The sequence below is a fragment of the Cyrtonyx montezumae genome, unplaced genomic scaffold (genome assembly GCF_038088225.1).
Source record: "Cyrtonyx montezumae isolate F1298 unplaced genomic scaffold, pur_monq_1.0 scaffold_21, whole genome shotgun sequence".
Taxonomy (NCBI): Eukaryota; Metazoa; Chordata; class Aves; order Galliformes; family Odontophoridae; genus Cyrtonyx; species Cyrtonyx montezumae.
The window spans coordinates 1,802,803-1,857,978 of record NW_027071948.1 but is presented as its reverse complement, the minus strand read 5'-3'; the positions used below and the strand labels follow the sequence as shown (position 1 = coordinate 1,857,978).

Below are 55,176 nucleotides of genomic sequence, written 5' to 3'. Positions count from 1 at the left end.
GGGCAATTCAGAGCAGGAGAGACACAGCAATAGGCCAAGTATCCCAGTTCTAGAACAGTGCAACTGATATTATCTTTCCACACTTCCTCCAGCTCTTCTTCCTCCCTTTCTTCACTGGTATAAAGCAGAAAAAATTCTACGCATCACACTTCAGGACTGTTGTTACACTTTGGATACACTTACTATTGTTGTTACTTAAACAAAATGACCAAGGTAATTCAGAGCCATCAACTAGTTCAATGTTTGAAGTGAAAGCAACCTTTGTAAAGATTATAGGAAGGAGAAAAAACAGCATCACTACCTGAAAATTGCTTACTGCTGTTCAAACTTGTCCATTACTTCATTGTTGTAATCCATTCACCCTGTATTTGAATTCAGGACTATACCTACACTGAAAACAGCATTAACTGTAATACCATAGACAATCCTGATTTGTTTCAGACCAAGTTACACAACTCAGCAAGGGTGACAAGTTTTGTTATTCTTTATTTACTCTGTCACTTCCCAGAAACCAGATCAATCTATTTTTAGCTCTTACAGAGCATGATTCAATCTGTAATTTTAAGAGTGATTCACAGCTGATTTTAAACATACACTCGGGGCATTTCACAATGGTCAACACTTAAATCCATTCTATTAGCAATAGTTCCTCAGATCTTTTAGAATACATTGATTCACTAAGAAATTAGGTCTTCTGGGAACACAACATTCTCAACTCTAGGTACTGAAACTGCAAAACCTGATATCTCTTCCTCCACTTGACTACTTCCTCTCAGCTGCCTAATGTATATAGTTCCATGGATGTCCATTGTTTTACTGCAATACTCTTTCCAAGCCAGGGCCAGACAACTGTGACTTCTTCCTCCACATCCACTCATTACCCAAATCCTTCAGATTCACTGGTCCTGCTTTCTTTGTCACCTAACATGCTTTTCACATATCTTGTTAGTTTTACTCCACACTTCCCTGCAAAGCCACCACTCCACATCCTTTTGTGTTTCTTACATATGGCTCTGGAGCCTGCAATAAATAAGGAATTGCCAAAGCTGTCATTAAGGCCAGGCAGAGATAAATCATCCTCAAACACAGTCCTCAAATTATAAAACCTTGCTCTAGGAATGTGGCAGCAGCTGTTCCAGGATTATCTTTTAAGTTAAAACCTTTTGTCTTGAGTTACAGCTCTCTGAATTACCAAGCACAGAGAGACATCTAAGCAATACAGTGTGAAGTTTTGTGTTTAACAGATGCACTGTCTGTAATACAGAAATCTTCACCCGTATGCATTTCAAATCAATTACATTGCATATCAGCCTCCTGACACAGGAAGTTACTACCTTGATATCTTATTGCCAGCAAAGGCATTACCAGAACAGTAATTTAGTGCATGGATGGAGATTAAGCAAAGTAATACATAACATATCTGCACTGATTTTATTACAGACTAGACAAGCTCACATACAAAACATGAACTGTAATACCATTTGAAGTTGGAAAAGACTCCTTGAATTCTAGAATAATTATTTCCAGCCATAAGCAACTTACCAGCATTTTACGGCCCCAAAACCCAAAGCTCACAGTTAGGACTGGTAGTTAAGTAATGCCACCATCATATTTTCCATGCTCAAACTTTACAAACTTCTCCATCAAGGCTGAGAATATCCATGTTAGGCATGAAACTGAGCCCTGACACTGGAATTTCTCTTGGTTGGTATGAAATGAGTTAAAATATATACTGAGTCAGATTATCAAAAAAATTTACCAAAAAGGTTTAAGTGGACCAATATCAAGCTGTTAAAGCAGCTTAAATCAACTGCACCTCAGCATCTCTAAATACTTGTTGCAGAACTGTACATCTATGGGTACAAGATCAAAAGGTTTTTCTAGATATAATGCTGTCTTGTGCAGACTTTATTCTTACTGAGCATTAAAATGACAACTACTTACCCTTCTCAATATCTACAGTAAGGACAGCTAACATTGACAACAGAGTTTATCTGGCCAGATCCTCATATGGCAGTAACATATGTTGTTCCACTCAATTCTTTTCCTATTAAGGAGCACAAAAGTTTAAGAAGTTACTCAACATTTTGCTCTGTGATATCCTACTTCAGGTGTCACACTCAGTATACGTTCCACAAAACATTCTGTGATGTACACCAATGCAAATCACACCAGCTAATTTTGCTTGGAATCCAAGCTAAAGGAGTGCCAGCAGTTTTCAGTTAAGCTCTGGAGGAGATCTAGCAATAAAACCATCCTAAATAATTAAGAATGGAGGAAGAAAAATGCCTAAAGCCACTGAACTCCACGTACATACTGCATCATTAAATTCTGCATTAGCATATACCACATTCACATATACATTTTCAAATGTTGCTGTCAACTTTTAAACACTTTCTGTTAATAAAAAAAACATTAAGGTTTTAGTTTATCTTGCAACTGTTTTTAGCAGTAAGAACACAAAAAACCCACCTTTTCACATGGATACAATTTAGACTTTTCAAACACAGTATATACACTACCCAGTTAAAATAATAAGCAATTAAAGTGTTGTGGTTTTGTGGTTTTGATGCCGGTATTCCACATCAGAGCATCATGCAGCAGTTAAGGAGTTAATGCTGTGGGAGCAGCAGAGGGGAGGGGCGGAGCTCCGCACCGGATGCAGGCGGCGCTCGGTCTGGGCGCGTTGCTCTGGGCGGCCGTGGAGGTTCAGCACGTGTGCTTCCCCTGCGGGCCCTCCTTAGCGTAAGCTCATAGCTTTTGGTTTGAAATTTTTTCTCTCTCTTTCAATTGTTCAATTTTATTAGATTTAGTAAAGTTACCGTTCCTTCTCAAATCGTGCCGTTGTTTTCTTGTAGACCCATCCCTTCCCGCCGTTTCCCCCTCCCCCTCCCGGAGCGCGGCTCTGCTCGGGCGGCCGCGCGGCCACTGACGCAGTTTCTTTTTTCTCTCCCCTCTCCCTTCTCGGTTTTCCCTTGGGTCACTGTCACGGACAACACCGTGACAATTATTGGTGGAGGATGCGGGCAGTGCAGTATTGGCACTCCATTGTAAATCTGGTGCAGAGTGGACTAAGGTTTTTCATGTACCTCATAGCATGCTGGCGTCTCTTTAAGCTCCTCGCGTTCAGCACCGGAGTAATGTGGATATACAGCTACTTTAGTGTGCTGAGGGGGTTACATGCCTCCTACCTAAACACCCTGGCTAACGTGACAGATTATGCGGCATTTGGAACGGTTTCCAATTACTCTTTTCAGGTCTTTACCTATATTCAAGATGTCAGCCCGGCAACTGTGTTATCTGTTTTTCTGCATGCACTCTCTGCAATAGTAATTTACATCATGTGGAGGAAGCTTTCCTCAAAACCAGAGAGTGTTGAATGGCAGGGAAGGTGGAAAAAATTAGGAAAGAAATTAGAAGCGTGGGGACCCCCGGTGTTATGCAATTTTGATCTTGAGCACCTGTGGGATCCTGAGAAATTCAGTGAGTGTTTAGGTAAGGAGTCATGTGACTCAGGACGATCTGAGAAGGAATGTATTGTTTGGGGTCTGGCTTGTGCTTATCGAGCCATAATTGATATTCTGGAGAGAAATGGTTTCCAAACCAAGGTCCAAAGCAGAAATGAAAACCTCGAAGTTAGACCTGACCAATCACAGGAAGCACCGGTATCAGTGTCGGTTGCCCCTGTGGAAGGCCAGAAATGGACACGGCCGTCCTCGCGCCTAGAACGGAAAGAAGAAGCAGAGAAAAAAAAGGAAGATCCAGGCGAGGGGCCCTCCTCAGCACCACCACCACCACCACCACCTAAAAAGGCCACTAAGAAAAGTGAGAGACATGGAGAAGACAGCGATGATGATGGAGTCACTGTTACCACTACTCGTCGGCCCCTAAAGATGACTGAAATACAAGGTTCAAGAAAGGAGTTTGTACGGCGCTCGGGTGAATCTATTGTCACCTGGTTGCTGCGGTGTTGGGACAGCGGTGCCAGCAGCGTGTCCCTAGATGGCAGTGAAGCCCGCCAACTGGCAAGCATTGCCCGAGACCCAGCTATCGACAGAGGAATTGGCAGATGTCTGAATGGAGTCGCTACCCTCTGGGAACGAGTACTAGTGGCTGTAAAGGATAGATACCCTTACAAAGATGATCTGGAGCCTAAGGTGGAAAGATGGAACACCGTGGAGAAAGGCATCCAATTTTTGAGAGAAACAGCCGTAGTAGAGATGCTGTATGATCCCAATTTCGTCCCTAACAATCCACACCAGGACCGTGATCCTGATAGAGTAAGGTGCACACCTGATGTATATCGCAAGCTCTCAAAAACAGCACCAGAGAGGTACGCAAGTACACTGGTAGCAATGTTCCATAGATTCGAGGGTCAAGACAGAAGACTCCCAGTTTATGAACTGACTATTACTCTCCAAAACTTTGAACAGCAGTTTCCACCATCACGTGCTTCCATTGCAGCTATAGTAGCAGAAGAAGTAGGTGAGATTAAGGAGACACAGAAAACTATACTGGAGGAACTGTCATTACTGATGAATAGGGATGAACCTGTGTCAGTATTGGAAACACCTGATGAAGACGAGCATGACCCAAAGAATCTGATGAAGCAATTGATCAAACTGTTGAAAGTCTCGGCCACCAAAGGCAACCGCCCCTCTGCACGAGCAAATGACGGCAGTAACATCATGTCACGTGTGGCCATGTGGAGCTTCTTACGAGAAAACGGAGAGGACATGAGGAAGTGGCATAAAAAACCCACTCCTGTACTGCGAGCACGGGTGAGAGAACTACAGCAGAGATCAGCCACCAATGAAATTGCTCCCGTCACTGCAGGTAACCAATAGAGGGGCCCTGCCCTCAGCCAGGGGAGGGAAAGGGATAACAGAGTGTATTGGACTGTGTGGATTAGATGGCCTGGCACATTAGAGCCACAAAGATATAAGGCACTGGTGGACACTGGTGCACAGTGCACTCTGATGCCCTCGAGTTATAAAGGGACAGAATTGATTCATATTTCTGGAGTGACTGGGGGTTCTCAGGAACTGTCTGTGTTGGAGGCAGAAATAAGCCTCACCGGTAAAACCTGGCAGAAGCATCCCATAGTGACTGGACAGGGGGCTCCATGCATACTCGGTATTGACTATCTCAGAAGGGGACATTTCAAGGATCCCAAGGGGTACCGATGGGCTTTTGGAATAGCTGCTGTAGATGCAGACAACATTCAGCAGCTGTCTGTTTTACCTGGCCTGTCAGAAGATCCGTCTGTTGTGGGGGTACTGAAAGTGAAAGAGCAGCAGGTACCTATCGCTACAAAAACAGTGCACAGACGGCAGTACCGCACCAACAGGGATTCCTTGCTCCCCATTCATAACTTGATCCGTCAGCTAGAGAGCCAGGGAGTGATCAGCAAGACTCACTCACCTTTTAACAGCCCCATATGGCCGGTGCGTAAAGCCAGTGGAGAATGGAGGCTGACGGTAGATTACCGTGGCCTGAATGAAGTCACACCCCCACTGAGTGCTGCTGTGCCAGATATGTTGGAGCTGCAGTATGAACTGGAGTCAAAAGCAGCCAAGTGGTATGCCACTATTGACATTGCCAATGCATTCTTTTCTATTCCTTTGGCCACAGAGTGCAGACCGCAGTTTGCTTTCACCTGGAGGGGCGTTCAGTACACCTGGAACCGTTTGCCCCAGGGGTGGAAACACAGCCCAACCATCTGCCATGGGCTGATTCAAACCACACTGGAACAGGGTGGGGCACCTGAGCACCTCCAGTATATTGATGACATTGTTGTGTGGGGTGATACAGCAGAGGAAGTTTTTAAAAAAGGAGAGCAAATAATCCAAATTCTTCTGGGTGCTGGTTTTGCTATTAAACGGAACAAAGTGAAGGGACCTGCCCAAGAAATTCAATTCCTAGGAGTAAAATGGCAAGATGGACGTCGTCACATTCCAGGAGATGTGATTGACAAAATCACCAGTATGTCACCACCCACTAGCAAGAAAGAGACACAGTCTTTTCTGGGTGTAGTAGGTTTTTGGAGGATGCACATCCCAAACTACAGCCTCATAGTAAGCCCCCTCTATCAAGTGACTCGGAAAAAGAATAATTTTGCATGGGGTCCTGAACAGCAGCAGGCCTTTGAGCAAATCAAGCAGGAGATAGCCCGTGCTGTGGCCCTGGGGCCAGTTCGGTTGGGACAGGATGTGAAAAACATCCTCTACACTGCTGCTGGAGAGAAAGGTCCCACTTGGAGTCTGTGGCAAAGAGCCTCTGGGGAGACACGAGGCCGACCCCTTGGATTTTGGAGCAGAGCGTACAGGGGTTCAGAGGAGTGCTACACTCCAACTGAGAAGGAGATTTTGGCCGCATACGAGGGGGTTCGGGCTGCCTCTGAAGTAATTGGTACTGAGACACAGCTCCTCCTGGCACCTCGACTGCCAGTGCTGAATTGGATGTTCAAAGGAAAGGTTCCCCCCACCCATCATGCTACCGATGCCACCTGGAGTAAGTGGATTGCACTGATTACACAGCGAGCTCGGATGGGGAACCTCAACCGTCCAGGAATCCTGGAGGTGATCATGGACTGGCCTGAAGGCAAGAGATTTGGAACATCCCCATCAGAGGAGATACCACGTGCTAAAGAGGCCCCACCATATAACGAACTACTAGAGAATGAAAAGACGTATGCCCTCTTCACTGATGGATCGTGTCGTATTGTTGGGAAGCATCGCAGATGGAAGGCTGCTGTGTGGAGCCCCACACGACGAGTTGCAGAGGCCACCGAAGGAGAAGGAGAGTCAAGCCAATTTGCGGAGGTAAAGGCCGTCCAGCTGGCCTTAGATGTGGCTGAACGGGAGAGGTGGCCCATGCTATATCTTTATACTGACTCTTGGATGGTGGCAAATGCTTTATGGGGGTGGTTGCAGCAGTGGGAACAGGACAACTGGCAACGGAAGGGTAAACCTATTTGGGCTGCTGAACTGTGGAAAGACATTGCTGCCCGAACAAAAAGGTTGGGTGTAAAGGTGCGCCATGTAGATGCTCATGTGCCCAAGAATCGAGCTACTGAAGAGCAGGAAAATAACCATCAGGTAGATCGAGCTGCCAGAATTGAGGTGTCTCAGATCGATTTGGACTGGCAGAACAAAGGAGAGCTATTTTTAGCTCGGTGGGCCCATGAGACCTCAGGCCATCAAGGAAGGGATGCGACCTATAAGTGGGCTAGAGACCGAGGGGTGGACTTAACTATGGATGCCGTTGCACAGGTTATCCATGACTGTGACACATGTGCCATAATTAAACAGGCCAAGAGGATGAAACCCCTCTGGCAGGAAGGGCGATGGGAAAAGTATAAATATGGGGAGGCGTGGCAGGTTGATTATATCACCTTGCCACGAACTCGCGATGGTAAGCGTTACGTGCTCACCATGGTGGAGGCGACCACTGGGTGGCTTGAAACATACGCAGTACCCCATGCTACCGCCCGAAATACCATCTTAGGGCTCGAGAGACAAGTCCTATGGAGACATGGCACTCCAGAGAGAATTGAGTCCGATAATGGGACTCATTTCAAAAATTCTCTTGTGGATATCTGGGCCAAAGAACACGGCATTGAATGGATCTACCATATCCCCTACCATGCACCAGCTGCTGGTAAGATCGAGCGCTACAACGGGTTGTTAAAAACCACGTTGAGAGCAATGGGTGGTGGGACATTCAAGCACTGGGAGAAGCATCTGGCAGAAGCCACCTGGCTGGTCAACACTAGGGGATCAGTCAACCGAGAGGGTCCTACACAGTCCGGCTCCCTACAGACCATAGAGGGAGATAAGGTCCCTGTGGTACATGTGAGGAGCATGTTGGGAAAAGCGGTGTGGGTCCTTCCAGCCTCTGGAAAGGGCAAACCCCTCCGTGGAACCGTTTTTGCGCAGGGACCTGGGTGCACCTGGTGGGTAATGGATAAAAATGGGGACGTCCAGTGTGTCCCACAGGGGAATTTGATGCTGGGGGAATGCAGTCTGTAATTACGTGTGTATGTATGTATATATATATATATATGTTTCTATGTAACTCATGTTATTACTGTTTGGTTATGTATAGATGTGTGTTAAGCATGATGTGATGATGTGGAATAAGGGGTGGAATGTTGTGGTTTTGTGGTTTTGATGCCGGTATTCCACATCAGAGCATCATGCAGCAGTTAAGGAGTTAATGCTGTGGGAGCAGCAGAGGGGAGGGGCGGAGCTCCGCACCGGATGCAGGCGGCGCTCGGTCTGGGCGCGTTGCTCTGGGCGGCCGTGGAGGTTCAGCACGTGTGCTTCCCCTGCGGGCCCTCCTTAGCGTAAGCTCATAGCTTTTGGTTTGAAATTTTTTCTCTCTCTTTCAATTGTTCAATTTTATTAGATTTAGTAAAGTTACCGTTCCTTCTCAAATCGTGCCGTTGTTTTCTTGTAGACCCATCCCTTCCCGCCGTTTCCCCCTCCCCCTCCCGGAGCGCGGCTCTGCTCGGGCGGCCGCGCGGCCACTGACGCAGTTTCTTTTTTCTCTCCCCTCTCCCTTCTCGGTTTTCCCTTGGGTCACTGTCACGGACAACACCGTGACATAAAGACATGTTTTGACCTCTCATATTATATTCCATAACTCAAATTCTTCTTCCAGAAGCAGATTCATAAGTAGAACAATAAGCTGCAAAACAGATCAGTCAAAACTCATGTCAAACTGCTTTATTACATCTTAAATAACATTACATTTTAATATAGTATCTATCTTGCATCCAGCTTTCTTGAAGTACACTGACTTTAAAATTAAATACAAAAGGTGAAGAGGGATACAGGGTGTGGAAAAAGCTCTACAGAGTAGTTTCATGAAAGAGAGAAAGAAGGAATTCATCTTTTATGCCAAATCCAGGCCTAACGCACAATTACAGCACATTTTTGTACAGAATGTTGCAGAAAAAACAAAATGGAGAAAAGCTACTACTGCTGCTAGGAAGGAGCATTTCTGGATACAGTGAGAAGATAGGAAAGTTTAACAGAACAATCCGCTGTCCAAACACTGCTGCTTTTAACATTTTATTTGAAAAGAAAGCCAGGAAAACCTGCTCGTTACAAAAATGATTCTAATCAGATGCAAAGGACTCATCCTACAAGAGGAACTGGCTGTGAGGAACTGATTTTATAAAGAAGATGGTTTAGGTTCCCTCCTCCCATACCCCAAAATCTTTGACAGCGATTGTTTGAACAGGCTGTTTCTCTTTTTTTTTTTAAAAAAAAAAAGTGACTTATCACGCTACTCCAAAACGTGCATAGCTTTTTACTTGAGTTCTTCATAGGATTTATGCACAGAGTAGCAACAATAAATGAATACAGCAACAATGGTTACAGTTTTTAAACAGGTTATTTTTTTTTCAAAGAAAAAAACATCTAAGGACTTAGTCCAATATGCACTTTTAGCATTTCTACAGCATGCGATTCTAAGAGTAAACCCACCCAATATGGCAAACAATCAAAAAAGGTTTTTTTTTTGTTTAACTTAGAAAGTTCAAGATCATTATTTTCAAAACATTGATTTGTACATCATTTCATACACAAAGAATTGACTCAATACCCAAGTGTAGGATAGGTCTCTTTTGAAAACAGAGATTCCTGGTTGTTGAGACTACAGGATAGTGTTAGGATATATAAACTGCCCTTTCAAGTGGACAAAACCAAAACAGATTAAAAAAAATCAGTGTGGTGAAAAGAAGGGGTAGGAGGGACCAAGGATTGCATTTGTTATCCATAAAACGTGACAGGATTCTTTAAACAAGCATTCATTACCTTGAACAGCATGTGCTTGGTTACCTTACTGCTTAACGTTATCCTATATATGCCAAGTTTTGTGCAACAATTATCTGTGATACTAGAAAATAAAATAAAAAAAGTAGGGACTAAATTTACATCGTTAACAACCCCCAGATGCTCTGGGCTAGGACTCCCTTGTTTTGCTCAATTAAATACATAAACAAATGTATTTAAAAAGGAAACTTGAAAAAAATCCTGCTACAAATATGACTTTAAAATTTGCAAGTGTGTGAGATAAAGTCCTTAACTTCAACTTGGAAACTACAGTGAAAGCTAACTGTTTCACAATTATGCTCAAGTTTTATTTTCTGGTCATGCTTTTATGATAGTGTTTGATTTTTAAATTCTCAAGACAAAAAAAAATGGTCCCAAAAGGAATGCACTATTTCATTTTGCTTACAACACAGAAATTCTTCTTGGAAAGGTAATTGTGCTCTTCAATTTCAGCAACAGGAGACGGAAAAGATCTTGCCCTTTGAAGTTGGGGAGGATGGGGGTCCAAGTTAGTATAGTTGGATTGAATATGCTATCATTTTTAATTTTCAATCGTTGGAAACTTCTTCCAGTCACGGAGTCCGATGCTTTTCTAACACACAGAAAGATTTATTAAGAGTTGCACTTGGATAAATTCTAGTCAAGTTTCAAGTTTTGTTCTTGCTACCCACTGATGCATTCAGCCATTACCTCACTGTTTTTAAGACTGACATTTATTTACCCAGACTCAAAAGACAACAGAAAAGTAAAATAGTATTTCACCACAAAAACATTACTGCATACATTAAATAAACAGCCTTCTAAAAACACAAACAACAACATAAAACCCACAAGAAATTACTCATCTCCCCCCTCCAACCTTCCTAACTTGAATTATATGCTTGTAGCATCAGTAGAAGAATACTGTTTGGATGTGGGAAAAAGCACTAAGTGCCATATTAGGACAGCATTAGTTTGATACCAACCTACTTCAGTTCCAGATCTTGAGGAAGCTGTCCCATGATCCTGTTGCCACTGCCATACCATCATCAGTCACACCTAAGCAACTGACACGGTTATCGTGACCAGCAAGGACACCTATAAATAAGAATATGCAACAAATCTGTCACAGTGTCTGATGCTTCTTATCTCTGTTCAAGTAACAGTGAGGCAGCCACACTACAATTACTCACTTGGTACCTTCAGGAATTCCCAACAAGTATGGTTTAGATTTTTGAATGCTTTTGCCTTCTGAAGCACAAACTCACAAAGAACTGAGTAGGTTCACAAGGAAGTAATGCAGAAAATGCTTGGCTCCAAAGTTCTACTTGTATATTCCTCAAGTTATGACTTCATTGAACTACACTGTAAAATCACTGCCTAGAGAATCCTGAGAACAGTGCCATAGTAGTAAGTGCAACCACACACTGCACAGTTGCTAGCATTTCCTCTCCATAAGAATAAAGATCAATTTGATATTACAGAAATTTTAACCCACAAGAAAAAAAGCTGAAGTATGTACTGAACACAGAAACATTTTCCATCTATTTTTGACTGACAATGTTTACAAGCACTTAGAAGGCTTCAACACCTACATCTGCCAATATGAAGATCTGAAAATCAATTATAGTACTATTAAAAAAATTAACTGGGACACTAAACAGCAAAGATACAGAAGCCAACATTCTCCTCTGTTACATTTAATTTAACAGCTTCAAGGAGGGAACAAGAAAAACTACTCATGTTCAGTCTCTACTCAGGCTGCTGCACTGAGCTAAGATGCTCCTGACAGATTGCAGAACAGTGATTACACCAATTACACTGCACAGGAGATTCTCCTTCATATTTTGGGGCTTTTCCCCTCTATTTGCACTATGAAGCTGTACTCCTCATATGCACCAGTGCATTTGAAGAACTAGTATTTTTAACTCTTGGGTGTAAAAATCATTCATTCCTACACAAGGATTCTGGCCATTTGAAGTAACACAGCACTGTCTGAGCATAATACCATTCCTCTCCAGATCCTATTAACAGTCCAAGCCTCAGCACAGAGCTCTGCACTTATGCAGCAGAAACCAAATTCTAAGTGTTGAAGCAGATGATAAAATCTTCTAAAATTAAGTATGATACAGAAGCCAACTGCCACAGCTGACCCAAGTGCTGAGGAGCTACCCACAATTTGCTGTAGAAATAGCATTAATATATTGGAACTCACAGTCCACCACCAGCACAAGTAAGGGCTGCAATTTAGTAAAACAATGAGAGCCAAGAAGGCTTACACAATTTGCTCTGAGTACATCAACTACAAAGATGCTTAATATAGTACCAGGCAGTACAGAAGTGTAAATTCTGCTCAGATTACTTCAATAAATGGAAAACTTTAAGCAGCTGTTTGAATCAGTTTAAGTTCAGCAACAAACAATCACACTTCATGAGCATATGGACTGTATTTTCAATGTTAATAAAAAGCCACCATGAATTCTAAAAGAAAAAGTGAAATCTGTGTGGTGAAACAAAGCTGATGGAGAGACATTAAAAACCCAACAAAAATTACTTTGGTATAGTCCAGAATCATATATCTGTTTATATCTTTCCCATCTTAAGTACATCCTCCTCTCAAAGGAGCAAGACAAAGAAAAAAACAAACAAACAAAAAACAAACAAACAAAAAAACCCAGAACTAATAAACACAAAATAACTAAGGAGTAAATTTTTAATGAAAGACTTTCTAGAAGTGCTTCCTTTACAAATAACTTGGGAGATAATGAAAATCAGTGGCCTATTTAACATTTAAAATAACAGAAATCAATGCCATTGTTCAGTGAGATTATGAAAGAGCAGTCAGACTGCTAAATGCCATCAAATTCCAGAACATAGCATTTCTAAAAGCTATTATGTCAATAGTGGTGTCAGGCAACTGTAAGCCCTCCACAGAGGAGATGGACAGTACATTGCACTGCTTTCAATAGATCATATGCAAAACAATTTCTAAGTCTAAAACAACAGTTCTTGTCCCCAAACCATTACCTTGTTTTTCCACATTTAAAACCAAATATGTTTACCTGCTCTATCAGCTTTCAGTGTATCCCAAACATTGCAGTTAAAGTCATCATAACCAGCTAGGAGGAGACGTCCACTCTTGGAAAATGCTACAGAGGTGATGCCACAGATGATGTTATCATGTGAATAAACCATAAGTTCCTGATCAGCCCGAAGATCAAAAAGCCTGCATGTAGCATCATCCGAGCCTGTGGCAAATGCATTGCCATTGGGGAAGAACTTCAGTGGGGGGCAGAGAAGAATGGGGAAAGAAAAAAAGAAAAAGATAAGATTTCATATTAATTTAAAGAGTGACTGATAAAATGGGCAAGTTACTCAAAAGCTGCAAAATACATTATGCTGGGAAAAGTTAGAAAATGCTTTTCATCTGGCATTCCAGGCATAGAGCCCATTGTCTCAGGAGCACTCCAAAACCGTATATCTGGAATAGAACTTTACCCTAGCTCCCAAGCTAGACTTGATGCAGAAAACATTAAGAGAAAATACTCCATGATATTACTTCATACAGTACATGCTTAAGAGCAGAGATCGAAGCAATATAAAAATCAAATTTAAATCCTATGTCCTCTGTTCAAGCTGATACATACACAGATGGCATTGATGTCCGATTCATGGCCAGTGAAGGTTTGCCGACACATTCCTTCTCTAACATCCCACAGTTTGGCAGAGGCATCGCAGGCACCGGAAACAAAACACCGAGCATCAGGAGCCAGAGACAAACTCATGACATCTCCAGTGTGCCCAGTAAATGTAGTTGTCTGCTGACCAGTTTCTATGTCCCAGAGAGCGCTTGAAAAGATTAAAAGTATAATTAAAGTCATTTATGCTCCAATCTTTTGTGCTCTAGAAAAAGTCTAGACATATTTTCCTTTAAACCTGTTGATTTGTATCACTACTGAAAATAAAAGCCCATGAAGCATTAACAAAAATATAGTGAGAGTAGAAAAACACTTTATCAACTGCTTACCTGTATTACATGATAACTAAGCACAAAACGTTCACAGCTGTTAATGTACAAAAGTTCTTGAGACACAGCAATGGTCTTATTGTCCAATGGATAAAGCAGCAGTGGTAACACTGCAGCAAAAGCCAAGTCAGCTTCTCACACTCTTAAAACTCAGAGGATGTGTGATTTTGTAAATTATGTCTATCATCTTAAAATTGCATCGTTTTACCAAGACAGCAAAATCACTGCTACTCCAATAATCAGAGTATAAAGTGCTGAAATGGCACTATCATCCCTTAGCTTGTGGCTAACTTCTCAAAAAAACACATCCTTCAGCAGTAAGCTTGCACTAGGCAAACAGAATGTCACTACACTTTGTCATTCTTCTCTAAGCCCAGCGGATCTGAGGTGGACAAACAGCTATCCAAACTGTCAGTTAAGAACGATAACTCCTGCAAACAGTTACAGTGTCAAGTATGAGCCTTGTTTCAACAGATCCTTTTTGTCTTTAAAATTATGTTTAGGAACATTTTGGTATAAAAACAAATACCTACATTCACTGGTTACTCAGATTCAGTGGACTAATAGATGGGTCATCAAAGAGATTGACACTGTGTAGGAGAGCTATTTAGGAGGTAACCTTTGCTGTAAGAACTGCTGCCTGGGAGATCTCTATTGATTTTAAGAAGTAGATATAATACAAAAGCTAATGAAAGTAAGATTGAGGCCTTTTCTCAATCAGAAGCTAGTTTTTATTAAGACATACACCCACATTCACCTCAAGAAAACAACACACACCTGCTGTCAGTGTAGAATATTTTCTAGGAGCTTTTTTGAATTGCATCACTTCATATTAAAAACATCTAAATATGACTTTGTAAAAAACTGTAATTAATATTGAATACTGAAGTGTTTTGAGAAAAGTCACTTATTTCTGAAAGCCAAATCATTATGCCAAAAAAGTCCACATATTTTATCATTAAAAAAAAATAGGTTAATTGAGAACACAGGCTTAACTGAACAGCCAAAGCTAACAGTCTAAAAGACCAAGCCTTCCACCACTAGCAAAAATGTGACTTGTAAGCAATAACGTTTATAATTGTTCAATATTCTGGATGACTACTGCTTTTATGAAGAATATTTCACCAGGCTTGAAGCATGAGAAGTCATTGCCTACAATCAGGTCACAATTTCACTGCTTACCAAGTGGTGTCGCCAGAGCTGGTAACAATTTGATTATCATCCAAGAAACGACAGCATGACAAGTATCCTGAAAGCAAAACAAAAAGTCAAAGAATAGAACCAGAAATTACTCTTCACACCTCATACTGACTTATACACCTCTTCCTCCCTGGAAGATACAGGAAGAATGACTACAGAAACCTAAAATATAACAGAATTTCTACACAAAAACCTCTGAAATTTTAAGACAAGAAATATTTTGGGTCTTTACTGACCATATCTAATTCAACCATTAAAATAGCATAATTATACATTAGTGCCACAGCAAATTGATCTAAACACAAAAGAAAATTAGTAAATTAGCTAACCAAAGCATGATTGATTCTGTTTTGGGACTACCTTACTGAAACTAGGTGAAGCTGGAGGCAAGAGGGAAAATTATTGAGAAACTTTATTTACCAAGAAGGGAGATCTAGTTCCTACAGTTAAGAAAAAAAAAATCACAGCAGAAGGATTAATATACAAAAGAGATGAAGTAATTTCTTACATCATCCTACACTTCCAACAAAATTCAAATGTCATACATTAAAAAAGAACACAACAAAAAAAGGCTTCACTGTGTCTACATAACTCAGGCCACTCTGAGTACACACTCACCTGTATGACCAGCTAGCTCACGGCTGACACGTACATTCCCTTCACGAGTTTTCAAGTTATAAATGGAACAGATGTTATCAAGACCACCACAAGCCACGTAGTTCCCAGAAGGCGCATATGCACAAGTCATGACCCAAGATGAACGCAGGGGAATAGCATGCACCTGAAACAAAAGCATTCTACACTTATCTGCAAAACAACTCATTCAGTAATTTACCATCAATAGGTTTTCATCTTTCTCCCTCTCTAGCAGGGCATCTTTTCTTCAAAAGGACAAGAAGAAAATACACAGCTTGTCAGATCAATTAAACATGTAATTAAAACCTCAGATTGGTCTCCCCTGAATTCAGCTTAATCATTAAGTTTAGTAAAAATTGAATTATATTGGTGCTCTGATGACTACTGGTAGTAGGCATCTGATGGCAGTAGGTTCAGAAAAATACTGACTTCAAAGTACAATCAGCAGAACTGCCAATAGATGCTGTGTCATGAACAAAATAGTGAAGAAACTGGTACTCATAGCCATTTAAATCCTACTTCAGGAGCCCACAGCAAACAAGGACTTAGTATTTAACTAACCTCATTTTGTCATTTTCTGTTTTCACTACACATCTTCATACACAAAACACTGCTACATTCCTTACTGCTTAGGAGAAAACAGAATTTAGGCTTCAGTCAACCAAAGCAATGTAGTCAAAATCATGACAGATAGTACTTCCCTCCTTTGTGTTAATAATCAAATTACTTATAAATGTAACAGTTAATCTTACCTTGTTTGTAGTATAGCTGTCCCAAATTATAAGTTTGCCATCCTGGGAGGCACTAACCAGAAGCCTGAAGGGGAAACAAGTGATAAACACATTCAGTGCAGGAAGACAAGAAGGAAAGTAATCTGAAAGTATTGTCTACGCTGTCAAAGACAACATACCATTTAAATACAGCATGCCATTACTCAATTCTAGCTACCAGCACTTAAGAAAATATTTTGGAATCATCAATTGTAAATAGGAAATATTATGGCAATATGTAATAGAGCATCAACACATCCACACATTCAGACTTCAAAAAACCCTAGCTATGTAACAATCTTACATGGAATCAGTACCTTTGTGTTATACACCGGCTTCAGATTCAATGAGTTTGAGTATCTGCACTGTCAACTTGTTTTCCATTTTCCTCTTTTTAGAGCAGAAATTACAGTTCCAAGCTGTACACAAAAACTATGGATATCAGCACTTAAATACAACGGGGGAAAAATATATACAGCAAAGATGTCACTGATGGAAAGGGTAACTTCAGGAAGAATTGTTTTACTAAACTTTAAAACAACAATCTCCACTCAGCGCTTGTTTTACTTACACTGTACTAGTTAATTGCTCAGAGCTCTTTTACACACTTTTAGTATGTTCAAAGGTAGATTGGAATACTGGCATGAAGCATCTCTTCAGTGTTTTTTTCCTTTTGTAAGTAATTTCAGAGAAAATAGTTCAGTATGGTATACAGATTTGTTCCAAGACTCTTCCTCTGACCAAACACAGTGCAGTAGCTGAAATGCTTCATTGTCTTGGTGGTGTTTTTTTCTTTAATTCCAGCATGTATCTTACAGCTGCCACAATGCACTTTTGCCAAAGAGACTGAACCCCCATTTTTAAAATAAATTTAGATTCTTACGACAAAACCACACATACCAGGAAGAAAAAGTTATATCAAGTTCTCTCAGTTGCCTAAATTCTTTTTGAACCAGTGAATCCTAGTGGCAGAACAGGTAAATCAGTTCAACACACCCAACTTTCCTCAGCACAGTGAGCCCACCTGGAATCAGTCCCCCAGTGCATTGCATAAATTTTGGCCAGGTGTCCCCGGAGCGTTCTCCTAGTGCGCATTTGGATTCTCCCCACCGGATCAATATTGGCTGTGATCTGAAATAGGAATTGTATCATCCACTGAATTTTTCAGTTCACAGTTCCACAAAAAAAACAAAACACATACACAGTGACATTTAAATGAGCACTGCAATGCAAATCAAGAAGTTCTTTAAATGCCTAATCATGTTACTTCATTTCATGCAGTACTTTCTTTATAGAAATCAGATTGCTCAGGCCATAATCTTTTTGACCTCCAAGACTTCAGACCTGTGATGTGGGTTTTCTACTCCCAGAGCGCTTTTGTTTGTTTGGATTTTTAGTCCCCCTAGAAAGGAGCATGAGGTGCATTACTTCAGGCTTTAGACATGCCTCCTCTTTTGAAGGAGGAATGAATAACTCACTTTCAGATCCAAATGACGTTCCATTCCAAATACTGGAATATTATAATCATATTATTCCTGTTTTATTTAACTTTTGGAAGATAAAACAGTCTCTGGAGTAAGTAAATAGCAACATAAGGAAATAATTAGTTTAGCTGTCTTTATGCAGCTACGTTTAATATCAATAATTTCTCCAGCCTGAAGAAATTATTAAAATTTCACTTAAAAACAGTCAATAAGCTCCTCAAAGCAGCACGTTTCCAGTAACATAACAAGTACACATCTCAACAAATCCAAGAGTATGCAAGTTTGTTTTATGGATACTGTCTGCGTATTTCTCATGTCTCAGTGCTACAGAATCATTTAGCAAGACCATTTGAGCAAGTGTCTCTGCTTCTTTTCAAAGGCCGTTATCTGTGAAAAGAACACTTTCCTGACAAAAAAATTCCTCATCATGGACACACTCCATGTTAGTAATACAAATGCTTCTTGCTTTTCTTCCCCCCCTTCAAGAAATACGTATATTTCTTGAAGAAACTACCTGAAGGCAAAGTTATAAAAATAAACAGAAAAAATCCAACACAGATGTACCTTTTTATAGTACATTTTCTCTTTGTAAAGGAAACATGCTTTTGAAATTAACGTTAAACTCTTTAAATGCTTACCTGAGCCAAGGTGGCATCTGCACATGCTTTCCTAGCATCCTGCAATAAAGTTAGGAGAACTCATAAGAAGTTCTGCTCAGTCTCTGTTTTGTCAAGTTAATCAAGTTGTCACAAAATAATGTTTAGAAAGCATTCTGGCTTGTTATTCAGAAGGGACCATCATAACTGCAGTATGAACATAACATGACAGACTGCTGTCAAAACATGCTGAGCACTTGAGATTTCCTTGTCATGAAACCTCACATCCGGCAGAAGATTCCAGCCATAATGACATGCAACCTCCACTACGTTCAGGAAAAAATAAGTCAGGAGATGCATTCATTCATCAAGCTAGTTATATACAAATTATATTTCAGTTAACAAATTGCCCTACAGTAATACATTGTTTGGGCAGAATCAGCTCAAAGAGACTCAGCTATTTTAGTTACAGAAGAATTTCCAATTGCAGAAGTAAAAGAAGTACCTGCAACTTCTAGGAGAAAACAGAAAACTAAACCTAATATCTGAAAAAAAATTCTGAACTATAGAATTAAGTAGAAAGAGCACAGCTTGGAAAATGAAAACAAAAGCTAGAGAACTTAACTTATGCTGTAAGAAATACTGGGTAATAGAACAATTTTCCAAAGGAAACACTTTAAGGCTTGTTATTGAGACTTAATGGATTTTTTCCACCTAGGAAGACCAAATCTGGAGAATTATCCTGAGCTAGCAGTAGGGAAAATAACTGGCCAAGACTTTTCAGTTCACTTTCTGTGAAGCACAGATGGTTTAACAGTTTATCAGTTAATAGTACTTGGCTAAACTTGGCATAAAAAGCGCATGCAAACATGCAGTCCATGTGGATGTGTGAACAAGTTAAAGAACTTCCCAGAAAAAAAGATAAACACATACAGGGAGACCAAGTTGAATAAGACATCAGACAGACAGCCTCAGTTGTTCCATCTTTGATGCCATTCCTACCAAAGCATAAGACCTCTACAAAGTCCCTGTGAATCTCAGCATCAGGGAACACTTAGAATAGGTCTGCATTAAAGTCATTTACAGTGACTGAATTCATTTTGAAAGAACAGATCAAACTTTGTTCTGCGTGTGTTATGCTTCCCTCTACAATGAATTACAATACTGACTAAACTCCAGTTCATGTTAGGCTTCATAATACATTTTTCAAATTAAATCTAAACCAAATGTCATTTGGACTACACTGTATCTTTAAATAAACAGGCTGCTTTCCTTCTTCTACTCAGTATGAGAAAATGAACAGACACCATCTATTCTGAACGATATACTAACACAGCTATATAGTCTTCACCTTAATGCTGCCATTTCCCTAGACAGCTCACAGATTTACTTTGTGTAAACCCTTAACCATGCTCAGGAAGTTTTGACCACCTTCATCCTTCAACTTGTTTTCTCACAGAGTTACTGGAAACAAAGTACATGTTTCTTACTGCTTGACTATTTGATCAGTACAAGGTCATTATCTGGAACCAACTTACTGCCCCAAATAAGTTCCCATTTAGCTAGGCTTCTCAGAAATACACCTGGAAAGAGCAAACATTGAAAGATAAATGGCAACACTGTTTATGGTCTGGCTCAGAAAAACCTCAGCAACCATTCATCTTGATCTAACCCAATCTTATCCACTTTGTGGATTTATTTGTGTAGGTGTCATTTGCTGAGCGACGTTAAGGACCAGATCATAATTTTCTGAAAAGTTGCATACATAACTTCCTAAAAGTTCATGACATTAACTCTGACACTGTGGAAAAAAAACCCATAATGCATCATATTTCTGTCCATTTTTGCCATTTTCAAGACACACAACTTTTTTTCTTGTAAACTTGAAGTCCCACTGATGAAATACATACTCTGATTTGGTTTTTCAGTTGCTCAGCCTCCTGGCGTAACTGGTCAAGCTCACTCATTTTCCTGTGCTAAAGGTGTGCTGCACTGCCACCTCTCAAACAACCAGAAATCTGAAAGACAAGTGATAGCAAAAGAATTAGCAGGAGTCGTTGATTAAAGATAACAGAGTAGACAGTCTGGGTTATCTCAAACAGTTCTATAAAGCAATCCCTGATTCTTTTTAATCTTCAAAATACAGACGACTTCTCTGAAATATCTTCAGAATACATTGTTAACAAGAGTGCTTAGTATTTTTTGCTTAGTGAGTCTGCCCTTCACTGGAGAACAATGTATTAGATTCATTTTCAAATACTATGTACTGTAGCTACAGGTTATTAAAAAAAAAACAAACCACACACACACTATCAGTAGTTGAGAACACTTTATTAGCCAGAACTGACCCTTCATTATTAAATAATGCAATGCTTTGCTAGCAGCTTCACATATTATTTCATTAAGATTTAATCAGCTTATTTATCTTGGCAAGCATGAGGGTTTTGGTTTTTTCCTAAAGCTCTCAGGCAGCCCTTCCCAAGGGGAAATACAAGAATCATTTTTGAGTGTCTCTAGAGCTTTGACACTAAATAGAGCAATTCCATATAACCAGACCTAACGCCATACTCATTGTACTAGCTAATATTTTAAACTGAGGACCTCAATGAACTTAAATGTCTCATCTTGTCATGTCAACACATATGAGTTGGTACCCGAAGCATTTCAAAGAAGGAATTTCATTTCCTTTCTGTCTCACAATCTCTACTCATACCTTTAAAGCCCTTCATTTCATTGTGAAACCAGGTCTCTTTCTCTCTTCTGGTTCCAGGGTCATCTTTAAGCCCTTTAAGATCGCTTGTTCAGCTTAGCACAAAATCCAGTTAAGAAAAGATCCGCCCAGACTTTTAATATCCCCTAACCACCTTTCCTTCCTTTCAATGTTCTTCTGTTTCTCAAGATGTTTTGCTCATTCTACATGGAAGACAAACCACATCACACCACTCCCTGCAGTTTTTAAGCACGTGACCATCACTTTCTCTAGCTGTACTCCAGTCACACTGTGAAATAGTACACACTACTCTCCAAGGAATTAAGAAACTCTGAAAACTGCTCTTAAAAATAAACTTCATTAAATTTTCAGACCCTTTAGCCTCTTAATATCTGATTCTATTTCTGCCATTCTCTAAGTTAATATATAGCCCAATTCCCACTAAGCAAATACCTCTGCAGGCACAGCACACGGAACTTGTGATGGTATCACTTCTACTTCAGAGAAAGAAGTCACAATCCAAAACTTAAACGTGCTGCTCAAGGTCACAGCAACTCAACGATAGGATTAAGATAAAGATTTAGGACACAGAATTCCAGCTGCAGAGCTACAGGTAATTACATTGAAGATTTACATACAGCTTTATTTAAAAATATAATAGGGTGAATAATCTAATGTCAGTCAACGCAGGTATGTCATTGTGTAGCATACAGCTTAAAATAGTGCCAATTTATTCTTACCAGAACTTGTGTTCTACGCAACAGAATTCTCTTGCATTTAAATGGAACAGAACTTCTATGTATGGAATAAGAAGAAGCCAAGGATGGGGTCAGCCTCTTCTCCCGTGTAACTACTGACAGGACTAAAGGGAATAGCCTCAAGTTGCACCAGGGGAGATTCAGCTTGGATGTTAGGAAATACTTCTTCTCCAAAGGAGTGGTCATGCACTGGAACAGGCTGCCTAGGGAGGCAGTGGGGTCACCATCCCTGGGGGTGCTCAAGAAACACGTCAATGTTGTACTGAGGGACATGGTTCAGTGGGAAATCCTGGTGATACGTGGATGGCTGGACTGGGTGATCACACTATACAATACTACCCCTAGGAAAAGTCACATAAATTGAATTAACAGAAACCAAACCTTGTAGTTTCAGTCCTGTGCATCTGCAAATGATCCGGAGTTTAAAGCATACAAGCTCATTTCATGCTTGTGCTGTATTGCTTAGCATAGCACATACTGGAAGGTGCTACTGCAAATGAAAAAGCCAGATGAAGCAGCACAATTGCATCAAGGTTTTTCAACCAGTGGTAACACAAGCAGCAACGCTGATTCAAACAAGTAAGAAGCTGCAAGGAAGTCTGTTGTTCTACAATTCATAGGGTGCCATGGTAATTTCAGCAGATATATGGCTCCCATCCCACTAGTATCAACCCCAGTAGATTATCAGAAGTCTTGTGCCATAACCCTCTGTTGCGTTGTAGAAGACAGGCTCTGCTCCCAACTCTCACATCAAACTAAAGACAGTGCTCAGCCTCAGCACTCTGCTTCAGCTTCCTTCTAATTCTCACTTTACAGAAGGTTATAGAGTGGCAGAACAGCCCAAATCCCATCAGAAAGAAAGAAAACTGTGATCAGAACACAACCTTCAGTCATTTCATGACTGCTTTTAGCCAGACATATGTATATACACAAACACATACCTGCTTATTGCACACCTAAGCTCCTAAAACACTTCATTCATTAACTCCATGTTACAGACAGACACTCAAGTTTCAAGGACAGCTTCCTTTCAATGAATAATCTCGAGATGGTTTACCATTCTCACAAAGCTAAGTCTCCATTACTGCAGACAGCAGTGAGCCTGAGGAACACAACTATAACTGTTATGGCTTCTACAGAACTTGACTTCCTGTCACCTGCCAGAACTAATGCTTCAATATTTGCTGTATGACAATCAGAAGCTCAATGCTTATAACTCTAAGTGTCTTGCCAGTCTGTAACACTGTATATATAGAAAAATACATATCAAAATTAAATACTTTTACATTTGGTGTTCCAAGTCAGATCTTATGCATTCCTAGCAACTCCAAACTCTGAACTGCATTTCTGACACAGCATCAATAGGAATTGTTTAAGCCAGATTTCCACATTCCCTTTGTAGTCTTTGTTGTTTGAACATCAACAGGAAGTTCTAATTCCTGCCAACTTGACTGAACTCACTAACACTCAGGAAATGAGAATCCCAATGAAGCCAAGAGCTTCAAAATATTGGATTTTTCTGAGAGATTAATGGGTCTGTAAAAGTTATGGGTTAACCAACCAGTCAACTTGGCTTTTCCCTATTTCTTTTCCATCAAGTCCTATGCAATTAAACTTTTGCCAAAAATATAAACCTGAAGGAAAGAAAACCTTTCAACTATACTGTATATCAGCAGAGCTTACTGGTACTGTAACCAGAATACCAACAAAACCCCAAACATCACCGCAACACACCACACACTCTTACCAAGAACAAGAACAGCTAAGGAAAGAAATTACACATGAAAGGCACTGGAAGTAGCAGAAGTTTCAATATACAGTACCTAGGCTCATCAGAAACAAGCACAATTTAAAATAATAGAATACTTTTTTGTTCCTTGGCATGCTCTGAAGGCATTTAAGTGCATTTTAAAAGAAGGTTTCCACGAGAAACCTAAAATCTGATAATACTTTTATTTCTGGTGTTTTGAAGCAAGCTATTACATTTAAGTCCAGCCAGCCTCGAACAAAGTCACTAATTGAGCTCCACACTCCTCTTCCCAAATTACCAATAGCTGTGATGAAATAGGTAGCAGATAAGCTCATGCTTACCTCACTTTCCTGTGAAGATGTTACTGTGTTCTTGAAGGGAGGCTTCTCACGAATAACAGACTCACTTCGCTGAACTCACTCAAGACCTTTCCACAGGCTGATGTGCTTAAGTGTCTCTGCTCTAAGCCTAATCCCCCCCTAATCTTGTTGACAAGTATACCTTGTAGATAATTCTCTTCTTGCTAGGGACAATAATACACCTACTTGCAAGGCAGTTTACTATTCTTCACTACTCCAAATGACCCAAGTCTCTAATCTGTTCTTACAAGTTACTCTTACAAGAATAAAATGTTGTTTCCTTGTTTCCCAACTAGGAAAACCAAACACTGACATCAGCTAACTTGTTACTCTCCATACATGATAAAGTTTTGCAATTAAAATATGTTAAAAGAATTTATCATGTCACTCATCTTGACTTCCATTTTTGTTTTTCTTTGTGTCGCAGAAGACAAAAAAATTATGTCTAGGCAGACATTTCTATATTTAACAACTCTACACAGAATATTTGAAATATGAATAGAAAGCCTTATGAAATCCATAAAGCTTTCCCAATACTTTCTGCAAATGCAAACATACTTAGGATCCCAGTATAACAATGCTAATTTAAAGATAAAGCTCACCACCTGGAAAACAGTGAGAGGACAATGAAAGGGCTAAGAACTCCAATCCACCCATTTCAGTGCTAGACACTGAACATCCTTTCCAAAGTTCAAACTGTTTACACAACGAGGCCCAATTATTTGAACTATCATTAATAACATTTCCATATGTAAACTAATGTTTACCTATACTGAACTAAAACAGACATCATTCAGACATATCCTTGAGCTATTTTAGTATAATTCCCTAATCTGACAAAAGCAACGAGGCAAAACATACTAAAGAATTCTTCTTTATTTCATTTTTCCATAGCAATCCTATAGGAAAGATAGAGCTTGCTTCTCTCCTGAATAGCCTGTTCTGTGAATAACCTCCACAGTCTAAAGGAGAACACAGATTTTTCAAGACACAGCAAATTAAGTCATAGTATGGTTTTGTTTGCTACTATCCACAAGTAAAGTAATCCCATCAAGCCATTGTTGATGCTGAGTCTGGTAAACACAGGAGGCTCACATTTTTATTGTTAAAATGACTTCTGAACACAGTCATTTTATAAGCAGGTTAGCTACATCACCTTTCTCCAAATGAACCAACTATTCCATATTTGCTCCTCAATACCTTTTCTGGTAAAACACATCACTTCAGTGTGTAAGAACAGTCAGAAAAAAATAGGCATAATTTGCAAAAACAAGAGTCCAGCAATTTACAGCTGTACGAATGGCTCCACATTATGCCTATCCAACAGTCTCATAGCAGGTCATCTGATTAAAAGAAGCTGTGCTAATCTATCAGATACTATAAATCCTATTAGTAACATGTACAGCAGCTTGTACATTTTCACAATGACAAAGGAATTATACACAATCCACTGTTAGTTCCAGTGTTTTGACATCATATTGACTTTGAAAAGCTGCTTTTTCTTGTTATTTACACAAAAGTGTACATTGATTCCTATTTGACTCTCACTCGATGAGACTGTTAATTGTCTGCAGGACAAACTTGTGTTTTCCTCCCAAAAGGGAAGATTCAGAGGTGCCTTCAGATTGTGAAGTACACACATCCACAGATACACACATCCACAGATACAATGCACAGCAAGGTATACAGGGATACAACATGAGAAACGGATGAGATCTCACAGGATTCAGTGACAGAACCTTTATTTGAAGTGAAAAAAGCCATACTAAGACACATGAGGAATAGTTCAGAGACTGACTTACTTAGAACAAAAGCTTACACAGAAAACAGAGAAAATACTGACAACATCACAGTGACACTGTCTAAAGCAATGATTTCTCTACACCTGGAACACTGAGTTCAGTTCCAGAGTCTGCACCACCAATAAAAGAACACAGATGATATCTAGAGTTGACCAAGGTAAGTAATTAGAGAACACCTCAGGAGATGCATCTGAAGAAAGAGCCTGGGGGGGGGCTACTTTGGTTTCTGAAAAAAAGCACCAAAACAACAGAATATATAGTGAACAGAAATACCAAATCTAACTGAGAATAATGCTTCTCACACAACCTATACTAATGGGCTTCACAAGTGGCAGAAACACAAAGTTACAGCCTGGAAAGTAATAAAGGTTACTAAAAACATTAGTAACAATCATGATTACACAGAATATCCACTTAAATAATACCAAAGCACTGAAAAGAACAGCATGATGAGCTCCTCTGCTCACGAGAAATGTGGCCTTGTTTTGTCACAACATGGTTGATACGTAATTTTTCATTCATGAGAACAACTCTTCCAATCTCTTTTTTTCCTCCTAGCTCCCTGTCCCACTGAGATGAAACAGTTCCATCTGTGGTCTCCCTCTGCTTTGTGAGTTTCATTTCTGAAGGAAGGCAGGCACTAACATCTATTATTTACTAAGTTTCCTGACAATTTTCAAATCCTTCCTGTTGACATACGACTCCAAATATTAAAATAGAAAATGGGTATTTTAGACTTGCATAGACTACAACTACTAAAAAAGCTGGTTAACCACTCCTTAAAGTTAGCAAAAGTTTCTCAAAAACTAGAAAAAAAGAACTACCTCATTCTTCTACTTACATTTTCTCTCACTACAGTAGAAAGCCAACTTCTGCTGTCAAACATGTAAATTCTGGAAAGAAAAACATCAAAATGAGTGTAATTATTAAGAAACAACCAATTTTGTATCAAATTCAGCAGAAATTAAACTACCGAAGCATGGACTTTTTTCTGCTAATATCATGGGAACAACTGGTTTGTCTTCATGAAGGAGAGGGGCACTGCTTCAGCAATAGTACTGAAGACAAAAGACCTGCTCAGCTCAAGAAGTTTAACACTCGTTAAGAAAACTCTTGGAACCCTCAGCTCACTGGGTCTTCTCTAGTGACATCAAAGCCCACACTGCTGTATTGCAGAGCTCATGGTTAGAGCAGAACGGGCTCGCTCACACAAGACCGGAATTTTCTCTGTGCTATAAAACATCCCTCAAAAATCTGCATTCTCTAAGCACTGAAATTATTTTTTCTCCATAGCACTCCTGATGTATGCATGCCTCCTAAGCACAGTTAAATATCACAATACCTGTTTCATCAGAAGTTACATAAACCTCCTACTACCAAGCTCAAGTGAGAGCCCACCACTCTCCCTTCTAGAAGGGTTACAACTTCTCATCATTACAGACACTAAAAAAGTAAAAAGATGAACGACAAACTAAATAACTCACACACTTCCATTCTGGAAGATGGTAATGATTTAATGCACAAATGGACTTCACAGCAGGCTGAAAAGACTTCATGACATTTACAGTGATGATTATAATTCACTCCGTGGTTTGAAATACTCCGGACTACATACACATTCTAAACACCTGTGATCTGTCTCTACCACACAGCAAGACACGGGCTATGAGTGATGCCAATGGACACCTTCAAAACCACTGCATCAAAACAGTGAAAGATTATTCTAAGTAGAAAACAGGAATGTAACGAAGCCATCTTAAATCACAAAGTCAGCCTACAGCTTCGTATATTTTGAACTGAAGAGATGAAATGCAAGTTTATGACTTCACAGTTTGCTATTAGCTGGAAAATTTACAAACTACTTCAGTGTCTGGTATGGAGGTTAAGCTACTTAGGATATGGGTCATCCTCATCCAAGCCCATTTATAGATGAACCGTTTAGTGCTGTGATTATGAAACCACAGTGTAAGCAGTTTTGCTCATTACTGCCAGAACACACTTTCAAACATAAAACAATAACTCACACTTAAAAGCCAAATTTATTCTCCTACCCCACATCCCCGAGGAAGCAAACATCTGATATCACCATAACAGCTATTCTACTTTCAGAGGGTGATAGAAAAATTTATCTGCACTGCAGACATCATGAAATCTAGTGAAATGCTGACAATTACCTGAAAAGTCAACAAGTCACATTACACTGGAATACTAACAGCACACAGAATACACAAGAGCAAAGGCCAGAACACACACCATTATTGTCCTGTGCTGCACCCTCATTAATGCAGGAGAGGTGTTGCAGATTTCATATGCTTTCTGCAAAAAAGAAAAACAAAACAAGCTACTTTAACCAGCCTGCAAGAAGACATGAAGCATAACAGCACACTTTTCCAGAAACTCCGTTTCCAAGGGCAGATCCATTTTCAGTTAGGTGTGCTGAAAGCATCCCATGATGCCTGCAGAATGCAAGCTGGGCAGAGGTACCTTCACTTCTGCATTACAGATGGAGCTCAGTGAAGAACAAAAGTAGACAAACCACTTAAGAAACACTTGAATTGCCACAATTTTCCACTTTTAGATAAAATGTAGTCTGGTAAAAGCAATATGAAAATTACAGGCCACTTGGTTCCTTCACCACAGCACTGACTCAGCAAAAAAAGTTACTGTAATGAACTTGATGTGCTCTGCCTTAATCAGCCCTTATAACCCAGATAGCTGAGAGTTTGAGGTTCTCACCATCAAGAAGTAGAATTTCTAAAACGAGAAAACAGGAAGTACCACAGAATACTTCAAGTGTGGCTCAAGTGGTTAAACCATGACACCAAAGCACCTGGAAGTCAGCCAGACCTACCAATGGTTGGTACAGCCAGCATCCCCATGCCCACAGCATTCTGCACCAAGTAATAAGGCACCGCAGCCCAGACTGAAAATGCAAAATTGCAGTAATTCCCAGAAGGTAAAAGCACTGTCACTTCCAGGTAAAGCTTCCCTACGACAGGTATGTGCTCTTACATATGCTTTGAATTCAATATATTAAGCAGTCATACTGAGGCAAAAACTTGACCTGAAACTTGATCTCAGCTCCAACACCCACCAGACTACAAGTCTCGATGCCTGAAAACCTTCTGCAGAAGAAACTGTGGTTGTTTTTCCTGCAGGCAGGTGAAACCAGGGGAGAAAAGAGGGAAGAATGAAAGAAAATGCATTTTAAGAACAGGAAAGTTATTAAAAACAATTTTACTTAAATGACACAACACAGCTGAACAACCCTTTAAAATTTAACATCCAAAATTAAGCACCTTGCTAAAATGAGTATATTCTTTTTAGCCCTCTCTCCAAAGCTATTAGCTGCATGAAGAGGTTTTTCTCATCAGCCTACAGATTCAATGAGACTTAAGAAACCACAAACATTCTGGATGTTAATGCCCACCTGCACCCCTTCCTAACATTACACACATGCTGGCTAAACACCAAGGGCTGATACTTGAGCTTGGTCAGCAGTGATATCAGCTGAAGCCTGCAGGAAGAAAAAAAACACCCTGGTCCTCAATAGAGTTACACATTAAAGAACCAAGTTAGTTACCTTATAAAATTACTTCTACAAAGTTATTTCTTACAGCCTACATACTGTTCTGTTGTAACAATCAGCTATCTTAAAGCCCAAGAGATTACACAGCCTTCCAAAATCACTGCCAGTGACACAGAGTTCCAGCTACGCCACCGGGAAACAGTAATTAGAAGTCTGAAATTTAAAGCTGTTGTTTCAGAGCTATTCTGCATATACAAACAAACCCATCCTCAGTTTGACTGGCTCATCCTAACTTTCAACCTAAGTGGTTTAATCAGACAGCTGGAAACTCAAAGGAGCAATAACACATGTAACAGAAAACCCTCCAAGAGAGTTATTTTAGTTCAGTTCAATATTCAAGTTATTTTAGTTCAGAACTCAGTGGAGTACAAACCCATGTTCCAGAAGTTTAAAAGTTAACTTCTTGTGCAAAATCTTCAGTATGCCAGAGGCTATTATCATGCAGCAAGGCCACACAGAACATCTACTGAGCAATCACCCATCTCCAGCTGGATCTGCTTTGCATAAACCACCAGCTTTTGCTTGCATACCCAGATTTTCTAATACCTGAGGACTCATCATTCCCTGTATTTGAAAATAAACCTTTAGGATAGTTTGCCATTCCCACAAAACATAACACTGCTCAGAAGAGAACAGCAACGAAGATCAATGGCAGGGCCACACGCTTGTAACACACAGCTCTGTAGTTCGTGGCCTGACTCCTTCTGCCCCCAACAGTGAATCAAAGCTGTCTTCATGGAAGACAGCATAGCATCCCTGCTGCCAAAATACTCACATTTCCTGATGCTAATCCCATGACCTACATTTAAAAAAAATCATACTGATGTAATATTTAAGCATAAAAGTCTGGGCTGTAACAGGTCATTTGATTAATCCTTCCTAAATTCATCTGCAAGCCCTGTGTATTATTAAAAATCTTAACTCTAGGAATAGCAGATAATTTAATAAAAACAAGGGGACTACTACAAGCACACACTTCCCAAGAAAGAGGCCTTAATATTTTAACGACTTCAGAGATCTCTTAAGAACTAGTTTAACTTTAGGAATTCAAGTAAAAACAAGCTTGCTAATTGCACCTTTTCTACCTAGTTCAGAAAGAAATTCACATTCAAAGTGTTTTAAATGTGAATTTCCTGATAAATGGCTGGCATGGGAAGTTAACTTACTTTAAGAAAAAAATTACAGTTTTCAACGTAATTTTCAGAAGCCAGTCTGTTAGTTTTTACTGTTCAGAAATACCTGTATGCAATTATTCTTTCCAAAGAGACATTTCAGAGACAATTAAGTTTTAACTTATAACTACAAATAACTACCGTAACTGCCACATCCAACCTCAACAAAAATATGGCAGCTTACTTACACATTGGAACTGCACACTGATCCTGAGGAAGAGACTAATAGAGCATCACTGGAAAGGCGTTATGCTACACCATGAAGTAACTGCTTTCCAGCATCACTTGGAAGAAGAAAAGTATTGCAGTGGACCTTAAAACAAATGAGAAGTATTCTTTTTCAGAAAGCAGATAAATGACAAGTCAGAGATTAAAATACAGCATGCTTTCTTGAAGCTTTTTTACCAAAATAGATTGAGCAATACTTTGTTCCCTAGCCCTGCTATCAACATAGTCCATCTTTAGTCAACGTGCAAGCAGTTCCATTCGTTTTCATCACAATAATTTATACCTCCTAGCAATCATTGATTTCTCCCAGCAATTGCTGTATTCTGATATGTACTGCTGATACAAAACCAGTTCAGATAAAGAGCAGGAACAACAAAAACCAAGGTTGAGGGACTGAAAGGTAGAGTTAACACAGGAGACCTCAAAGCCATCAGACTGAGAAGTGGTATCTGAGAACAGACAATGCAACAATGCTTAATGCAGTGTAGAACGCAAACTTCAAGTACAACACAGCGACAGTACCACAAGAGAAAGCACAAAGGTACAACAGGAAATACTTGCTTTCACACTTGGGCATTCCTCGTTCTACAGTACCTCATTAACCCTCTTAAAACTTCTGGCATCATTCTTTGCATAGCAGTTGTATTCCTCCAGAAACAAATCTGGTGAAGCGATCAAAGTGAAGGAAAACAGTCTAAGGTTTACGTGGAGCCAGCCAGCAATACAGCTGTGCAAAACTAGATGGGTTTTTGGGGTGGGGGAACGTGAGGAAAGAATTTCAGTTAGTTTTTACAACAGAAAACATGCAAACTGGAACAGACAGTGTATCAATCACTGTGGTCCTTTAAAAACAGGAAAGGAGAGTTCTGAAGACAGGCCCCATACAGAATATTAAGGACTGGCTTGAGAACAACAAAGCCGTAGTTGTTTCCAGCTCCAGCTTCCCTCTCAGCCTGCTTCTAAGTTCCGTCATCTTCCGTAAGAGCTGAGCTGCTCATTAACTAGGAGCTGATCTATCACAGTTTTATAGCACAGCTCACGGCCGTAAACCATTTGCCATCCTGGTTTGCTTCACGTGTTAGATTATGAACTGGCAGGGCAGCAGAACAGCAGATGTCTACACTACCTTCTGCGACAGAGGGCAGCAATACCTGGTTTCCCCAGAGCAAGCCCTTCTGAGTTTAACTCACAGCTGCAAGGATATTAACAACAAAAAAACAGAAACAAAAAATACTACAGGATAAATTCGACTGAGAAAACAGAACAAACTAAAGCAAATGTGGAATTCCCCATGGTAAGCATCCAGATAAACACACAGACACTGCTAGCTAAGTGATGCAGCTTACTGCTTTATGTCAATTCCCAGAAGAGCAAAAAAAAAATTAACATTTGCAAAACCTCATTTATTATGAATTCTACCACCTGAGTTAAGGGAAAGAGAGAAGTCAGACTAAAAGCAACTATGAGGATTAGTGGGCTTCTTGTCACATCTAAGGACTTCAATAACATTTCCAGAGCAGAAGTCAATAACTATTAGAGTCTAAAGATCATTTTTTAAAATGAATCTAGAGTATGGCTTCAATGTCTACAATTAAAAAAATCAATTCACCTAGAGCATAACTGAAAGTTATACATTTCTGCATCATTTATCCACAAAAATCTGACCATCCGTTAGGTTTGGATGAACAAGAAACACCATTCTAACAAAATATCAGGCACAGCAGACCTATACACCACTAACCAGACAGCATCTTTGTCAACCTGTAGTGAGAGTCCAGGACTATGCAACCTGGGGCACAGTTAAATTACTCTGAGCACCAAGTGAGTCCTTCATCCTCATAGAGACAACACCCTCACTGCACAGACAGAAATGTATCTGTCTGAATCTTCAGCGTTTTACCAATTCACAAAGAGCATGCAACAGAAACACCAAACATATGTTCCAACAAAGAGTTCTTTAATTAGTACAGTATAATCTTATTTTGAGTACTGAAGGTTTCAGCAGACTATCACATCTACTTTGTTTCTCCAGACAAACAGAAAAATTTCCTACCATCACCACCCTCCAAACACATTTCTTTGGTTAACTGGAAAAGACAGCTCTAGGAACTGGAGAAATCCAAGAGGGTGGCAATCAGATTTCTCCTCTGCATCTCAAAGCACACACATACTGGCCTGCTTTGTTGAGTAGTATGTGGTATTCACTGAAAACAAAACATGTGCTAAGTTTAGTATTATGCAGCTGTTAAGTCATGGAATTTTATGTGCTACAAAACAGTAAGTTGACATAATTCAAGTTTTGAAATGCAAGAATTGCTATGTTCAATATCTAACACATACCTTGAATCCAAACCCTTTGGGGTTAACTAAGATGCATCAGCTCAATAATTAAACTTAAAAGGAGCAGAACTAATTATATATACAGCAAGAACAGACTCATTACACTAATTTTCACTATGAAGATCCTACTAGAAATTAACACTGTACAAAGGTATAAAGTTTGAAGACCTCTAGTTAATGCTGTTCACAGAGCAAACATATCTACTTGCCTCTGTGAATTCCACTGTTAAAGGTAACCAAGCACTAACAAAAACAACAACAAAAGCTCATTCAAATTATCTTCTATTTTCAGCCATGGAGCTCTGACTTGCATCCCACCCCTCATTTGCTTCTCTACAATGCTTCAATACCTCAAATATCCCAAACAGCTGGATTGAATTGAAAGCATTCTGATTTTAAAACAGAACATACTAGGGTAGTTCAATTCCTCCACTTCCAGTAGCTGCATTCCCTAGCAGTTACAAAAGGACAGTGGTATTTCAGGCAGTAGGTAGCAAGGCGTGACATCTGGACAGACACGAGCATACTACATCATCTCCCAAAACATTTATGGGCTTAAAAACCTGCTCAGCAAAGGAAGCCCAGCAACCGTACCCTGCGTTAACACACGTTGCAGTAGGAATGATGAAGTCATTATGGTACCTTGCACACCACTGAAGTAAAGAATTACAAGTTCTTCTGTCAGAAGAGAGCTGGAAATTGGTTTCAACATTTCACAAAAATAGAACAGCTTTCAGCTTACAATTTGCACTTAGCCTAAGGATGAACAAAGCCCTCACTGCTACATGAATTGCTAAAATATCACATCCACAACCAGTCTGAACAACTGCACGCAGGAGTCTCCTAACCTAAGTGTTTTTATGTCTTCCTCCTTCTATCTAAGAGGAAGTTAAAAAAAGAAGCTGTAAACAGCATCAAAAATCCTTAAATAGCTTTTAATATTGCACTGCGTTACATTAAGCTACAAAAAATTATCTAATTCCTCCAATTAAGGATAATTATTATTTCCTTTTTTTGGGGAGAGCTGGCAGGCATTGCTGCAATCCCCAAGACAGCAAAACTGTATTCTCATCTGAGAAAAACACGATCAACATAATTGGCAAGTTTTAAGTGAACCCTCCTGTTTCTCTCACCAGTGTAGGAACACGCAGAAATAGCCAAAGTATCGTGCTATCCAAATTCAATTAATCTTTAAAACATATAAAAGGTATTTCTCTATTGCACAGAGAATCTTTAGAAACTGCAATGATGTAACAACCTGAAATTCTAATTAATCAAATATAAACACTTTTAATGAAGCAGTTTCAAGGAAACTACTTACAGCAATGAATTTTAATCATTCTTTCCCTTCACTTTAGAACTCGAAGAGGAATAAAATTATAAATACATAAAATAACTTGAAAATGATTTGAAGATGTAGTCAGTCCTCACCATCATCAGTCACAGAACTACACCATACCTCGTATCCTTGAAGCTCCCTGGGATCACCTTCAGCTCTTCGGATTCATTTTCATTTATACACTAGAATTCCAAAACTGACAGGGCACAGACAGATCACATTTTTGCCCTTCAACCCCACCAAATCAATAGATACTGTAGTTCTTTTCTTCCTAAATCTGAGACAACAGACAAAAGCATCACTTTCAGCAGCTCCTAAGCTAAAAATGTTCAGAAAGGAAATAATTTCAAAGCAAATTTACCTGAATAGTCCAGTCAGTGAGAAATCTGAGTTCTAAATAGCTTTAGCTTGCCCACAAGCAACACAAGGTTCAAACTTTTGAGCACATTTCCAATGCCAGCTGACCCACAAAAGTCATCTGTACACATACTATAAGACTCACTGACTTTGAGATACAGGGATTACTTCTGACCGCCATCATTAAGGGCTATACTTATTTGCATAACCTTGCATTTCTCTTCAGAGTGCAGACTTGGATAATTACCATGGATTGGCTGACAAGGTTAACCTACTTGTTAATCCAAAGCCAGGTCTTCCAATCACACCTGCAACATGTCTTGAGCTGCTGTTGTTATAAACTGGCTACAGTTATTCATAAGACTTCAATCTTGCAACACCTACACAACTGTAGAATTTCCTCTCCAACTTGTTTCCCTAGCACCTGTTTTCTCCCTTCCCCCTCACCTTCCAATGAACTGTCATTTCAATAACCAAGTCAATGTGTAACGTTTTGCGGGAGGGTCCTTATTTAATAACTAAACATCGGAGTGTTCAGGACAGCAATAAAACTCCTGGATAGAATTCAGAGCTACTTCCAAGACTAACTACAACTTACACTTCCAAAACATCCCCTTAGATACATCTTTGCTTACACTTAGAGTCTTCTGGGCAGCTGCTTACAGCATCCCTAGTGGCACTGCAAAAAACATGGGTAGTGCACCAGGCCTCAGCTGTTTCCAGATGGCAGATGAACATTCTGAACTCATTACTCTCCTGCTGGGATGAAGAACCAGCCCTGGGTAAGACCATACTGGGGAAAGCAAACCTTTTCCTTTCCACCTAGTACACTCAAGATTTCAAATGCAGTCTTCCACACAATGAGAAACACTACATTGTATTTCAAGAACTGACTTCTCATAACACATGCTATGCTACTTGAATAAACCTAACAGATATGATAGACATGCAATACAAATAAATAGATATACAAGTTACTCATAGTAAAAAACAGAACTTAATTGCCCGACTGTTAAGAAAACAGATCAATAAAATAACTGATCTTAAAGTTCCCTTCAAAATATTTTTCAGAAAGTGGAATTTCCTCAGAAGGCCTAAGCATCACAGAGATGGTTAAAGTCTTCTAGTGCTTCACTAAGAACACAATATTCTGCTAGAAAACCCATCCTGGAACATTGACATTTTTGTCCTAAGAAGCCTTTCTCAGTAACTCACAACGATTTGGGCACCCCCACTAAAGGTGCTGCTAGTAGTCAGCTCAGTGCTTTAAAAACCTCTTAACATTCTGCTGACCTACCAGTTGGCTCAGGTGTCTATGGATTCTGCATACGTTTCTATTCGGTGAAAAACCAATCCAGGCACACAAATCCCTAGCATACAAGACACCACGGGAAGAAACAATAAGTTGAGATTTTATGTTACACAGAAACATAGGGGCTTGGGGGTATTTTTGTTTTTTTATGGTGACCTTCCATTATTCCAACATTATCGGTAAAAAAAGCCATTTTGAATGCACAATGCATTCTTTTCACTTTGAGATGGCACTTGGAGCAATCAAGAGATTGCCTTAAAAAATTCCATCTTACCTTCAAACATATGTTGAACATTTAAAATCTCATTCAAGGTTACAGATATTTGTCCCAACACAAGCAGTGTAACACTGTAAAAAAATATCCTACATACTGGCACGAACATAGGCATTAGAGACTCCAAAGAAGATTTGCCAAAGCATAATTCAACCACTTGAAAGCAGGATTTCTCTTTTCAACTTACTAGTAACAAACCGGCGCTAAATGGACTTCTTGAAACAATACGGCACGCCATATGGCCAAAACTGGATATTAAAATTGAGAATATCAATTACCAATCCACTAATGCTGAGAGCCAAAATCCACGGACAGTAAGAATTTAATCCAATTCAGTGACTAAAACACGAGCCAAGCCTGACATACAGAAGACAAATCTACTGCCACTCTCCCAGGGAGCAAGGAGCTCCACTTTTCTACCATAGCAACTAGAGAACTAAAGAAATCCAATCCTTAGTATTCCTACCTAAAGCAATAGGCATAAGAACCTGCAAAAGCAGCACAAGTTCCATACAAGCTGCATCTCATTTCACACTGTGATTGAGAAACCACAACTCCTAAGAAGAAACAGTTAACACGAAGTTGTTTCCCACATGACCAAACCGAAGCCTCCAAGTACCAGGACTTCCTGGTATGACGTACTGCAGCTGACATCACCTTGCTTCATTTCAAGAGAAAGCATCCTAACAGCCTAAGAGGTATATACAGCTACTACTATTAAATGATCTCAAAATTAATTGCATTAATTCAAAATTTCTCTTATTCTCAATATATTAGTTTTAATTGTTTCAGTTTAAAGATTTTATAGCTGCAGAATGCTCATTCTTTGTTGAAATTAAGTATACAGCTGTATAAAGTTCCACATCACTTCTCCATTAACATAATACTAAATTGTATTTGTTACTTACACACAAAGAGAAATTCTCATTAAGCCTAAATACAATGTTTTCAGATTTCCAGGGGTAAGGAGATGCTCTTCTAGGATTTACTGGGAATTCTGGATTTACACATTGCCAAAAATGTCACAACAGGATGCTTGCTACGTACAAGGACCAGACATGGATACTTGCAATTCATCCTAATACAGCATCTCACTTCTCTCTGCTCCTTTCTGATCCCATACTGAAGTCCAAAGTACTACTACCAAGAAAAAAAATCCCAAACTGTTAATTGCAAGTACACCAGCATGCTAGAAGTACTAAGTGATGGAATTATCAGTTTATTGGAAAGTATTCTTAAAATTTTATTCCTGACACACCACAGGAGCAACATGCATTTGGATGATTTCAGCTTTTATTATTCGCCCACCCCAAAAAAACATCACCAAAAACGAACCAACCACACAACCCCCAGCTGCAAAACGGGCCTTCTCCTTCCTTCTGTAGGAAGGAACCTAAGAAGCTTGGAAGTGTACTGAAATTTCATCCAAATCATCAACTGAAAGTCCTTTAAAAAAATTCAAAACCAGACTTCCACATAACTCTATATAATATAATCTTATAACACAGTATCTCAAGAGACACAGAAGCGTTTTAATATCCCTAAAGCCTTTCTTACTCCTACCCTACAAAAATAAGACCATGCATACAGAAGTATGGCAACAATTTTGGGTCAAAAGCAGCCTAAAAAGCCTCCACCCGCCATGAGCACTCTGAATGAGATGGGAGACTTCTGTTTGGTGAAGGGAACCGCCTGCAGGAGACCTGGACGTTACCTGGTCAGCAGGGAAACACGAGCAGCACACTGCCCTGGCAGGAAAGCCTCTGTATACCCATCTTCTAAGTTTAAAATAGTGTTTTTCAGCAACAGGCTTAAGAAAAACAAAGAATATTTTGACGGTATTAAGCAGGCACTACAAGGTTAAAAAAAAAAAAGAAGACTGAAGAACAAAAAACCTCAAAATTGTGTCACCCCTTTGTCCAGGAACAGCCGATGTGAACATTTCACTAGAACTATTTACTCCTCCCACCTATAGTTCCTATCTGGAAACGCTCACAAAAATGAAAAAAAGAAAAAAAACAACCCACCAATTTCTTGCAATAATCGTCCAAAAGCTCCTCCTACCCCCACCCCCCAAAAAAAGAAGCAAGCAAACCGAACAAGAAAGTAAATCGAAATACAATTACGAAATAAGATCGAGTTTGGCCAAGCTGTGGTGAGGAGGAGTTGAAAAATGAGAGCTGCCTTGCTGCAAACGCCATCTTGTTGCAGCTACTGGGCCCAGGCACAGAAAGATCCATTCATTCACAGCGAAAAGAAAATCAAACACACACCCTGGTTAATCTGCAGCCACCAAAACAGCCACACTATTATCGCCCCTTCTCTTTCTCCTTTCCTAAAGCACACAGGGTGGAAAAGTCCCTCAAAATGCCACATTTCAAACAAATTTAGAGCTGAAGTTCGTCTGCGTTTTCTGCATGCGTTTCACACACACCGACAGCGTTCTGTCTCGATGCTCACATCCTTGTGGTTGTCAGATCAGCTTAAAATACAGGTTAAGTCTCACGATTAAGGGCAATAAAACCTTTAATTTCTCAGTTTTCAATCGCCTCTCCAAGTCGAGCCACCAATTCCCCAGAGCTGTCCCCAGGACCCCTTACATTCAATCCTTTCCTCCCATTTTCTGCTGTGGGGACAATGCATAATAACGTGGCACAAGGATGCCTTATTTTAAACCAGTCCTACCTATGACTTTGTTAGAGTATAATATGAAACAACACATTCGTTAATATTTCAGATCACCATCAGGAATAATAAATTGACACCTTATGTATCATTCTGATTTCCTTCTGGACGAGATTATTTCTTTAATTGAAACAGCTCTTTTGGTATACTTCACACAATTAAGAGAATCGAACACAATGCTGCAGAAATAACAATCCTCCCCTTTGAAAACCCCATTCTATGGGTTTTAAAAAAATAATATAAATCAGATTCAAAACCTTCTCAATAATAAACCGGGAGCAGAAACGGTATTCTTAACATCTTCAAGGAGAAAAAGCTCCTTTTTCCTCCTGCAGGAAACACCCTCCATGATCTTCCTGACGGCTGCTACGGGCACAGCGATATGCAGAGCCATGAGGGGAACGAGGATGTGCCAGCGAAACGCATCCTCGCTCCCATTTTAACGGGAACAAAACGTTTTCTGCCCGTCCCCCCCTCCCCCCAGGACCCCACACGCAGGCAGGGGGGGGCTGGAGCCGTCTCACCCCGCGTGTGCCTCACCCTCCTCTCTCCGTCAGCTTTCCACCATTACAGCAGCCACGGCACAGCTCCTTTTTCTTCAGCCCCTCTCCCCGCGTTCCTCCCTGCGGTTCGATCCCTCTGGAAGCACAACCGCCCGCACCCCCCAGCCCCTCCGACACACGGCCCTAAGGACCATCAAAAATGGAACCCCGCAAAATCCAAGGTCCCCTCCCTTTTCGCCTTCAGCCTTCGGGAGAGCAGCGGTCCCACCCCCACCTTTTTTTTTTCCCCCCTCCTCCTCCTCCTCTTCTCCCGGCTCCAAACACGCTTCTTTTTTAGGGGAGGCTGAAACGGCGCTGGGGGGGCGCGGGGGAGAGGGGCTCGTTTCCCCCCGCCATACCCAGGGCTGAGGAGACGGCGCGAGAGAGCGGCGGAAAAAGGGAGGAAGGAGGGAAACGAGAAGTGCGGCAGCAATGGGGAAGAACGGGGGGAGGGGAGCGGGGTGGAAGGGCGCAGAGGAAGAAGGAACCAGGGATGGAGGGGAGCGCCGAGGGAAGATGGCCTCAGGGTGGGGCCGCGCTGAGGACGGGGGGCTCGGCGAGCCCGGCGGCGGCGAGAGGACATCCGAAGGCTTTCGTGCGGCCGTGCCGCCCCGCCCGCCGCCCCCTCAGACGGTTACCTGCCCTTCCGGCCGCTGCTCATCAACAGGGCCGCTCCGGCCGACGCCCGCGGCTCCTGCCCGCGTCCCCGCCGGCCTGAGGAGGGGAAGGGGCGGTGGAGGGGAGGGGGAACCGCCCGCGCTGTGCTCCTGAGGCAGCGGCTCGGGCCGGGGCGTGGAGTCGGAAGGAGCGAGCGGCGACGGAGCGGGGCGGGGGTGCCAGCGGCTCTCGGCTCCTCCTCGTACACTCGGGCCCCGCTCAGCTCCCCGCAGCCATCGGGAAGCGAGAGCCTGGGCGCGGTTCACCTCCCCCCCCTCCGCCCCGCCCGTGACTGCCCGCCCGGGAAACCCCGGCTCGGCTCGGCTCCCCGCTCCGCCCCTCTGCCGGCCCCCGGCCCCGCCTCGCTCCGCTCCGCTCCGCTCTGCTCCGTTCCGTTCCGTTCCCCCCCACGGGCGAAGCTCTGCGCCTCAGGCCTGGCTGCCTCGACGGCGTCCCGCCCGGGGCCGCGCTCGGCCCGGCAGAGCTCGCTCAGATAGCCCTGAGGCAGCCAACCCCGCTCAGGCTCAGCTGGCAGGAAGGGGAGACTCGAATAACAGCCGGCCTCCGCCTCGCTCTGGTTCCTCCCCACAGCGCGAACAAAGGGCGCGGGCGGGTTTCGCGTTCTGCCCCGCCGCGCCATGCTGCCGCGCCCAGACCGCCCCTCACGGCCCCGCGATCAGAGCCGGCCTGAGGCTGCGAGCAGCGGGAAAACGCAGCGAAAACGACGCCGTTTTTTCTTCTAAAGGGAGAGAGCAGGGTGTGGAGGAGCGGCAGATTGTGTTTTACTTCGGTTAAAGGCGCGTTACATGTGAGGAGTGTTGGCTGTTAGGCGTGATGCAGGGATGGGGCCTTGACGCGGTGCCTGGGGAGCAGTAAACCCTCGTTGTGTCACAGTATTTCCCTGAGAGATTTCAGAATGTGGTACAACACAGCTTGCAACTTCCTATTTCTTTTTTTATTATGATCGTTATTATCTATAAATTCATATATCAAAGGTTTTTTTGCGTGGCCAGAATTCTCAGATATTTTTTTTTCCCATATTTTCCCCTTATTTTCACGTTCTTCCTACACCCATCTCTCTGTAGGTCAAGAGCAAGTAAAAATAAAACAACAAAAAAATCCGATTTCTGTTTTACAGACCAGACTTCCCCCAGCCTAGGCAGGAGAGATGTTCACAAGATGGAATCACAACAGCACTCACATATTAAAACTTCATTACTTATTGATGGAAAGTAAGTACACATTGCATCTTTTTTTTTTTCTATCAGCACATCTAAATCTGTTTTTTTCCCCCTATTTGTTTATACTTTGCTAAGTCGGACAGTGAGGAGACAATCTTGCTACCTGAGCAGATTTAAACGGCTACTTGCCATCGTGTTTCTATGGAGGGCGGGTGTGGTTACCTGTAATTAGTGAGAGAAACCATAGGTTTGTCAATTAAACCGTAGGGAAGTGGGTGAGCTATTATTCAGGGTGTCTGTTACGAATAACTGTTAGATCCTGGTGTGGTTAAGCCTTTGTTTTATAATAATCAAATGTTTGTTCTTGAATATGCCAAGTGCTGAGCAAAGGCTTTAGTTCTTTGCCTTGAAATCTACAAATAATGAAAGAAGAAATTGACTGAAATTAGAATAAAGGGCTCTTCAACTATAGCCTCAGATTGATGCTTTTCTGTAACCACAGGGATATAACTTCTAATCCATCCACACAAAGAAATACGCATGTGTGCACATCATGACCAGAGGAGAGGTTCCATAGGTTTTATGTGCAGAAATGTTCTTGAGATTGGATAGAGATTAATCCATATTTTGCAGAATGCAAAACCGGATTTAACTGCTTATGAAACAAGAAGTTACAGATGCTCTCTAAGTATTCCAGAGATTTTCAAAAACAGTACACAGTCCTGCAATATTTAAGTAAAAAAAAAAAAAAAAGGATAATACATAAGGGATTTTTGAAAAAGGCTTTGTTTTATCAAGAAAGATTCATACATCCTAGAAGATTTTGTGGGAATTTCAGGTAACACTGGATGATCCAGAAGAAATGTGTAATGAGCAAAAAGGGAGTTCTGAAGTTCATACTGAAGAGTAAATTGCATTTTCTGTCTTTAAGACTAGTGGCATGGAAATGTTATTAATTATAACGTAATAAAATAATGCATTTTGTCCCATTGCACACACTTTATACAAATACAAGTTTTTTTCTTTATAATTCTCTGACATGCTTTTAGTAACAGCACAATTGGAGTGCCTGATCCTTTTCCCTTAATAAATTAAAATACATATTCTGATCTTATGCTATGCTAGAAATCTAGTGATTTTTGCATTACACTTTTTATGCATTCTCTGTTACATGAGAGCTAAATGGAGTCTCTTGTCCCCAGGTTTGTACTGTGCCAACTCTTTAAATCTGTTCAATTTGGGTAAGGAATTGTGACAGGCCAAATGGGATTCTGCATGCTGAGTGACAACTCATTCTTTCACCACACCTATTCTTTTGTAACAACTCAGCTATTGCAGTAGTTCCTGTTTCTGATCCAGTGATTTAAGTATGCCTCATCTTCATGAAAAATTTGTTTGATAACACAGTTCTGCTATTGATCTGAAGAGAGCTTATGAAGATTGGAAATGCTTATTTACAGAGTGGAGGGTTGTTTGACACAAGGTTGGGTTTTTTTCTGTAAATCTCACTGGACCAATCAGTTCTTCATTTTAATGTTCTAGAAGAGAAGCTCATCACTGTGCGCACCACAGTGTTTCGTTCTGTTGTCTTCAAATATTCTTGTCCTGGATACTACTATGTATGCGTTGTATTTAAAACCTTTTTTTCATTTTGAATCATATACTTATCAATATTATTGAATGTGTGAATTTCTGTATTATTTAAGCTACGAGGAGTGTTTTTTTACTTCTAAAAAGAAAAAAATGTAGCTAAAAATTAGCTAAAAAAATAGCTGGTAATACATTGAAGACCAAATATATGTCATTGGCCAAAAGAAATGTTTCTTAATGAATACAGTTTGAAATAGCTAGTATATCTCAAGCAAATTAAAATATCCAAAATAGATGGGAAATGTAACTGATAAGTTCACAAAATAGTGAGACTTCTCACAGGAGCTTCCATACATGCTAGGTCTAAGCCAGCTGAAGCAAATATAATTGTTTTCCTTAAGAAGCTTCATTTAGAACTAAAGAAAACCTTCTCCTGTAAGCAGGTTGCCCCATAGTTCTCAGTTGCAAAATGTCTTGTACCTTTTTCCCAATCATTTTTATATTAACCCCTTTATGGAGAGCCTGCCAAATCAGATAAGTCTTTAGAAACATTCTCTGTTTTGTGTGGTTTTTTTCAGTTGTTTCAAACATGATGGCAAAACTAGCTCAAGTGTGTCACCAGAACACCTGTTTTTGCAGGCTGCTCTGTCATTCTAAACCTGTGTGTTTCAACACACTATAGCATGCTGGTGAAGCTGTGAAAAATTGTTGTTTCAGGTCATTTGTAGACCATTAAAGAGGTAGTTGTTAAAGTGTTCATCTCAGTATATATTACTGTGAAACTTCCAAATGGAGAACAATCATACTACAGTTTTATACTTTTATCTACTCTTAATTTACAAGACATCTGCCTAAAGAGATCCAGTGATTGAAAACACATCAAACCTGCTTTCTTGCTTTCAGCCTCGAAGCTGTGCCTTCACTCTTACCTGTATGTAACTACTATCAACTGATAGAAATGCAGGTTACTGAGAGGCTTTAAAGCATCTGTGAAATGCAGACTTAAGAATCATGACTGTAAAAACCTGCCATTTTTCTTCCTTGATCTAAGATGGTCTTGCAGTGCTTAAGAAGGGTAGAGTACTTCCTGGGAATGGGAGTCCTGGAATGTTTCTTACATGCTGTTCTTTTCCCACCTGTATTACAGTCATCAGATCTGTAAAACTCTGTCTTATGTCTGCAGGATGTGGCACCATTAAACTCGACGGTCCAGACTGCCGTGTGTCCGACTCAGACATCTCTGCTGCAGAGGTAATAACTTTGATTGAATATGTGGCCTGGACAGATTATGTATATTATATTGTAATGAAGTGCTTCAGGAGTCTCAGCTACACTTTCTGTCAAATGTACAGCTCTACCTTTCACACTAAAGAATTAGAAAAAAGGAGCTGGAAGGTACAGCAGAGTTTCTGAGTTCAGTAGATCACACGACAAGTAGCCATGCTGTGTGATGTCCTTTGAAAGATGTGGAAACTTCATCTTAAAGTAAGTTTTTTTTTCCCCTTTGCTAGTCAAATCCACTTGTAAAGTGATTTGCCTTGTAAAGCCTGACTGCAATGTTAAGAAATGGTTAAGTTACTGATTTAATAATGCCATGATGCAGTATGTTTGGAAGCATCCATCTGGGATCTTGATCAATGCAAAGAGAAAGCAGTTGTTTTCCTTACACTTCAGCAATAAGAAATCTTGTCCAAAAGTGGAAAGACAGAAGGACAGATATCACATAGTCCTGAGAGAAGATGTTCTTGTTAAACAAGAAGAGCAAGGATGTAACTTGGTCCCCAAAGTATTAATGAAGTACAAGTTTTACTTGCAAGGGAAATTGCCTTGCATACTGTTTAGAAATGGATTATATTCATGTTTTACTGAATGTTTTGTCAGAAGTTTTAGGAATTTCTTAGAATTTAACTCATTTTTGCATTAAAGTGGAGTTGTTATTGCATTATTGTAATCAGAATGTACATATTGTGTGAGTAAATGTACTGTGTGATGCTTAAAACTTCAGACACTTCTGGACTCTGGAAGTACAACCAACACCCATCAGGTATAATTTATACTTTCCAGAGAAGGGTCAAAACTCAGCACCTATCAAAATTACAGAGCACCTCAGAGGATATAAAAATACTTGAGATGTGGTAAATATAGATATTTTTAGCCTACTTCTCCATTGGTGACTTCCTAGGTGAGTGTTTCTAATGGATTTACCCAGAATAACTCAGAAAAGTACTTCATATTCCAGAATCACACTATCTCCCATTCCAGAGCATTTTGCCTGCATTTGTATCCTTTGATTTCTAACAGGCAGAGTTGTGTACATTCTAAAAAACAAAACAAAACAAAAACAAAAAAGCAGAAATGCATTGAAATACTTGATTTTATTTGAAGTTCTCAGTGACTTTCCACCAAAACGAGATGAAGCTTATACAGTGTTTGCATTCACACTGAAATCCTTAGGGAGGAGGGGGGAATCCATGTCTATAGGCTGAGGAGAACAGCTGAGAAGGCCCACACTCTTCCTGTAGATTGCATTCCACTCCATCCACGTGCATGTACATTGTTGTGAATGTAGTAAGCACATCAATATCAACAGTATATTCCAGTTCTTGACAGAGATGGATTAAGCTACATGAGGCAGTATGCACTCATGAACATACGTCCAAAAAGGCATTATATATATTTTTTGTTTTCTCACTAATTCTGGTTGAGGCAGTTTTATTTCCAGTGGAAAACTATGTTCAGTTCCTGCTGCCTTGTGACCCAATTAAGGTCAATGCTTTATGCATCTCTGACTTCAAGAACCATAAAAAATTATTGCCTACTTCCTGGATGTGATTGTTATCCTTAGCATGTCTTCAAGCATTTCCTAAGGCCAAAATATGTCACTGCTCTTGTTCTAGGCCTAGGAAACTCATGCATATCCATATAAAATCACTTAGCCTCACTACACAGCAGTAAGAAGTGAGAATGATAGTGCTGCTTGAACCTGGATCTAGTATTCCTCGCAGCCAGTGCCATAATTTTATACTGTGATACAATCGTACAGCGTGATCCAAAGATGTAATTTTGTAATCTATATTTATACTTGTTCTACAAAGTAACAGAGTTTGTCATCTGGGAGTATAAGCTCTGTTCGGAATTTCCCTCTGCATTCAGCTTCCAACCTTGAAACATATATGTGTGTCCCAAAGTTGGTCCCAGCCCAATTGTATGCTTCCAGATTCCTTTCTTCTCTCTCTCCCTGTCTCCTTCCCCAGCCCCTTCCTGTTTGAACAAACCCATTTGGAGAGAGCCAGAGGGACAGGGTGGGGTATTTTTGTGCTTGTTCTAGTTCTGCTTTTCATTCATGTTCAAATGTGAATTATTAGTTTGTTTTTTTGCCCCCTTTATTATCTTAAAGCTTAGCAAGCCATAGCTCAGTTTCTTATAAGGCCTTTGGTGCTGGAACATGTCAGAAGGGCTGCAGAGCTGCCCTACCTGGGCAGATGGATATTTTTATATTTTTCAGTATGATGGAATCCCTTAATAGCATGAAATAAACATAGCTGGTGTCCCACTGGTTTGAAACACAGCAAACATTGCTAGGAACAAGGGAGAATATAGAAAATAAAATAGTTACATTTAGGATATAAGAAAACATTTTTTCCAAAATCTTTTGTCATATACCAAACATAGGCCATTCGGAAGTGAGGTGGGTCTTAGTAAATGCACAGATATTAACAAGCAAATAAGTGAAATTTTGTTTTCCTGTATGGATCCCTCTCCCACAGCTAAAATATCTGTGAAGGGCGTTGTTATCCTTCTCTTAAGATCAGATTCTACAGTGTCTGTAGAGATACATATATAAACACACATGCAACATAAACGTACACCCCTGTGTCTTTCTTTACATAAATAATCCTTTCAGTGACATTTCAGTAGCATTAATGCAGATGAAGCAGTTTGAGTGAAAGCTTAAAGCCTCGTATTTTCCCCTTTAAAGGGACTTTTCTCAAAGGAATAATTGTCTCACTGGGCAACTAACAGAAAAACAACTGGTACCCTGGAGATGCTGGGGATTTAGAATCCACATTGAGAATTCAGCCTAGCTGCTAAACTTTCCATGAGGTCAGATGCGTCAGACCTGCAGTGAAGTTTGCCTTTGGGAAATACCTTCAAGTGCAAAAAAGAATTTGCTTATCTAGCTACGTGTCAGGTTCCTGCTGAACATTCTTCCGTCCCTGACATAGCAGTTTCATAAAGTGGGCTCAGGTGTCACAGTGAAGCAGCTTACCAAAGACTGGAATTATTGATCAGGGTGCTGTTTCTTAGAGAGCTCTATACCTTTTTTTCGTTGCTGCAGCTGCAGTAAAGCTTCAGTGCTGCTACAGACTCCAGAAAACAAAAAACTGCATTCATAAGACAAAAATATTTGGAGTAAGGGATTTGTATCACTGTCTTTGGAGAATCTAGGCTTAGCCAAACAAAGCCTATCTGTGGTACATGAAAGGGATAAGGCATGCTTAGAAAATTCTGTAGTCATTCATTTAATTGCAAGAGATAATAAAATGAGTAGATTCAGTAATGGCTACATCCTGTACTTCAAAAGTATGCATTTATTTGGAAAAGTATGCTGGAATTGAGCAAATTACAGACTGAAGAAGTAGGTAGGCTTCTATCATCCCTGTCAAGCAAAACTGGCAGCTGAGTTCCGCCCAACCACTCAGTAAAAGATAAAAAATGTATGCCAATCTTATTGTTTCAGAAGCAGCTCCAGAAAAATCTGTGTGGATGTTATATAAGGTGTACAGAGCTTATTTATAGATTGCATGACAATTTTGCCTGGCTGCCTGCTTACTGGTCCTAAGAGCTTTATGAACTGAAGATACAAAATGGGCAGGTCAGGATACCAAGTTGGGAGAGAGGCAGTAAGAATCAGTGGCCATCAGGTCCCAGGGTACATGGCTTTATGTACACCTGATTCCAAGAGATGTCCTTATTGCACTGCATTTCCTCACTCACCAGACCAGAGAATCAGTATGAGAAATTCATGAAGATCATGTAAGAGATGAAGTGGGGAAGCTTCTTTACAGAATTGAGTTGCATTAAAACAAATGGAAGGAATTAAGTGATATAATGCAGAATCTACTGTGCTGTTCAGCTGCTACTAAGAAAGAAATTTTGAAACAAAGGCTGGCTTTCTTCTGTCTCTGAAAAATAACCTAGTTTGTACATGAGTGCATTTCTATAGCAGTTTTATAAATAAAACTTTGTGACCTCTGAATTCTCTTATAGGAAACATCCAGCTCTCAAACCAGTTGTCCAAGAGATCCTGATTCTGCAAAACCCTTTCTTGTGAGCACCTGTTACAGAAAGATGTGCTTATAAAATTCAGGTTTCCAAGCAACAAAACAAAACACACGTGAAGTGAAACATCTCTCAGGCCAGTACCCAGGGGAACTGATGGAAGCAGTTGCCTTGTTAGTAAAGACTGATTTTCTGAAGCCATGCAATGGTATTCCAAGAGCCCAGAGAAGACTTTGAGTTACTTGAACACATGACGTGTCCTTTGTCTTAACAGAGCCATTATTTCACTGTGCATTCTTGGATGCTTGATCTGGTTGTGAAAACAACCAAACATACAAGCTCTTAATCTGTAGTACCAGCGTAAATTCTGTTACAGGTGGCCATGCACTGCAGTTGTAGTGCCTGTGAGGTGGGCAGCTTCTGTTATTCAGTGCTGGATAAGAAATAAAATGCGTAGCTTTTTGTCTTCGTTTGAAAGAAAATGATATGCAAAGAAGTAATACGGCTCTCTCCTTTCATTCCACTTTCCCCCCATATCCACAAATCAGCTGAATACTGTGTTGAAAACCCTTAAAGAAAAAAAATATCATTTTGAAGTCATGGCTTATATTTCTTAGAGAAATTACTCCTTTGACAGTACTTGAAGTAAAGATGAGGGATGTTTGGTTTTATATATATACAACATAGTGCTTGTGAAGTGCATAGTATGGAAAGGTCTGTCTTATTATCTCCTCTGTACTATTGCTTACGAATGTTCTCATTTACTTTACAGAAAGTCTCAGTTTCCTTCCTATCTATAGCTCTGCTATATTTGTAACTCTCCAGCTCCCTCCAGGGTTGTGAATACATGGTATGCTATCTCAGTCAGTTATCTTGTTTAAAGAAAATCCCATTTACAGTTTATCCTGTCTGCAGAACAGGCTTGTTCATAGCTCCCCCACATAGCACAAAATAAATGGGTGATGGCAGTGGGCTTCAAAATCCAGAGTTGGACGCTCTGATCTTGTCAGTTTTATTCTTGGCTCACCTATGGAATCTGATTTTGAATTATTTAGTTCCTTTGCTTCATATGCATCAATGTGGAATGAACAGAGTAATACAAAATGGTATTACTGTTATGTAATGGCAGATTAAATCACCAACATTTGCAAAGCATTTTGAGGTGTTTTTTTGCGTTGAAAGAGGTGAAGAAATTCTAAGTCTTATTCTAAGAATGGGATTTGAAATCTGTTTGTAGAGATCTGGGATGGGATACAATCCTGCAGTATTTTGTGGGAGTCACACATGGATACATCGCTATGTGTTGAAGCCAGTGGGAAGTTTCTGTCTTAAGAATTAATGTATTAGTAGGTAGAAAGCATAACTAGTCTGTTTTTTTATAATACAAAGACAATTACACGTAATGGAATGAATTAAGCCCCCTCTTGTTAATTGATAAGCCCCCCAATTGTTAAGTGATAGCTGTGTGCCGAGTTTTGATGCTTGATTAGAGACCTTTTTTACTTGCAAACTGCAACAGCTGGAAACCAGGTTATGTTCCACTGTCAGCAACATGCTGACAAAGTTCATACACACGGGAGCTCCACAACAGAGCTCTAATATTTCCTGTGTGTGTTTCAGATGACTTATGCTGTTATATTACTGATGTGTATTATGTTAATTCAATAAAACATAAAGACCATTGTATCTTCTGTATCTTCTACCACACTGGTACCAGGAGGGATTTGCATTGGTAATATAACAGCAATGGAACAATCTAGAGAATTGTTGATGTTTCCAATTTTGAGGTTATGGACCCAAAGCTGTAAGAGTGAAATCCCACATTGACTTTAGTGAATCCTGGAGGGTTTCAAACTGAAAAAAAAACCAAAAAAACAATCCAAGAAAACAGCACTACAAAACGCTGACACATCAATATGGTATTCATCACATATTTGAAATTGTCAACATATATTATTTTTGTATTTTTAATTAACTGAACTTACTGCAGTATTTTGAACTGCTTCATTGTATTGGTCAGTTTCAATTTTTGCATCTCTAATAGTTCCATATTGAGGATTTAAATCAAACAAGGTCAAATGACAAATAAGTAAGCAAACAACTATGAATGACACTTTCTGTGTTTTTAATAAAGCCTTTTTGCTCTGCCAAAATTAATGTTGGAGTCTAAGCTAAAAGCACTGCGTGCTTCACTAATGTGCACTCATCAGCAGATGTACATCTAGATAGAGTATCACCCTTTGGCATTTGTTAGTGACCACACAGCTATTTATTAATTATTAATCTGTTGCTGTGAGTGTCTGGATATGGCTGAAGCCCAGTCATTGCTCATACATAGGCACAAGTAGGTGGGTGACACAGTATGGATTCTGAGTGCTCGCTGCTTCCCAAAACAGGCGACTGCATTTGGCACTGAGGTGAGTCCTCTTCTCCTGCTTTCAGATTTTGACTTGCTGCCAGTCCTGTGGAAGGCTGTGCATTAGTAATCCATCTCATAAGGAGGCTGTCAAATACGATTTATGGGCACTGTTCTGCTTAATCTATATGGACTGCATTAGTTTATTTTCAATACTGTGCTTGCTTAGCCTGAGTAACAGCTGAAATCAGGCTGTGTACTTGCTTCTGCCTGCATATATATGGCAATGGCATAACTAGGGTGAGGTCTTAGGAACAGAGATTCAGGCAGGGCTGAATGTGGTGGTAAAGAGCTGTAGCTCTTCCTGTCCTCCTCTTGTGTCTGCTGGGAGCAGCCTGCGTCCTGGATCACATGACTTGTCGGCTCAGACCTCTCCCCTGCTCGCACTGCAGCTGCACTGATGTCTGTTCCTGCTATGCTAGCAGAGGTGCTGAAGCTGGTGTTGCTACTGTTCTTTTCCCCAGCACGACTTTGTTCTCTGGAAATGGGTTGGGGATGGACTAAGCTATGTTTGGTAGAGCTTATTCCACTCTGCAAACACAGTGTGCTGGTTTTGTAATTCTCAGAAAGTATTCTTTAGGAAATATATACCCCGTACAAAGCCCTGTAAAGCACTAGTAGCACTGCCACACATCCCATTGATGATCCCATTTTGATGGCTCAATGGGCAAACTTTGGAACTGAAAGCATTGTAAGCAACGTCAGCATATGGCCATACCTAACCTAGCACTGCTTACAGTGCTTCACTACCACAGCTGTGTTACCTCTGTGATCCTAGCAAGGATCATCACACGGACACACACCCCACAAGATAGTGCTGGTTTGTACAGACCTAGCTCAGGGGTCTTTAGTATTGCACCACACTTTCTACATTGTCATTCTGCTAGCATACTTAACGTGCACTTTCAGAGCTTAGTTATAATCCAGTTTGGATTGTTGGTGAGTTTTTCAGTTGATGTTTTTGCTTTTTTTGTACCTGTTTTGGTTTGAGGCTGAGACTGCCTGGGCCCTCAGCCTAGAGCCTAGCAAATTGCTTTTAAAGGACACCAAAACTTAAGTAAAAATCTAGGAACTTAAATAAGCCTTTTGAAGTCAGTGACAGTTTAGAGTTTGACTTGATTCAGGTCTGTTTTTCATAGTTTTTCTTCCTCTGCAATTGTGGTATATCTGTATTATGGCTAAATACCCACTGTCATCACTAACGTTTCTGTAGAAATGGGACTGAAGGGCAGAATTATTTGCTTTTACCACTCTTTTTCATCTTGTTTGTTTTAGAGACTAGGCCCAGCACTGTGGGCAGTTACAAAATGCAAGCTGACCATTAGGAATATTTTTGGGATCAATTCCTGTCATTAAGAACCACTTTGTCTTCCACACTACCTTTCTTAAGCTCTGCAGCTGAAGGAGTTGGTTGTAAATCCAGACTATTCTACAGTTATCTGAGCATTCACTCAGCATGGGAAAGGCTTAGATATCTTCTCTGCTGCTCTGCATGTAAAGAGGTGGAGGAAGGAAATCTGGAGAGGAAGCTGAACTTCCTGTGCCAGAGTTTTTATAGTGGAGCCTTCCCTGAATTCAAAACAATGCAGCAACAGCTTAAGATATGAATCACTAGAACTGCAGCATTGGATTGCTTGCCAGAAAGAAAGACTCTCATGCATCCATGACTGCACGTAGGAATTTGTGTTTCTATTACAGATTCACAAAAAACAATCTGACTTGTTCTTGGACCATGTAGTTGCCTCTTTCTTTCCCCACCCCATCTCCATCTGATAAGAAACTCCCTCTTTGTAGTTTCATTTCTCTCAGTTTTGTTTCAGATTTGTGAAGTAACTAATTTGGACTTCTGGATTAAGAATGAGCACAAGCTGAGTTAAAACAGAAACGGGTACCAAATGGCCAGCTTACAGAATCATTCCAGTTTCACCCATAAAATAACAAGGTGCATTGGAAAAGAGAGAGATAGGAATCAATAAGAAACTTAGATGTATCTATTTATTAATTAGAGCATAGCTCTGAGCAATGATTTTCCAGTATTGCTAGCTGTAATTCACATAAGAAAATGAGGGCAAGGTTGTTTTTTTTTTGACCAAAAACCCATCATTTGGCTTGATACCTGTGGGAACAAGGGCATGCTCTGACGTAACAGCTTTCTTGCTGACAGTGAGAATCTGGAGAAAAGAACTCTTCCTTTTCAGGACTAGAACAGCATCATTCCTTATGTTCTTTTTTTAAATCCGAGTGATTTCCTGTATTCCTAAAACATAATGTCCCACAGGAGGGAATACCTGCATAGCATCTTCTATTCAGAAGCGTCATACAAAGCAAGAGGTGGATTGTGTTTATTTTCCTGCTTTCAAGCAGCTCATCTATTTCTGATTAAACAGGTCATGTACAAGCATCTCTGCTCCTTTTCTGATTTAGTGTTGCCAGTTTTCTCACCATTGGGACACAAATCAGCAGCACACTGTGCTGACTGCTCTAATTACAAGCCTGTGCTGAACTCTCACTGTATGAGGTGATGCAGTGTTAGTGTAGGTAGTGCAATAAGAAGCATTGCCACAGCCTGCCAGCACGGTGTGAGGGGGTAAATAGGATGAGTTGGAGTATCACTCATATGATGTTTCTCATGGTTTGCTTTATTCAACTGTTTATTCTAGGCCTACATGCAGTACACCTATATTTAACGTCACCGTTGAATTCAGGTGAAATTCATGAATGATTGGGGGTCCAGGCAAGTTGGAAAGAAGATGTTAAATATTTTGATGATTAAAGGATTGAGTAACTGACGTAAAATGAGAGGATGAGCAAGCTGGGGTTATTTAGCCACAGGAAGAGAAGACTCAGGAGAGATCTCACAAATGTGTATAAATACCAGATGGGAAAGCATAAAAATAGATGGACTTCTCAATAGGTACACACTGACAGGGCAAGAAGCAGCAGCAAGGAACTGAAATGGACGAAACTCCACTCAAACATTCAGTATGTTACTTTTACTGTAAGAGTGGTCAGACACTAGAACATGTTGCTCAGGGAGGTTGTGGAGTCTGTCCTTGGATAATTCAAAACCAGATTAAACAAGGTGCAGAGCATGTTGACCCTGCTGTGCTCAGCGTTTGACTAGGTGGTGTCCAGAGGTCCCTCCCAAACTCAGCTGTTCCATAATTCCATAATTGCTCTCTATTTGAGCAATGGAAAATAAAGGAAAGGGCATTTTTACTTCCAAATAATCTTAATTAAATTTTGTGAGGTCAAGCATCTGAAAGATTGATGCACCCATAGGTCACTTGGGCTCACTGACACCATCTGGTGGAAGAAGGCAGACTGCAGGCTAGGTGGAGTAACAGATGTGTGGGGACAGCTCCCCAGGCATGCATCCACCCGTAGGATGAAGGGCTGTCATCCATCTCCTTCCCCTTCTCCTAAGGCCAAGTCACAGACACTATAGGAACGTGTAACAGAGGTTGCTGCACCTGCAGGAATTCCTGACCCACGTACTCCAAACTTGCTGCTTAATGCAGTAAAACAGCCCTCAGGACAGCGAGATCTATTTTATTGATTGGGAGCATAGCACGTGCTGCATGGTGAATAAATGGTATTTGGAGAGCAGTGAGACAGACAAAGGCAAGGGCTAGGCAGAAGAAGAAATGGGTTTTTTGAGTCGCACTGCATCCAGACCCTGTTGATGCTTTGCTCTGGATGCTGCTGGTTTACCACTTAATACTCTCCAAAGATTCTAATGCATTGATCATAAAAGCCATTATAGATGTACCACTTTACTTACATTGTTAACGAGCTTGGCTATAAAGGGATTTGCAGCCTGAATTTCATCACAGAGCCAAGGTATAATTTGCTCTGGGCTATAAAGCCTATAAATTATTGAGGCAATTTACTTGCAAGCCTGAATTTTCTTTTTGAGCACAAGGGCTCATGGTGAGCGCATGTGTGTGTGAGAGGAGAGACAAGGCTGCAAGCTGCTGCCAGTGATGTAAGCACTCCTTGCTCCAGCAGTGCATGTCCCCATCATAAGCTCTAGCACACAGCCAGCAAGTAACAGAAAATAACTGCCAAAACAATTATTATGGACAAATGGGAGAAGAAGAATTACATGTTGAACAGTGCCAAATGAGCACGAGATTCAATTCACAATAGATATGCACTTCAGTTAATTACTAAGAGGAGCTTTTCCCTTAGAGATGTCACAAAGCTTGTGTGAATGTAATCAGACTTTAGCAGATCTAGTAATGGTGAAAATGCTCGACTGACAAATCAGAGTTCGTGGGGCCTCCATCCAG

The 55,176-nt window shown here is 40.4% G+C and overlaps 1 protein-coding gene across 4 annotated transcripts; it reads right to left on the bottom strand.

Annotated features, from left to right (window-relative positions):
• Positions 1 to 10,350: 10,350 nt before the first annotated feature.
• GNB1 (G protein subunit beta 1) lies at positions 10,351 to 40,708 on the bottom strand. Of its 4 annotated transcripts, none has more exons than XM_065737935.1 (12): positions 40,393 to 40,708; positions 26,758 to 26,809; positions 20,448 to 20,555; positions 18,580 to 18,618; positions 17,482 to 17,588; positions 16,440 to 16,503; positions 15,670 to 15,832; positions 15,034 to 15,100; positions 13,472 to 13,673; positions 12,887 to 13,103; positions 10,811 to 10,922; positions 10,351 to 10,437 (listed from the first exon to the last, which is right to left on the bottom strand). In XM_065737935.1, the coding sequence occupies exons 3-11, from the start codon at positions 20,502 to 20,504 to the stop codon at positions 10,816 to 10,818; spliced, it is 1,023 nt and encodes a 340-aa protein (XP_065594007.1). In that variant the 5' UTR covers positions 20,505 to 20,555; positions 26,758 to 26,809; positions 40,393 to 40,708; the 3' UTR covers positions 10,351 to 10,437; positions 10,811 to 10,815. The 4 variants fall into 4 exon arrangements, with proteins under 4 accessions (XP_065594007.1, XP_065594008.1, XP_065594006.1 ...); XM_065737936.1 differs by lacking the exon at positions 40,393 to 40,708 and adding an exon at positions 39,753 to 39,814; XM_065737934.1 differs by lacking the exon at positions 26,758 to 26,809.
• Positions 40,709 to 55,176: the final 14,468 nt, after the last annotated feature.

Coding starts and splice junctions, on each gene's coding strand:
- GNB1 (XM_065737935.1), bottom strand. CDS start 20,504: ATGAGTGAGCTTGACCAGTTACGCCAGGAGGCTGAGCAACTGAAAAAC. Junction 17,589..18,579: donor CAGATGCCACCTTGGCTCAG/GTAAGCATTTAA, acceptor TTCCTATTTCAG/ATCACAGCCAATATTGATCC. Junction 13,104..13,471: donor CGGACATCAATGCCATCTGT/GTATGTATCAGC, acceptor CCCCCACTGAAG/TTCTTCCCCAATGGCAATGC.